The 71,021-nt window shown below is 45.3% G+C and overlaps 3 protein-coding genes across 5 annotated transcripts; 1 reads left to right on the top strand and 2 right to left on the bottom strand.

The window, feature by feature from the left end:
• Positions 1-14,376: 14,376 nt before the first annotated feature.
• Positions 14,377-20,611, bottom strand: LOC108922200 (gastrula zinc finger protein XlCGF57.1). Of its 3 annotated transcripts, XM_018732177.2 has the most exons (4): positions 20,337-20,611; positions 17,244-17,663; positions 17,025-17,117; positions 14,377-16,236 (listed from the first exon to the last, which is right to left on the bottom strand). In XM_018732177.2, the coding sequence occupies exons 2-4, from the start codon at positions 17,557-17,559 to the stop codon at positions 14,852-14,854; spliced, it is 1,794 nt and encodes a 597-aa protein (XP_018587693.2). In that variant the 5' UTR covers positions 17,560-17,663; positions 20,337-20,611; the 3' UTR covers positions 14,377-14,851. The 3 variants fall into 3 exon arrangements, with proteins under 3 accessions (XP_018587693.2, XP_018587690.2, XP_018587692.2); XM_018732174.2 differs by having other exon boundaries at positions 17,025-17,663; XM_018732176.2 differs by lacking the exon at positions 20,337-20,611 and adding an exon at positions 18,595-18,637 and having other exon boundaries at positions 17,025-17,663.
• Positions 20,612-21,784: 1,173 nt separating this feature from the next.
• megf8 (multiple EGF-like-domains 8) lies at positions 21,785-50,641 on the bottom strand. The gene is made up of 44 exons (XM_018732248.2): positions 50,155-50,641; positions 48,947-49,183; positions 47,793-47,956; positions 47,210-47,419; positions 46,767-46,947; positions 46,255-46,343; positions 45,809-46,022; positions 45,514-45,694; positions 44,900-45,045; positions 44,607-44,717; positions 44,186-44,337; positions 42,929-43,030; positions 42,690-42,837; positions 42,390-42,553; positions 39,790-39,993; positions 39,496-39,699; positions 37,656-37,901; positions 37,280-37,398; positions 37,005-37,136; positions 36,534-36,647; positions 36,225-36,308; positions 35,424-35,672; positions 34,436-34,620; positions 33,742-33,955; positions 33,234-33,474; positions 32,862-32,994; positions 32,246-32,487; positions 32,011-32,121; positions 31,803-31,921; positions 30,778-30,997; positions 30,524-30,695; positions 30,227-30,390; positions 29,772-29,907; positions 29,228-29,459; positions 28,715-28,841; positions 28,425-28,635; positions 27,909-28,123; positions 27,596-27,791; positions 27,242-27,410; positions 26,959-27,151; positions 26,543-26,713; positions 25,713-25,843; positions 25,466-25,595; positions 21,785-24,860 (listed from the first exon to the last, which is right to left on the bottom strand). Exons 2-44 carry the CDS (start codon positions 49,116-49,118, stop codon positions 23,385-23,387), a joined length of 8,574 nt encoding a protein of 2,857 aa, XP_018587764.2. The 5' UTR covers positions 49,119-49,183; positions 50,155-50,641; the 3' UTR covers positions 21,785-23,384.
• Positions 50,642-52,837: 2,196 nt separating this feature from the next.
• trim35-28 (tripartite motif containing 35-28) lies at positions 52,838-62,505 on the top strand. Its single transcript, XM_018732255.2, has 6 exons — positions 52,838-53,497; positions 54,226-54,321; positions 55,296-55,526; positions 55,878-55,900; positions 55,985-56,103; positions 61,107-62,505. The coding sequence occupies exons 1-6, from the start codon at positions 53,084-53,086 to the stop codon at positions 61,640-61,642; spliced, it is 1,419 nt and encodes a 472-aa protein (XP_018587771.1). The 5' UTR covers positions 52,838-53,083; the 3' UTR covers positions 61,643-62,505.
• Positions 62,506-71,021: the final 8,516 nt, after the last annotated feature.

Genomic DNA, 71,021 nt, shown 5'->3' with positions numbered 1-71,021 from the left:
CATCTTCGCGGGGGGTGGGCGTGGGGGTGGGGTACTGGCACGCACACATCGCAGTCCTCGCCTAGCCTGTATATAGACAACATGGAAGCATCTAATAAGAAAGTGGGAAAGTCATACACGGCAAAGGGGGGCGGAGGGGGGGGGGGGGGGGGCTGCCGAGGCACGAGCCGTGCACGAGGAACGCAAGAATTCATACAAAACGGACAGCAGGGGAAAGACGCGAAAGACAGACACAAAATCGTATGACCAACAAGAGCAGAGATCACACACAGAGACCCCCCCCCCTCCCCACACACACACACACACACACACACACACACACACACACACACACACACACTCTTCCTTTCTCTCTCTCTGGAAATAAACGGCAAGGAGCCGCGACGCGCGGGGCCGCACATAGCTGATCAATATTCGATTTAGTTGCTAATTTAGGGCCTTTCTATAGCTGTCATCCCGTGATGTATGAGTCCTAACCCGAGGTCGCCGCGGAAAAGAAGAAGAAAAAAAAAATAAGAGAAAAAAAAAAAAAAAATCAAACACCAGTCAACTTTTCACTTAACAATAGAGCGACTTGAATATTATTTATGGGCGAAAGCGCCACTTTATGGGTGAATTGCTCCTCTCGCAGGCTGAATGACAAAGCGGGTAGTAAGTACCCGACACACACAGGCCTTGACACACACGTAAACAAAACGCATGTGAAAAATGTAAACATGAAGGCACACCTTTCTGCGTGGGCGCGCGCGCGCGAAAGAGAACAAATACTAAGCGGAGCGGACAGGAGCGCGTGCACGCGCGGCTGTGAGTGACGTAAACACACCGATTTCAATAATTGTGTCGTTTGAGATGAACGCAGGTGCTCCTCGACGTAGGCGTAACAACGTGGGGGGTGGGGGGTGCCCCCCCCACTGGAAACCTAATTTGTCCCGTAATATCAGTGTAAAAGTACTCTGAGTACTGCAATCCGCTGAGTATTGATGATTTTTTTGGACCCCCAGTACCTGATCAAGTTATTGTGCCCTCGCTCCTCGGGATTCGAACACAACCGGGGCTCCATGGCCGTCTTTACCACAGTACCTGGTAAAGACAGATGCCAACTCGCAAAAAAACAGGGTATCAGCAGACATCTTTGTTACGTAACACACTTCTTCAGTCTAACCCCTCTCTCGACTCTCTCAAACAGCGCAGCATTTAACTTCAAGAAGAAAATTGTAACGTGGCGCGCGCACGCGCGCAGTTTCACCAGTTAATGTCTTCCCGATCGATCGATCACTGTTCTCAGGATGTTATCAATAATCTGAAAGCTTGATTAACTTCAACGTTTCCATAACAATCCTACACGTTTATTCTCTCTCGGATTTTTAATTAACACTTGCTTAATTAGTTCGAGATCGTTCAGGAGTAGGATGCTTTGTTTTGGGGGAGGGGAGGAAATTTACATAAAAAAAACGGGGCTGATAAATTGATATATTATCGGGAAAGAAATGTTGTAGGAATTCTTTGGCGGAACGAATTATAAACAGACATCCATCAAAATAAGGCAGCTTGAGACAACGAATAATTTTTCTGGATATTATTTAATTATTTCATGCCTTTTTTTTTTTTTTTTTCCTACAGCTTTTAATTTCAGAAAATAAAGGATAACGATATAGCCATTAGAGAGTACTTTTATCGTTCCTCTCCGAAGGAACATAATGGCTTGAAGCATTTCGGAAAACAAGATCCAAATTAATGTAAAACCAAACAAATGCTGATGTATAACCATAAAAGAAGTACACTTCCAGCACTATTTGCATCAGTTTGTTGAAGCATTCGAAAAAAAACAAGATAATCTAATAAAGGGGATTTTTTTAAATATTTTTGTTTATAATTCCTTTACTTTCTCAATTACGAACACCTCCCAACCAAGACAGCACCATGATTTTATGTCAGCTGAGCCTTGTACTTCTGCACGTGATTGTTACACAAGTTCGCCTGGATTTAGTGCGAGGCTATTTTATTTCACCCTTCCCTTCACTGTAACATTTATTCATTCATCTTGTCCAACGCGACTTACAATAATTATTTACCCCTTTATACATCTGGGTAATTTAACTGGAGCAATTTCGGGTAAGTGCCTTGCTAAATGGTACTACAGCTGGAAATGGGATTCGAACCTATGACCGTAGTATCCAAGGGCAGAAGCGCGAACCGCTACGCGACCAGCTGTCCGGTGCTCACCCGCGAGATCTGAGTGTGTTCTCCTCACAATGCGGGTGCAGTGGAGCCATGTGTACCCTGGTATTGAGAGTCACGTGGACAGGCTGCCGAGCGGTACGTCCTTGCAGGAACGATGCGACACTTTGTCCTTTACGTAACAGTGACCGAGTGCAAACGTCCCTTCCCCCCTTATCCGCTAAACCACGTGGAATGAGGCAACGTGAAGGATCCCGCCGACTTTATGCGGACTCTGTACACACGTACGTACATATGTGTGTGTGCATGTACTGTACGGAGAGGAAAGTTTAATTTTCTTTTTTTTTTTTAAAAAAGCAAGACTTTCGGGCAAAAGTCCTTATGAAATGTGACCGAGCGCTTATTAACAGAGCCGATCATGAAAAACACTGAAATAAAAACCTTTCCGAGCGCACATTTTCACCTTGCCAACACTCTCAACGCTGGTTCGGCAGCTCAAAGCGACACGCGCAGACACACACGCGCGCGCGCGCGCGGCGCTGTACGTGTTACGCGTCCATTGTCAATCAGTGATTAAATGTGCGCCGCGCTCTCCACACCTCGTTTCCTCTTGCTGTGTCGGTGACGACCGCTCAGCCCGCTAAAATAATTGCCCATTAATGGGTGGAGGGGGAGGGAGATGCGGGGTCATTAGTTACAGGGATGATTAGAGAGGATAACTGACCCACGCCATGCCTTCCACTTACAACTAACTGTGGAGAAAGGGAGGGACGGACAGACACGCACATACACACAAGGATGTTTACATTACACCATGAAAGTACACAGCGCCAAATCTGCGCGTGGACATGTGGCGGGCCCTGCTTACACGTGAAAAAGAACTGAGCTAGAAATGTGAAAAGATGTGACATTTACATTCATTCACTTAGCAGACACTTTTCTCCAGAGCAACTTCCAATGGATACTATGTGGTGTTATCAGCCCACGCGCCTTATTTACCGTGGTGACTTACAGTGCTAGATACACTACTTACACTGGGTCACTCATCCATACAGCAGTGAAACACACGCTCTCTGTGACACTCACACACTATGGGGGAACCTGAACAGCATGTCTTTGGAGTGTGGGAGGAAACCAGAGCACCTAAAGACTTATACTGCTAGATACACTACTTACACTGGGTCACTCATCCATACATCAGTGGAACACACGCTCTCTGTCACTCACACACTATGGGGGAACCTGAACAGCATGTTGTTGGATTGTGAGAGGAAACCAGACCATCCAGAACATGCAAACTCCACAAAAACTGAACGGGGATCGAACCCACACCCTCTTGCAGCACCCAGGCACCGTGAGACAACAACGCTGCTCGCTGTGCCACAATGCCCCTATGTGACCAAGCAAAGGAGGAGCAGGTAGCTGGGTAGGTGTCAGAATTAGCCAGGTGCTGTAAGTCACTGAAATTGACAGTAAGGCGAAACATTGTGTTCGGGATAAGATGAAATACTAGTGGGAAAAAGTGTTTATGGGTAAATGGGGAACAAAAAGTACTGTTACTAAAGGGACTTCCTTCCCATTTTTAACCCCTTCCTTTGACTCCCCGCCTTCTCTTTTCTAATTTCCTCTTCACCTTTCAGTCCCCCCATTTTCCTCCTCTCAGCAAACAAAGTTGAACAGCTTTGACTGGATCCTTGAGGGGGGGTGGGGGGTGGCAGAGCAGTGGGAAGGGGAGTCACCAGAGCCTTGAGAAAGAGTGTGCATGGGGGGAGGAGGTGTGGGGGGTAGAGGGGGATGAGGAGACTGAAGCGTTTCTAATTTAAATAAACCCCTTGGCAGACTAAAACTGGCAGTCAGCTTCCCCTCCGCGCACAGGAAAAGAAATAAAAGAAAAGAGGAAAGAGGGAGAGGGAAAATGAAAGCGAGACAGATAGATGTATTTGGAGATGTCTCTGCATTAGCTAAGTTCTCAGATGGGGAAGGGGTGGAGGGCCAAAACAGAAGCACACAACGGTATATGAAAACAAATCTGAAGAAAATAAACTTGAATTACAACGGGAAAGTGAAGTTTTGGCAAATGCAAAAGATATAAAAAAGGAAGATAAACGACTAAGAGAGGAGGATGAGAGTGTATGTTAATAATATCTCATTGCACTCAGTCACGGTAATGTTCATACACAGCGACACATTATATTTTAAGCAAAGCAATGCAGGTAAAGTATAGGTATTGACCTTGTTCAAAGGTTCTACACAAGGGTTTCCTGCTGGGACATGAAACTTTAGCTCACTAGCCTGTCAATAGCCACTACAAGATGACAGCAGCTGCTTGCTGTTGTTGAAAGAGAAACCAGCTGATGGATGGATGGATGAATGGAAGGATGGATGGAAGGATGAATGGAAGGATGAATGGAAGGATGGATGGAAGGATGGATGGAAGGATGGATGGATGGATGAATGGAAGGATGAATGGAAGCATGGATGGAAGCATGGATGAATGGAAGGATGGATGGAAGGATGGATGGATGGATGAATGGAAGGATGGATGGATGGATGAATGGAAGGATGAATGGAAGGATGGATGGAAGCATGGATGGATGAATGGATGGATGGAAGCATGGATGGAAGGATGGATGGATGGATGAATGGAAGGATGGATGGAAGGATGGAAGCATGGATGGATGGATGAATGGAAGGATGGATGGAAGGATGGAAGCATGGATGGATGGATGAAAGGATGGAAGCATGGATGGATGGATGGATGGAAGCATGGATGGAAGGATGGATGGATGGATGAATGGAAGGATGGATGGAAGGATGGATGGATGGATGAATGGAAGGATGGATGGAAGGATGGATGGAAGGACGGGCACAGAATCCTCCCATTTAGTGGACATACTCACTGTTCTGAGCAGCAGGTCATGACCATCTCACATCATTTGTGGGACTAACTATTGTCCTTGGTTATCAAAAAATATGACAAGAAATGAGATAATAATTCAATGTCTACAACCACTTGCGGCAAGCCAGTGCCTTACCCGGCAACACGGGGCGCAGGGTCGAAGAGGGAGGGGGCAGACCCTGGATGGGATGCCAGTCCGCCACAAGGCACCCTAATCAGACCTCGAACCCCAGACCCGCCACACAACAAGCAGAGACCAAACCTGCTGTGCCACTGTACCCCTGAGGATAATACTGTACTTATATTATTTTTTCCATGAATACTTCTGCGTTTCCAAATTGATACAACCCTGGTAAAAAAAATATCATTACTGAAGACTTTCTGTTAGAAACACAGAACTTGTGTGCAAAATAAATACATAACACAATGCAGGCTGTGGCGTTTTTTGACAGTGATGCCAGCAGCACACAAGTTGTAATCTATCTCAACAAATCGAGGGTTGGAGAGTAGTGCTCACTGAGCAGGCACACAGTGTGTTACTTTGACTCAACACGGACTCTTTTTAACTTATACACACACCGTCTACAACCGCTTGTCCCAGTAAGCTGGAGCCTAACCCAGAACCCAGAAGCACAAGGTGCAGGGCTGAGGGAGGAGGGGACCCACCCTGGACAAGGCGCCAGTCCACTGCAAGGCACCCCCAGCAGGACTTGAACCCCAGACCCACCACAGGGCAGACCCAGGCCAAACCCAGGCCAAACCCACTGCACCACCTTGCCCCTCCTTTATTAGGACAACGCAGCCCAAATACTACCAAAATATAAGTGCGGCTTGTATTAATGGTTCAGCAAAACAACATATATAGACAGGATAGCAGGGTCAATATGATAGCAGTGCTAATAAGCTGAACTGGAGCAAGTTGAGCGAAAAAACGCAGCGGTGGCCTCCGCCATTGACCCCGCAGCGAGGAACCGGGAACGCTTTCTGCTCCGTTTTTTTGTGTGCCGCGTCGAACAGACGGAACCCAGAATTACCACGATCCTCGAAACACTCCTCCTTTCAAAGCAGGCGCTCTAAAATTTAGATCACCAAGTTTCCGGGAAACACGGTAAGAACCGAAGTAGAACTAAATAGAAGTTAGCGGGCTGACAAAAAAAAAAAAAAAAAAAAAAAATCCCTGCCACTGAATCAGAGCGTGATAGACTTAAAAATGGACACGCTCTGTGTCGGGGAAGGAAAATACAGGGAGATGGTTGTTGAACAAAAAAAAAAAAAAATCACAGGACAGGCCCCAGAACGGGAGCGTGACGAAGGAAGGCGGCGCGCGCGCGCGCGGCCCCGCGCACGTACCCGCGAGGCGGGGAGGAGGTAAACAGCGGAGAGCCGGGACGGGAGGGAGCGGCACACAGTCCCCCTCCCCTGGAACCCGCGCGCCGCGCGCACACCGGGAACCGGCTTCGGCTTCGGCGGCGCTCGAGTGAAGCGGCGGCGCGGGGAGAACCATAAATCTTCATATAGCGGCTGTTTTGATTAATGCAGCCGAGTCGAGCTAGGGGGCTGGACCTATCCCATTACGGCCTAATGGAAGATGGAGCGGCGCTGTCTCCACCACTAGGCCCCTGTCATTTGTTCCACTTTGCAGTCCATTTGGCCGAGAGACTACAAGCCACTCCATCAAAAATATTTTCAGAGTTAATTTCCGCCCGCTTAATTCGCCTTGATTCGGATTGCGTATCGAATGGCAGGATCGATTTTCGCCTGGCGTCTAAATTAAATAAAAGAGGGGGGTACTCTTTAAGACTGCGTTTTCTTTCTTTTCCCTTTTCTTCCCCTTTTGTGCCTCTCCTTCGACTTTGGGTCCCCCTGTTTAGTTTTTTTTTTTTTTTGGTGCATTTCTTTTTCCCTTCGCTTATTTGTTTGTTGCTCGGCTCCTTCCACACGTTAATAACCGCCTCGCATGTATGCGCGAGCTAGAAAGAAAAAAAGAAAGAGAGAGAGAGAGAGAGAGAGAGAGAGAGAAAGAAAAAATACACGGCGGTGCAATGACCCTATTGTTTCACGGAAATGTACACGAAACAACAGAAGTAAAGTTCTGGGGGGAAAAAAAATAATAATAAATAAGAAAAAAAACAAAAACTTCGCGACCGAAATGACAGATGATGGTGACAAAGGGAACAATGAAAGTGTCTTAAGGCAGAAAGGTATATAAAAGGTTTCGGGACACAGGAAGGAGGGAAGTACAGATGAACGATTTAAGAAAATGGGATAAATTAGGGGCAACGGGGTATCGGAGAGGGGGAAAAATAATAGAGGAAAAAGTACCAAAAAAAAAAAAAAAAAAGAAATAGAAAAAAAAAAAATGGTAAAAAGCGCAGTGACAAATTGGTCGAGTGTGTCGCGAATTCCCTTTTAGATTTAAAGCCGCGTGTAGCCTATCGTCATATCTTTCCAGAGTAATTTATTTTCTCATTTCTCTCTCTCCCCCCAGTCCCTCTGCCTGAATTTATCTGTTAGCCCCCGCGCGCGCGCCCCGGTCACGTGCGGCCGAGGAGGGAAAAAAGTCAATAAAAGTCTCGAGCGACAACTGTTTCCCCCGCCGGGCGCGTGTCTCCCGCGCGCCATCTCTCCTCTCGTTTTATTTTTATTTGCTTCCTTTTCAACTTCTTCAGCGTTTCATTTTCTTCCCAGTTGATGTGTCTCCCCGGGTCATGTGTCTCTTTTTTTGTCCTCTTACCTCGATACACTATATTACATATCATTTGTTCCTAATCCCAGTAAACGCGTGGTAGCATTTTGAGGCCCTACTTTTTGAGATTTAATTACCTTTTTAAAAACATGAGAACAGCGAGGGAGTCTTAGCGGGAGCAACGCTAAGTTGAGAGCAGAGACGTAAACGTCGAAGGCGTTGCGGTGAGCCGCCATTCTGTGCATTTTCGTAAACCGGGCCGCGTGCGCGGACGCTACTAACTAGATGCTAGCTACTAACGTTTCTCCTTTTTTCTTTAACTTTGCTCTTTAATTGCCTCTTTTCTAGCTCGCCGGCATCGGAAGGTGAAAAAAATGGCACTTCGTTGCAAAAATTGAGGCCGGACGTAATGAAGGCGTACAGGGATGCAGCGACATGTCCGGAAAAGGCGACTCGTTTGACTTTTTTTTTTTTTTTCTTTTTTCTGAGATGTGTGTGAAATGAGAGATCCGTTCGTGAAAAAGCGCTTCCCGAGGAACAGGCGTGTCGCCGCAATGTTTTCGGAAAGGCTAAGGGATCCGTAACTCCACCGTGTAACGCTGCTGGTGTTTTCCTCCCCCCCCCCAATTGCTGGCATGCGGTGACACCCCTGGCCTGAGGGGTCACCGGGTCAAACCAGCTTCGCTCGCACTACCGTGCTTATGTGTCCTTACGCAGACATTTTGCGAATAAGTTCTCCAGCAAGTGCTGGGCCACGTTAGGGGAGAAAACCGCAGCGTGTCGACCGAATAACCGTGGGTACTGTCAATGACGTGACCGGTGCACAGAGCAGCATGTCCGCATCTCTATTTTGGTCCGTACATTTATTATTGTCTGATTCTTAAGAAAAACTGCCTGAGCACCAAATAATGAAATAAATACACAACACACACAGTGACCAGTCCTCTGGTAAGAAACACACTGTGTCAATATTAATCTCTTTGACAGAAAGTCGAAATATAGCAACTGTCACACATCATCTTTTCTCGGTCCTGTCCGGGCGGGAGCGGGTGGGATGGACAGAGAAGAGAGTGTTGAAGAGAAACAGGGAAGAACTATCCGCAGGAAGTCAAGGATTAATGTAGAGCGCCGTAAGAGTTTGAAAGTGGAGACGTAATATGGGGATGTAAGAGAAGGGAAAGCTGTAAGAGCTCAAAGCTCCTCGGTAAAGCGCTGGAGGAGGAGAAGGATATAAATACCAGAAAATATTGATGACTTCAGCACTGTATTTATATGTCAAGAAAGTCTTGCTGCCGCTTATTACCCATGTTTAAAGCTCAATAATTCCACTTGAAACTTAATAGCCCGGCCTTGCACATCTGTCTCCGCTGGAGAAAAAAAAAAAAATCTGAAATCTGGAGTCACTCCAACCAAGAAGCTTCTGTGTTGCCTAAAAATGGCTGGTAATCTTTCTTCCCATCCATTCTCAGCAGAAGTACTAACATCTTTCTCAACTGGGAAATAGTTCCATTTAAAGTGTTTAGCAGCTGTTAATTCTATCCAGTCAAAACTCCTAACTCTATGACAGCCAGTTGCAATACTGGGCTTTTATCTATAATCCTCTGATTTGATCCTAACAGTGGCTGTAGGATAACTATGCAAAAAAAAAAGGTTTGTTTTTTTTTTTTAAAATAACTGGAATCATGTGGCCCTTACTCATAACAGTCACATGGTGATAGACTTTGATACCAGAAGGATTAATGTCAGAATTTTATACAAATCATCTGCTTTATTTTAATCATTTTATGCGGCCCTCTTTAATGGGCTGTCCCTGCCTGGAGGCCAGACTGCTATTGAGAGAATAAGGGCAACGCATAATAAAATCTGGGAGAGCACAGCAGGAAATGATTCTACAGCTTTACATTTCTTTCAACTGGAAAAAATGTTGAGCAGGTAAACAGGATGGGAGCTTCAGCCTGCCGCAGTGCATAGAACAACCTGGGAGGATACATACATTTTTTATTCAGCAGTACCGGCTTTTTACATCCAAGTGCTTAATCATATCGGATAGATGATTTTCACATCAGAGAAATTACGATTGCCCATATAGCAAATGTTTTGTGCCCACTCTAACTAAATCACATCCAAATAAAGGGGCATTGCTATCATTTTTTCATCCCACAGAGCCGCTGGGTAAACAATTACGTTAAGTGAATTGTACTGATACATCTTGTAATCTCCCTCCTCATTTGAGATGCAGGTGAACTTGTCATTTGTGAAAGCAGTACAGGAATACATCTTTATGCAGGTATGAGATATTGTTCTTAGCAGTTTGCTGCACTTTGAGCCAAAAAGAAAAAAGTGGGCAATCTGCGTGACGCTCCGGCTTTAAAATTCTTTGAGAGCGCTTTTGTTTGAATACGCGAAGGAGACGAGCTGAACGTTCAAAACACCCAAGATATTTTCCGATGCAGAAGTAACCGAAGTCAGTACAGGTCTGCAGGGGCAGCTGTTCCCCCTAATGCTTTCAGGGTAAACTCGTACGGATTCTAAAAACAGTTTCGGACTTGGGGGGGGGGGGGGGGGGGTTCGGCGTTCTCCGCGTTTCCTGCAGCAGTCGATGCAAAGCAACGTGGGACGCTGTGGACAGTATATTAATTGCACAACAGGTATATTGGAGAATTTTACATTTGTAATTAACACAGGGGTCTCCACCAGTGCTTAAATAGGTTGCAATCGACCCACAGCCATTAGATAAGAGCCTGATTTCTTTACAAAGATATTCCACATTTCTTAAAAAAGCATCAGAATGTAGTCTCAGAGATATGGAGCTGTTTTTGTGCGCTGAGTCATCGGGGTAAGTGGAAGGCAAGAATAACGCCTATTGACCGCGAGATGGCGAATACAGGGGACTGGCTGTCGGTGACCTTTGACCCTGGCAAGGGTGCATCCAAAGCCCCGATGATTTGGAAAATGCTCGAGCGTGGGTGCCAGGATATAGCGTGATGAAAGTATAAGACTGTAAGACAGCCCAGAAACATTCATTATTGCTACAAAAACAGTGAAGGACAAGACAGAGACTCCATTTTCATTATGAGTTGCAGTAGATTGACCTTCACGGGAAAGAGAGAGATCCGATCGGCGAAAAAAAAAACCTGACATTAACGGCATATTCTTCCAGTTTATGAGAGTCCCTGTCTGTAGACCTCAAAGGACTTGAAAATGTCAATTGCAACAAGTCTGTTTTTGCCACAGTGTCCCGGTGCCTGATTAAGCAATGAGGAGAAGATCAGGGATGGACTATCATCAGCCAATTAGCAATGATGGAATGCGTGCAAGTGTCACTTATGCTCCGGTCCTCCAGGTGGCCCGCTAACTGCTGGATGACAAGAAATTCAATTAGCTTCTTCCCTCTGCCCAGCCCACAAATGCAGTCATTTTTCTGCCCCCCTTTGTCTCGCTTGGCCCTTCGCTCTTTCTTTCCACCCAACCCTTCCCTCTCATCCTTCTTCCTTCCCCCTGCCAGTTTTCGCCCCTCTTTCTTGACTTCGCTGTATCCGACCTCCCCCCTTCCAATCGCCGGCCCTTCTCGTCTTCTCTCAGTCCTCGCCTCCTGATTCCTTCTCCTCCCTTTCCCCTCCTCTTTCCCTCTCTTTCCCCTGTGATGAATGGGCCTGTCTGTTCGGTGCAGTTCATATTTACTGAGCAGGGCAGCGCGCACTGTCAGTCTCTCTCAACCTCCACATCTCTATCCTTTGCTAAACAGACAGAGGGAGCAAAAGGTTAGACTGGGGTAGGAGGAGGGGGAGACAGTGGTCATAGATATAGTGGTGTCAGATACAGTAGTTATACCATTACAATCAGAAGCACTAACAGTGGCAATAGATATAGCAGTGGCAGATACAGTAATACTACCATTACCATCAGCAGCGGTAACAGTGGCCATAGATACAGTCGTGGCAGATACATTAGTACTGCCATTACCACTGGCAGTGCTAACAGTGCTCATAGATATGGAGGTGGCAGAAACAGTCCTTACCGTGGCAATCAGCAGTGTGTACGGAGCTTATAGATACGGTAGCAGCACGCGGAGTAGTACGGCCATTACCGCCAGCTGGGAAGAAAAAGGTTCACGGACACAGCAGCGGCAGACAGAGTGGTACTACAGTTCCTCAAAGCAGCGATGATGGTGATAGTAGCGCAAGATTTTTAAAACGAGGTCTAAAGGTGCTCTGGGAGCTGCAGCAAACAGCATGTCGCAGTAAGGAAGGATACTGGTTGCCAGAGCGGATCCAGCACTCGCTCTCCTTACACGTTACTAAGAGGCGAAGACGTCTGGTTCCCCTCGTTCGCGCATTCTTAGTGAAATTCTTAGCGAGGTTCTACCTGGAGGATATTTACCGCTGTGGTGAAAACACCAGCGTACACGTATTTTTGGCTGCGTCCACTTACACTAGTGCTATTTCTCCGCTTTGACCCGTTTGACCCCTTCGTAGATGAGAGAAGCGCGACTGGGCCCTCTGTAGGGTCTGATGGGACCCAGCAGTACTGACTGAAAGCCCCCAGGAGCGAGAATCTCTTCCAGCAGAGTGACCTCTGGGGCAAGGGAGCGGTTAAATCAGCACACCGCGACGACTCAAGTGACACCAAGAGCGATGTGAGCCGTTCACCCCTCGAACAAATTAATAAATTCCACAATCATATCGCAGGGATTTCCTCACAGCTTTCTAGAGTATTCTGCACTGAGTAATTAAAGTGGCGAAAGCAGCTGAAACAGCAAAAGGGAGACAAATTAAACAGCAGGCACATACAATAAGAGGCAATGATTTGGGTTCTGTTACTCAGGACAGGATGAGAGGAGTGGCGATCGTTTAGAAAAACGGTCGTCCTGTTGCGTTATTTCCTTGCTCACTTCCTAAGACCCGGTCAAAGTGGTCGAGCGATACGTTCTGCCAGTTTCTTGTCAACGAAGCATTAACTTGAATTGCTGAATCGCTCCAGTAAAAACACCCCAGCTGTAAAAATGGGTAAGTCATTGTAATTAGCTTAACATCGTAAATTGCGCTGGAGAGGCGTCGGCCAAAGGAATAAATGCGAAAACTTACACGGAGATGGGAAAATATGCAATGAGAGAGATGCATAGGAAGGGACAGAAAAGGAAGATACAGATGTACACAGCAGAAAAGCGCGAGCGGCAACGAGACACCGGCGAGACGGAGACGGGGGAGAAGCATTTAGTTTTTGGGAGGCTCCGCCAAGACCCCAGACACCGAACTCCTGATATTCCCAGAAGCCCCAGTGAACAGCTATCTATTTCCCCCTGGTGGTGCACATGAGAACTTTCACAGAAGTGCTGGATGTCATTTGAAACATGGGGAACCTCCGCTGAGAAGGACAGCAGGGCACCTGAGGACATCGAACATCCACCCGGCTGTTATAATTGGAGCCGTAACTGTGGCGTTCATTCAGAATTTCTACATTTGTTTGCATTTATTCGGATGCTTCGCGTCTTCATTTGTAATCCTGTTACCTACCAGCCAATCTATCTCCATCTTCTCTATTAATTTCTTTTGTGTGGCTACCTCTAATACCCCATCTTCATGGATTCTGGTAGTTCGACAATTATTACGGAACAAGAGAAGAATTAAAAATCTACCCATTTATCTTCCTTGCCCTCCCCCAAATTGACACCGTGATGCCGAATGAACAATGGACATGGTTTAAGAAATATTGATTCCAGATCTAAACAAAGGTACACTCAATATTACTTACCCCGAAATATGTCTTTGTTATCGGTGCGGAGCAGCGGTGATAGCTACACACTCGTAATCGTCCCCATAAAAATGATATGGCCGTTCTCATTAAATTGATACAGCACTCATGTCTGGGTGATCCATCTGTTACCTGCAGCTGAATAAGTGAGGTTTGCAATTTAGGCGTATTATGAGTATTTCGCATTCAAGCAAGCTGTAAAACAGAAATACTAAAGGCACAGATTTGTGGTTATAATAAGCAAAATAAACAATATACTCTGCAGAGAAAAAAAAAAGCAGGGAAACAAATATGGCAGAAAACACAGGTGTAGAACACGTGGCATATGACCCTTTTATTGTCATAAAGACAGTATCAGTGTCCCTGGCTTAAAAAGATTTATGGTTTCTCCCCACACACCCCTCTAACACAGGGTTATGCTTATATGCTTTAAATGTGGTGTCAATTATTTTGTACCAAAAACATCTGCATGAAAATTAATATACCTGAATTGCTTCAAAGTAGGACATCGGTGCAAAAAAAACAGCATATCCCGTGTCAGTCCAGCAACACGTGAAACACCTCCGGCGACAAACGTTCACGTATCAACATTCTTTTTAATTCTTATGGCAAAATTAAACATCTTAGCGGAGGACAGTATTTTTTCATCCATAACTGTTTTATCATAGAACACCTATGTAGTATTCATACAGAGACGTGATATAAATACATGTCGACATGAAAGTCACGCATTGCAATAAAACACATTTACACACTTTCCTTGTTAACTACTGAATAATAATTTATAGCATCTAACTTGTCAGCAATTTAATATAACAGTATAATAAACATTCTCAGTTCACATATGCATAAATAGCGAGGACACTGAAAGATTAAATTCACTCTTCACGAGAAACAAAGTTCTTTGTTAGTGCATTTCTGGTACAGCGAGTAATTATAGGCTATCTTGACCTCAGACTAATAAAAAATACTGACATGGTTCGGCTAATGTTTGGCAATCTACGTATTTTCACAGCAGTACAGTAAAAATTGCCGGTAAATCTAACATTTACTCATAACTGGACTACAGGCCTAGTTACACAGTCATTGTGTAATTTGGACAGACTGAAGATGATATTGGGTAATTTACTTTGGTTTTATTCTATCTTAGTCAAAGTTATAGATGTTGGATGAAGTTACACACTATCTTCGCCATTGATACATTCATACCTTTGTGTCCGCTTCAGAATGCGGAGGTGCAAGTGCACCCTGCCGAATTTTTCACCCTTCCGCAGTCATCGTCCTTTACCTGCCGCTGCGCCGCACGCGTGCGTCCCCGCCGGCCGCTGTACAGTAAATCAGTGCACTTTGAGGTGTGACGACAGGTGGTGGGGCCTGGCGAAGGTCAGAGGGCAGTGCGGACACTGGTAGGGCCTTTCCCCGGTGTGCGTCCTGATGTGTACCTTCAGATGGTGGATCATCCTGAAACTCTTGCCGCATTCCTCGCAGGTGTAGGGCCGCTGGCCCGTGTGGCTGCGGCTGTGCTTGCGAAGGTCCCCTGAATTGCTGTACGTGCGCTCGCAGTCAGGGCAGGCGTAAGGCTTCTCCCCCGTGTGGGTGCGCTTGTGCTTGGTCAGATCTCCCGACTGACTGAAGCTCTTGCCGCACTCTGCGCAGCTGTACGGCTTCTCGCCCGTGTGTGTCCGCTGGTGGTTCTTGAGGTGCTGAACGCGGTTGAACTGCTTGCTGCACACGGTGCAGTGGTAGGGTCTTTCCCCCGTGTGAGTGCGCAGGTGCTTCTTGAGGACGCCCGACTCACCAAATTTCCGCCCGCACTCCCCACACTGGTGGCTCTTTTCCTTACTGTGCACCCTCTGGTGAGCCCTAAGGTTGCCCATGATGGCGAAGTCCTTCCCGCAGTCAGGACAGCGGAACGGTTTTTCTCCGGAGTGAGTGCGCTGGTGGGTCTTTAAATCCCCTTTGTGGCCGAACCTTCTACCGCAGTCAGGACAAGGGTACGGCTTCTCCCCCGAGTGAGTGAGCATGTGAGAGGTCAAGTGGTTCATCCTTCCAAATTGCTTTCCGCAGTCCTGGCACTTAAAGGGTTTGAGGCCTGTGTGTATCCGGATGTGCTTGCGCAGAGTGCCGCTCTCGGCAAATCGCTTCCCGCAGTCCGTGCACGCATACGGTCTCTCGCCAGTGTGCGTGCGCATGTGTATGCGGAGATTCTGTGTGGTGGTGCAGCTCTTGCTGCAGATGGAGCACAGGTAGCCAGTGTCAGTGCAGATGGGCCCCATGTCAAGTTTCTCCCCAGAGTCGTTGCACACGTGTGGTCCGAGGCCCCCTAAGCCACCAAAGCTCTTCCCGCAGTCGGCACAGCTCAGGTGGCCATCTGTGCAGACGGTGGCCAGTTTGTGCCACTGTTTGCAGTGCTTCTGCAGGCTGGCGAGGTAGTGGAAGCTGCGCGCACACTGGGGGCAGGGGTATCGCTTTTTGAGCGGAGGGGTCGGGTGCTGCCGGTGCAGGTGGAGAGTAAGCTGACGCCGCGAGGAAAAAGTGAGACTGCACTTGGGGCAGTTGTGCCTCTCCATGTCCTCGGTGCTGCTTTTGTTCTTGGAGGCACGGCTTCTCAGCAAGGCCTGGTACTGCAACTGATGAGTCCATTTGATGTGCTTCTCCAGGTAAGAGGAACCAGTGAAAGAGACTGCGCAGTGGGGACAGGGGAAGAACTGAGGACAGGGGACTGGGAACGGCACAAGGAGAGAACATAGAGAAAGACATTAAGTATTGAACGCACGCTCAAAGGAAAGACGCGAACACGCGAGTGATCACGCAACGCACCACAGAGGAGATAAGAGTCTATATCAAAAATAGTGGCAAGGGAAAAAAAGCTTTGAAGAACAGTCTCAGCATATCTGTTAATTGCCAGTAACGGCTTGGACCAGGTAGGGTTGCGCTGGTGCAGAGCTTAGGCATGAGGCAGGGTATGCCTTGGACAGGACATGAGTCCACTGCAAAGCAATCACACATACTCATTCACTCACACATTCACACACAAAGAGATATTCAACCTGCGGGGGGTGCGGTGGCGCAGCGGGTTTGACTGGGTCCTGGTCACTAGTAGGCCTGGGGTTCAAGTCCCGCTTGGGGTGCCTTGCGATGGACTGGCGTCCCGTCCTGGGTGTGTCCCCTCCTCCGCCAGCCTTACGCCCTGTGTTGTCGCGACCCCACTTGGGACAAGCGGTTTCAGTCAGTGTGTGTGTGTGTGTGACAGAGTTGCCTGTTCACCTGTCACATGGTCACATGTCTTTAGACTATAGGAGGGAACCAGACCACCAGGTAGAAACCCACACGAAAACGCAAAGGTCATATAACCTCAGCAGAGAAAAAATTCAAACCCGCAATCAACCGGCAGCCCAGGAGCTGTGAGGCACCGGTACTCTTTGCTAGAGCACCGTGCCACCCAGTACAACACACGCTTTACAAAATGCCTTTTAGAATACATGAGCCCAACTCACTCTTTCCCCTCACCATTGTCAGTGTGGTGGTCCTCTGCGGCGAAATCTGCGTCATCCAGGGATGGCTCCTCTTTGAGATGTGCTGATCCTTCTCCATGATGCTCCTCTTTAGACCAAAAAGCACAAGGTTCCTCTTTGATTTCTTCCTGCTGGCATTCAGTGTCCAGCGCTGGTTCTGTTTTAAGCACAACGGTTTCTTGTTCTGGGCAAAGGGAATCTTGTTCTGACTTACCGAGAGCAGGCTCAGTGTCCGGTATCTCCGCACGTCTGTTCTTCTGATTTCCTTTAGATGCCGAACCACAATGAACCGATTCGGATTCCGCAAACTCTTCTTTAACCTGAACCGCCTGAACTTCAACATCATGCGGCTCCTCTTTAATTCGGATCGAATCTGCGTTATAAATGGAAGGTAACGGACGCAGAGGCAACTCGTGGTCGTTCTGCACGTGCGCATCGGTTTTTGGTGACGCTGGCTCAGATTTCGAGCACGCTTTTAAGTGAAGCGCATGCTTTTTGGGAAATCGCATCTTCTTGTTGTCCAGCTCCATCTCAGCAACAGCTCTTTTAAATTTCGGCCACAGCTCGCCAACGCCGCTCGTCAGTGAAATCCGGCTGGAGACAAGGATCCTTTCTGCAGGCGTATCTGTTTTGCCTGAAACGAAACAAACAACATTTAAAAAAATACAAACTTAAAGAAGTGCACTACAGGAACTTCCACTGACCAGCTGAATTATGCTTAATTATTTAAATAAATACAGTGGTCCCGCTGTTACAAACATTCACATTTTTGAGTCATTTTCCAGTTAACTTATTTTTAACAGCATTTTCTAAGATTCAAGAAGTCCAGATTCGGTAAGTGAGATCAATAACAAAATACCGAATGTTTCAGATGTTTACGGGATGAATTGTTCAACAGCCAGCAGAGAAGAGCAGATTGTGGAGACAAGGTATTTTTATTTCCAGTCGCGGTAAATTATTTGGAATGTTAACTCTGCTCAAAGCTAATGCAAAAGTAAAAATAAATAACTAATTTTTTGTACCTATATTCAAGATTTTTACAGAACCGAACCTGAAAACAAATCGGGTAGACCTTTCCCCTGTGTGAGTGCGTAAATGCAGAATTGACAGAAAAGTGTTTTTAAATATTATTAAGATGTGCAGATAATATAAAGATGTCAGAAGCTGACAAACACTGAACTTGCTTATGGGATGAACAAGCAGGACTGAACAAGAGGTTGCAGAGATGCAATGTTTTCTTTTCCTTTTTGAGTTCTAATTATGATGCTGTTTGAAGTTAATACAGATTGTGACATATCTCAGAGAATATTTTTGTTTATTATGAGTTTAGCTGAGGTTTTTACAGAGTCTAACCAACAGATCAAGAGACACCTGTATTAAGAACAAACTAAGTTCTGACCAAACTTCATGTCACCTTATAAACATAATTGAGCCACCCAAATATGTTTGAGCAATCAAAATAGGCTTCATTCAATAGTAATTTATATATTTTTACTTTAATACAGATCAGCAATTTGTTATGTGCAACTGGATCAAATGTGCTTTATTAAACATGACAGTTTTACCTGAAGCAAAGATTGTTCCCACTGTACTGGGTGCAAAGGGAAAAAACTGAAAACATCAATGTGAACCAATGTGACAAAATGAAAAGCTTGAAAAGCAGGCAGGCCTATTTTTTTGTTGCTGGGGGCACATTGTAATCTGGTCTGGTTAACCGTGGGATGGAATACACAGAGAAAATATGAAAAGTTGGGTCTAAGAGTTTAAAAACATACAGAATAAGAAACTAGCAAAGATTCACCTGAAGCTGGTGGAGACAAACAACGTGGAAAAAAAACACGATGGGAAAAAAACGCATCGTCAGCTACATTTAGTCATCTTACCCTTCTTAACCAATCATAACTGTATTTAATAACTTTCTACAGTTCTCATTTTTCCTCTGATTTAAGAATAAAAAGTACCATCCTTGAATACTGATCTGTAGCGAGTGTATTTACATTTATTCATTTAGCTGACGCTTTTCTCCAAAGTGACTTACAATGTTAAGGTACTTACAATTATTTACCCATTTATACACCTGGGTAATTTTTACCAGAGGAATTTAGGGTAAGTACCTTGCTCAAGGGTACTGCAATCAGAGGTGGGGATCGAACCTACGACCTTTGGGTCCAAAGGGAGCAACTCTAACCCTAACTACCAGCTGTCCCATAGAGACTATATTATGCTATATATTATATATTATATACTATATTGTGCTACAATGTGGTAGCACAATAAACAAAATGTAGTTTGCTGTAAAACAAACATATATAATATACTGTAAAAAGATTTGTACCAATTGCCCCAATATTTTTCCATATTTTTGGAAATTTGTGCTCAATATTTTCATGGCTACTGTTTTTGTTTATTGGTACAGAATTCCCCCCCCCCCCCAAAAAAAAAATCGGCATTAGAATAAGAGACAACAGCCAATTTCTCCTCCGTTTTTGTTTGATTGTTTGTAACTTTCAATTGAAGCACATGCAGCGCGCGCTGGGGTCCAGTCACGTGTCTCTGCGGTTTCAGTGTTTTACACTGTAGCTTCGCACGGAACCGTGTGAAGGAACAGGAGCCCCTGGCTGTCAGTGCAGAGCCACTGCTACAGTATTTACAGTGTACATTAATTACAGTACTAAGGAGCCTTACGGAATGAAGCCCGCAGCGCTGCACTGCCAAGAGATGCAAAAGAGTGCGACTTGACATAAAAACACGACTTTGCTGTCCATTCGCGTTGAAAACCCGAAGAAAATGGAGACGTCACGTCGTCGCAGCTCTTCATACGTAAGCGGGTCCCTGTCCTCTGCAGGCACTTCTTAAAGTATCCTTCGTCAGTATTAATAATTATCAGGTAACTTTGGCTGGTTCCTTTTTGTTTGTTCTGACGAAACGTTTCGGTTTTTCACTGCTCGCGCGCGCACACACACACAGCAAAGTAGAACAGTAAGAAGAAAAAAAAAAAAAACACAGAAAAAAAAGCGCGTGTTCGTGTTGAATTTAACTCACGTTTAATACAAAGTAAAACACATTTATTTTATCGGGGGCGAAGGGTTTTTTTTTTTTTTTTTTTCCTTTAGTGAGATTGTGTGACTGTGTGTGTGTGTGTGTGTGTGTGTGTGTGTGTGTGAGCGAGCGCGCGCGCGCGCGCGCCAGACTTGCGGGTTACAGCGCTGACCCGCAGATGCTAATTGACTGTGTCACGCGCGAGGTAAAGCACGGTGCGCACGAGAGGCAGCCAACATGCAGAGTGTCCGCACACAGGGCAACTTACCGGCGACAGTGTGGAGCGAAACGGCCCGCAATTCATCTTTATTAAGATTACTGAGCTCGGTTTGCAGGAACAGGACGTCCAAGCGTCAGTGAGCACACCGCGTTTTGGTGGATTTGTCACAGGTGTATTGATACCTACTGCTTAATGGATTTAGACTGGCATTCATGTTTTGCAGCAAAAGGAGTAACGGCTGAACGGTTACTGTATTTATTTTAAGAGCGTCCAGTACTCCCATCGTCCCCCATGAGATAACGTTAACCTGCTCAGACCGGAAGAACGACGGCTCTTCTTGATTGACATGACAACTGGCCAATCACATCGCTTATAGCTCACCGTTCGGTTCTGAAATAGAGGTCTATGATTGGTGCTACCCTTTCTGGGTTAAACATCTGATTGGACAACCGTTGAGCTTGGGTGCGGAGCTTTAAAAACAGAGGTGGGGAGTTTCATTGCTTAAAAAGGCTCTTGTGAATATATATTAGAGCAAAATTACTAATTCAGAGTAAATATTAATGCACCATAATTAAAATAGAGTAGCTCCCAAAAGCAGAGATCAGCATTAACAGCATGCAATGTATGTCCATTCAAAATATTTTTGTTGAAACAGACGGCACTGCAGACTGCACTTTTCCAAAGTCTCGATCTTTAATACATTTGTATATATTGCAGCCGACTTCAGAACAGAACGGGGTTTCACGGGGGTAACAGCTTCTGTACAGTACGGTTCCCTTCTTTTAAAAAAACCCATGAATAATTTCAAAAACAAAGATAAAAGATGACAAAGTGACAGACATACATGGAAGTCACAGTACTGTGACCCATACAGTAGATAGTGTGCCACAACAATTATTTAACAAAAATACAAGTACACATACAGAAATTATATCAAACACTAACTTGAATGGATCTACATATAAGGAGCAGCAACCTGATATTTAGGAATCACTTTGATACATTTTAACAGTTTTATCAATGAGCAAAACCAATGTCAATCCAAATTCCATGTTTAACATCTCACTTAAATGAACCAATTCACATTACAAAAGCATTAACACCACCTTTGCTGTTAGATAACTGGACTTAAGTTCCAATAGTTTAGTAACTTCTTAAAATGTTTCCATTTGCAAATGAAACTAAGTTCCAATAGTTTAGTAACTTCTTAAAATGTTTCCATTTGCAAATGAAACTCCAAATTACCATTGCTCAAGATGCAACCAAATATAAGTGACCTTGCAATATTAAACTCAGAGCAACAGTATGGTTAAAAGTAAAATAATTCTTGCACAAGATAATACCAATAACTAGCTGCTACCAGCTTTGGCTGTTTGCAGTGTGGGTGTTGGTTCTATACAGTTTGTATGTAGACATATGAATACAGTAAACAAATAACAAAACCTCCTTAGAAAAGAGAATACTGACAGTTTAGTGTTTGAATCAGGGATTAATTCTTTTTTCACCAGGAGGAGGAATTGACAGGTTTATCATATCCAAATGCTCATATTGCATTTAAATTTCTTCAATATCCTTTCCCTCAATCATTCTCCTGCCCTGACAATAAAAAAGCACCTAGTCTTGAAATACTGTGTCACTGATTGACACAGCCAATCAGAGAACTGACAACCCCCCCCCCCCCCACACACGCACACACAAATCACAGTCCAGCAAGTAAAAAGCCAAACATGCAACCAATACTTGAGCTCGAGATTTGTTTTTGTAGGGAAAAGAGAGATAAAAATAAAAGATAAAAATAAAACCTTCATTATCATGAGTATAACAACCATTTTTTTGTGAAATTGCAAACAATTGTGAGAAATGTCAGGATCATGCATTACTTATAGTGGGAGATACACATTCTCTTCTCTTGTAGGTCAAGCAGTTCCTGGCAAAAATGACCAAGTATGTTCTAACTAGCTGGAAAATACAGACTGGTCATGCCTGAATAACAGCTCGCACATTTCAGAGTCAGTAGGATTAGGATCTGCAAACAAATGGGCTCCTGAAGGAAAATTTGATCAGGGTACACTTTGTAAAGTTGAGCCAACATTTATCATAAATCCCATAAAGCAGACAATTATTACAACATTAAAAGCAGAGTCATGAAACTGATCATTTAAATAGAAATAAATAGAAATTGCAGTTGAAAGACATGGCGATTAACAGAAAAGGCTGACTGAAGGCAGTAAAGTGAGAGGCAAATGTGGCATTGTCAAACAAGAGCAATGTATTAGGCATAAAGAGATTTATACAGAATTTGACATACAATCAAAAAGCTCACATTTTGAAATTAAACACAGGCCTATGGCTTGACTTCATGAGCACATAGGCTCCATGTTCCTCTGGTCTTTTTGAAGGTCTTCTCTTTTATACATTTATAGATGTGCCACAAAAAAAGCTTTCCAGTCATTATTCTTACATTTTGTCCATTTTCTGTACATTTTAAACATAACTTGAGAGATTTTTAATACTGAAGTGACAATTATTGTACATCTTCTATTGGTAATTCTATATGTAATCTCTTACAATTGGTCGCTGTCTCCTGTTCCCATTGAAGGCCGTTGCTCTTGGTGTCCTCTTTGGATTGTCATGTTCGAACATGGAGCACATTGTGGTTACAATGTGTTTTAACTCCTTCACTTTATGTACTACATTTTCTACTTCATTGGTCATTTACATTAAACAAGGCCAAGTTTCTCACTGGTTGTCCACCACACTCTGCCTCTACAGGGGCTGCATGTTGCATCAAATGCAACAGAGCGGAAAGCAAAACAGAATATTAGATTTGGTCCGGGGAATGTGAAGCATTAAATAGAACAAAAATAAAAGCTAGTAAGTGTGTGATACTTCCAAAGCAGAGTATATACAGATGCGATCATAGTTCTTTGTCCCTGCTTATGGATAAGAACACTCTTCCCCTTGCACACCTTACCCTCATTAGTGTGGTGGTTATCATTTAAACTTCCATCCCTTCATTCTCTCTCTCTCTCTCTCTCATCCAGACCCTGTATTTGTCAGTAGTCACTCTTTCCTTTATTTCCCATCTCTTCACCCTCACATGGCCATGGTGGTGAGGTGCTGGTGGCCCAGCAGACCCTTGCGGCCACCGCCAGCACCTGGGTGACCTCCTCCACTTCCGTGGCCGCAGTACTCCTGCAAGTTCTGGCGCAGTGTCACCAGGGCTGACCCCAGACAGGCCCGGTTTGGTGCCAGGATCCCACCAGGCAGCTGGAAGAGGACTGTAGCCACACCTGCCATGCCATCATCAGTGGGCTCTAAAGTGATGGGCCCCACTTTGAAGGAGGAGTACGAGAAGCCCATGAGCTGGGACAAGAAGGGGTCGGAGCGACAAAAGTGCTGGTAGCCACTGTGGGACGATGGGTGATGGTGGAGGTGAGAGGATGGGCTGGTCGTGGAGGAGGGGGCGTAGTGATGGGCATTCAGGTAGTGGAGAGGAAGATGCTGGCCGCTATTACCACCTCCCAAAGCAAGATGGTGGGCCTGGTGAGCTGCTGAGCCAGAGGAGGGGTCTTGTTTGTAGTAAGTGGCTCCTAGGCGTCCTCTGGGGCCCACTACCATGCCACCCAGCTTGCCCGTCCTGGGATGGGAGATGGAGATGGCACTACCACCGACCCCCCCACCTGAGGACGGCAGGTAGATAAGCTGGGGCTCCTCAGGCTCCAAGTACACCGTGAGTTTAGCAAATGGCCTGGATGCCATCTTGGTCATTTCCTGAATGTGCCTCCTCTGCTCACGGCGGAAGTCCAAGAACTGTTTGACCTTCCATAGCAGAACACAAACAGAGAGGAAGAGGAAAAAGCAGGAGAAGAAGACTGAGAAGAACACAAAGAGGTCAATGTGCGCCTGGTCCTGGCGGAGGAAAAGAAGACCCTGGGACTGGCCGTCATGAGTGTCTGTGCCCACTCCCCTCAGGGCAATGTAGAAGCGACTGGACTTGAGAGAGTGTACTTCATGAGGAAAGGTGATCACAACTCTGTCACGCACCCCGCGAACAATGAGGACAGTCTGGGGCTTCCACACGGTAATGTAGGTGATGAGGCCCTCGGCCCGCTCCTCCCTGATCTCCATTCCTTGGGGCTTGCTCTGTTGCTGAACAGCTGGGCTGGGAAGGAGAGGTGGGGACAGACCAGAGCTGGAATTGGTGTAAACCTTCATTGGTGAAGGTGGAATCTCTTTGTCCCCTTTGAGACCGTCATCTTCAATCTTAATAGTGTGTACCCCAGTTTGTCGGTCTACCTCCACAATGAATGTGTCGTGGGAGTTTGAGACATATACTTCCACCTCTCCGAAGGTAACATCTATAGTAACACGAATGTCCACGTTGGTGAACTTGGGCTGGGCGGCAAAGAAAACAGTCCGGCCCCTGGGCAGGTTACGGATGTTGGGCTCATGGAAGCAGTTCGACTGCGAGGTAGGGTCAAAGCAGCACTCATTGTCGACGTTGAACTGACGGTAGCACTGGCGCCCATTGATGGGGGTTCCGTTGAAAGAGTCTTTGCATTTGGCACACTAAGCAACAAGAGGATAGAGTGGTTAAAATAGCAGTAAAAGTGCAAACAGAAAGAGTTGTAAAAAAATTTCTCCTGTCCTGTCAAATGCTATATTGCAACTGAAGAAGATGTCAAATATCCAAATATAGACCACCCAATACTAACTTTTAAGCTCCTCAACATACAAACACAAATTAAGTTTCACCTTTAGCTGTTATACTCTTGAGCAAGGTAAGTAAGTACCCTAAATGGCTCCAGTAAAAATGAGCTAGCTTTATAAATGGGGCAAATAATTATAAGAGCTTAACACTAAGTTGGTTTGGAGAAAAGTGTAAACTGCATGAATAAATATAATTTTTTTTTTCCCCCATTTAAAATGACAAATAAGACACTTTCTACAAACTCCTATGTAATGCCAATGTTAATTCTTTCCATAAACATATGCAATGTTTATCATCTTGTTATGGATCAGTCACTTATTAATGAGAGAAATGAGCTGTAAGCAAGCGGTCCCACACTCTTGTTCTGTTCAGGTGCGTAAATTCAGGACACATATGGTCTGTTCTAGACAGATATTTTAGAGAACAGGTTAGCAAAAATGCAGTTGAAAAAGCAGCTACATACTTGCTGCTTATAGCAGTCCTTCCTGTCACTCTGGCTGGTCAGGCAGGAGAATGTTTCGGTGTTGTTCTGGCAAGGGCAACCCGTGCCGTCGTGCTCGTTGCAGGTGTCAGCATGACCGTTACACTGACATCTGCAATTGAAGGTGAAGCTAACTTGAGCAAATGCATCCCAAAGGCAGCTAACACTAACCATCTCGCTATTTTGCTGTAGCAGACATGCTGTCGCCATGCAAGCCTCTCATACTCACTTTTCACATTTCCCTTGCAGTAGGAAGTAACCACTGAGGCAACTTTCACATTTGTCCCCTACGCTGTTGTTCTGACAGCTCACACAAACAGCATTGTCCTCTGTGGGCCCCTCCATGACCCACTTCACAATCTACAGGACAGAGAGAAAATGCAAGATGAAAAAACGTCACAAAGACAAGATGTCGCCTAGTTACTTACAGTGAAACACTGGACATGAAAAAAACTGAAGGAAAGAAAGAAAGAAAAAAAAAAAAACCACCAGAGTCAAGTGGCTTGAATAAGATCATATCCTGACTGACACTGACTGACTGAAACCGCTTGTCCCAAGCAGGGTTGCAGCAAGTGGGCGCTTAACCCGGCACCATGGCACAGGGCTGGAGGGGGAGGGGGACACACTCAGGACAGGACGCCAATCCGTCGCAAGGCACCCCAAGTGAGACTCGAACCCCAGACCCACCAGAGAACAGGCACAGGCCAAACCCGCTGCGCCACCGCACCCCCTAGATCATATCCTAATAACGACAATTAAATTTATTACATTAACACAAGGCAATGCACTAGCCTTGGATTTGTAACATGAAGGCTGATGGTTCAAGCCCTAGGAAGAACCCGGCAACTGTCCCCGTGATCAAGAACTTATAACTCTGAAAATGAGTGCCTGAATCACAAAATAAGACTGTGCTTCAGGAGAACAACCACGAAAAGAAGCATGCAATTGCTGATGTGGAGAAAGAACAGTAGATCAAGGCTGAAGAAAAACCAAAAAGGGGAGATGCTGAGACATAAGCATGTCAAATTCCTACTGTACCACCTTAGCCCTCCTGCTTACGTTCTCAGGGTCCAGCGGGTAGTCTCTGGGGTTGTCCAAGGCCCTCTTGTGCTCTTCCCGGGATAGACACACAGCACTGTTGCCCCTACAGAACTCCCGGCAGGGCCGGCATGTCCCCCCACCTAGCGCTGAGCCCACAAACAGTGGCTTGCACTTCTCACAGTGCTGGCCCTGGGAAGCGAAAACATCCAACTGTTAATTTTGGAGAATGAACAAGTTTTGAAAGCAAAACACAACAAACACCCAGGCACACACCAACATCCCTACAGCTATCTACATTATACTCCTTCTATACAGCTCATTTCTGTTCTCAGATTTTCTGCTCCACAGTAGAATCCACAGATTTTCTTCTCCGCTGCTTTGTTCCTCTAATCTGAACTTCCCACAACCCCGCCATTCTTTTAGTCCCCACTCACCATGGTGTTATTATGGCACTCTAAGCAGACATCAGGCTGAGAGACACTGGCGCAGTTGCTGTGCTTGTTGCAGCGACACTGCGAGGAGCAGTTCTCCCCCACAAAGCCAAAGTGACAGCGGCACACACCTGGAGACACACAGGTCCCGTTCACACAGCCTTGTGCACATACTGGCTCACACTGGCCTGAAGCACTGGGGGAAAATGAGAGAGTGTTAGGTCAGTGTCAAGGTGCCTGTGGGGCTAGTGGCCATTTGTGACAGGCAGCGTGGCTGGGTATGTACCTGCTGAAGACATAGCCCTGCCTACAGGTGCAGTGGTAGCCCTGGGGAAGGTCATGACAGTCTTGGGTGCTATTGCAGTGGTGATGGCCGTTGGCACACTCATCCTCCTCTGGACAGTGCAGAAAGGACCAGCTGCTGTTCCGCTGGGAGCAAACCTCTTCACTCACACCTGACAGATACACCAAGACACCAGGGTCGAGAGAAAGGTCAAAAGAGATAAAGAATGGAAAAAACAAAGTACTGAGGAAAGGAAATCAAGACAAAGCATTCTAAAGACAGAAGTAATGTGTCATATTACATCAGTGAATACAGCCCTCACTATTATACCAACCATAATGCCCCCATGACACTCACCCTCCAAACCCCCTTGCAGACAGCGCCCTACTCCATTACCCCCACGGGCCGCGCACCAGCCGCACTGCGGCCGGGCAATGCACTGGGAACACTGGGTGAGCTGGGAGCACTGGGGAGAGCAGGAATCCCCACTGGTGAGCAGACGTCCACACTGGCCTGCCTCACAGCGCAGGGGCACGAAGGATGGGCTCATGCACTGAGATGGTGAGAGGCAGAAGGAAAAAAGGAAATTAAGTAGAAAGATGTGAACACAAGTAGGGCAAGAGCAAAAATGGGCAGAAGCCTTATGAACTCCCACACAGCCCACAGGTACCTGCTGTAGAGCCACACTCCACACACAGTGCTGCCAACCCCCGTCTGAGCCACGGGAGCCCAGGCATAGGCTGCAGGTGGTCAGGTGGTGACAAGGCGGTGGGCATGGTAGAGGCGGCGAGGATTCCACCTGCATGGGAGACACGTTGAGCAGGGCATAGCTAAAGCAGGTCCAGTCGTAGGTAGGGTTCACGCTGAGGATGCGCCGTGTCTCCCCTGGGGACAGAATACACTGTGAGAAATGTAGCCAGCAACATATTGTACTCAACACCTGCAGAGTGCTGTCTTACTTACTCCTATTACACACACTTTAACCACATCTAAGATATGCTTGCAGTGAGTGTAATGGGCTTTAGCATTATCAGAATGATGGACTGGCATATGCACTACATGAAACAAATTCAATAACTGAATGGATCTTAGTTTCATTAAGTGGTACATTTCTTTCTAAAGCTGCTGGGTCAGTGTACAGGGCCCATTCAAATGACGCAATATTTGCAAGTGTAGTCTTGCTCACCTGTGCGCTTGAACTGGCGGGTCCACATACACTTGCCCGAGGCAGAGCACTTGGGACAGTCAGATGCCTCGCAGCTGGTCTCTGAGCAATTGCTAGAGAGGAAGATCTCCCGCTGGTTGATGCGGCAGTCATGCTCTGAAGTGCAGCTGACTGAGCTGCTGATGCAGGCACCTTCTGGGCAGTTTGTGCACCACTTGCACTGCAGCACCGACTGAAAACAGGAAAAAAGGAATTGGCACAAGTCTGACGAAGGGTGGGCTCTGTGCCATCCCTCCCACAGCCTGCTGTACCTGTGTGGGGTTCGAGAAGGTCCGGGGGTGCCGGGCAAGGCACTCGCTGCATGTCTTGAGCCGACGGCACTGCTCAGGCAGGCGTGGGGTAGGGTAGCAGGGAGATTGGCTAACTGCACAACCCAGTCTGAAGACAGAATAGACACAGTGGTACGTGACATCCTGTATGGCATTTTTAGGCCTGTATTAACTGAGACTGTGCAAACAGATGAGAAAACAGTTATTAATTTGAACATAACAGTCCAATCCATACTGCTCTTCACAAAGGATCATGACATACAGTTATATCCACACAGTGCAATCTATGACTAGTACAGTAACTACAATACTATAGAATACAGGTGTAGTAGATTAGATAAGGAAGCAGACTTGCAACCTGAATTTCATTAGGTTAATTAGCATGAGGAGTACTTCTGTTGTAGCCTTAAGGATCAAGGAGTAGCTACATCATTGCACCTCCATCCAGTCTATTTGTCCTGCATCATAGCCCCTGCCCCAGGTGATGTACAATACCTCTCAGCTATGTCAGATGACATACAGCTGATCCTGCACCACACACAGCTGCCTGTGGTGCTGTTGCAGGCTTCAGGGGTGAGCAGCAGGGCACAGGGATCAGCAGGTAAGCTGAGGGTGAGCATGCGGCCCAGTGTCACGCCGTTAAACCCCCCAGACAGGAAAAGATGCCCCCCCCATTCTGCCATGGCCAGCGAAACTGACTTGTTGACTGGTTCACCAACAGCTGAGGCTAACAAAGTGGGGTGAAAAAAGTAGTGTGGGGCACGTTATTGGAGTTAGCAGAAATGTCAACGAAAGTGAGCTAAAATATCAAAACTGCAGGGGCCTACCAAGTAGACATCAAAGCAGTGCAGGACAAATTATTTCAACTACTGTTCTGAAAGAAACTGGCAAAGGCAAATAATCAAACAATCTTTGTTTTTCATTCTGCACCAATATGCTTACAGGGCTCAGCTCAACATGTTCCAATTATAATTTCCATAATGCATTACGAGTGCGCTACATCAAGAACAGAAAGTGAGACAATATCAGGTCTTGCTACCTGGCTGTATCCAGGTGTTGCAGTTGATCTGGTAGAGAGAGACAGTGTTGCTGTAATCTTCTTCTCCAGTCCGGCCACCCACAATTACCATGGTATCTCTCAGCAGTGCTGCTGCATGGAAGAACCGTGACAGTGGCTAGGGAGAGAGTTGGAGAGGCCCGTCAGCAAGAAGCATCATTTAGATTACATTTGTTCATTTAGCTGACGCTTTTCTCCAAAGCGACTTACAATGTTAAGCTACTTAAAATTATTTACCCATTTATACAGCTAGGTAGTTTTTACTGGAGCAATTTTAGGGCAAGTACCTTGCTCAAGGGTACTACAACTGGAGATGGAAATCGAACCTGTAACCTTTGGATCCAAATGCAGTGACTCTAACCACTATGCTACCAGCTGATCCCATCAGTCAATGGTTTGTAGATAAAGCAGAAATGGTTAGTTGAAGGGAAAAGTACCTTGTTCCCCTGGGAGGGTACTAGCAGTGACCAAGTGAGGTTAGGGTAGTACAGGCTGTAGAGTTCCCCTGAGGGCTCCACAGACTCCACATGGAAGCGGTAGCCCCCGAACACATACACAGCATCTGTCTGCTCATGGTACACTGCTGAGTGGCCATAGAGCCCTGGCATGGAAAAGACACTTGTCAGACATAGCAAAGGCCAGCATAAAAGCAGAGTCCCTGAAATTGCACAGCATAAAACATTTAGGTGTACTTCCCACTGTTCAGCAGAACTAGAAATTTGGTGAAATTTCACCTGTTGGTGGTGTCCCTCCATGAGGGGCTACAGTCCAGTTCCCAGAGTCCAAACTGAACTCTAGTAGATGGTGGTTGAAGCCGTTTTCTGGAGAATATCCTCCAATCAGGAGAACAGAGGAGCCGCGGCGCACCGTGAGGGTGTGTCCAGCAACAGGGGGCACCACTGAGCTCTGAAGAAAAGAAAAACAAACCTGTTAGTTTAAAAAAAAAAAAAGATATGACCTGCCAGAAGGATATACTTTTTCCTCTAACCTTATACTCCTTCCACACCAGACTGCAGAGATCAAGGCTCCAGGTATCCATGGCAACACCCTTCTGGGTGACTCCACCCACCACGAGCATGATGTTGTGGGTCTGTCCCTGGTCTTTAGTCAGAAGGGCAGCAGCATGGTGGTAACGGGGAATGGGTGCAGATCCATTCTCTAGTAAGCTGGTCAGCATCTGAGTCCAGCGACGTTCCAGTACAGAGTACCTGTCAGAACAAACAGTTATAAAGACAATTTGTAATTATTTGGGGTTCCTTGTGATACCATTCAAAGATACTTAATGGTGATTAATAAATTTTCATAAGAGGCTGTGCAGTGCTTAAGACTATAAAGACAGTTTTAAACAGTGATTACAAACCAACAGCGTACATGATATGGCACAGCCACATGAAAAATGTTATTTTGACATCTGATTATAACAACAAAACATGTAATCTGTATACACACATACTGAGCACATAGTGCTTCATATTTTTTAATTTATGTGTTTACCTGATGCCATTCTCCAAGGCAACATATGATGTTAACTTTGAGCACTATGCTACTTACGCTTATTTACCCATTTATACAGCTGGGTAATTTTTCTGGAGCAGTTTAGGGTGAACAACCTTTATAAACTGTACTATTGACATTCAGCCTTGGTTCTTTGACTGCAAAATTGGAAGCTGAAGTGTTGGGGGACATAATCCTATCATGATTTCAATTAATCTGCAGTTTAAACAGTTCTGTATAAATGGGTCTCCATTGACTAAACCTTGCCCAGTAGAAGATCTATGAACTTAAAATTCCTATGGAGGTGTTAACTGTGAAATTAAAACATCACGTATTACAAGAACACCTTGCAGTGATCTGCATTAACATACACATACACAACAAAAAGGAAGAACTATGCTGTTGTTAAGGAGAGCTGTAAGAAAGAAAAAAAAAAAAAGATACACTAGGGCTGAGAGGAAAAAACACAAAACTATACTGTTAACCATTAAACACAAAGCCGTAGAAGGAAGATCACACCTGTAGACGTTTCCTAGGATGCCCTCGGAGAGTGACAAGCCCCCATACATCCAGAGCATACCCGGAGGCCCAGAGACGATGGAGTGGCCCATCCTGTGTAGGAACCTGTAAGCCTGGTTCTGAGAAAGAGACAAAGATCAAGAAAGTGAGGATCACTGTAAGCGACCAGCTTTTGTCACCTTCGTACTCTTATCTCAAAGGTCCTTACTGTGGTCAGTTGAGTGTCCAGCAAGGTCTCCCACACTAGGCTGCTAGTGTCTGCAGGAGTGGAGCAGTCAGAACCAACCCAGCCCTCAGTGCACCAGCACACTCCCAGGGTCTGTGGAATGGACAGGAATGTCACAGATGTGTGCTCTCACTCTTACAACAGACCATGTGTCAACTACCCCAGACAACAAAATAAATTATTGGTCTTCTGAGGTGCCATCTATTCTTACTCTTACCGTGTTGCATGTTCCTCTGCCATACTTAGCACCGCAGTCTCCCGGACACAAGGTCCTGTCACACAGCGGGCCTCCGCTGCCTGGATGACAATGGCACAGTCCACCCTGGCACCTAGTTCCACCCTGGCAGGGGGCTTCCTCTTCGCCTGGCTTCTCCTGGCACCGTCGTACCCAGAAGGATGCATTGAAACCTTGTGGTGGGCCAGAGGAGACATTGGCCTCGAAATAAACAGAGATAACTCCTGCAGAGAGATAAGAGGAAGAGGTTTTAGACAGCAATAACTAAATATGAGAACATCCCTGAAAAAGATTTATTAGATACCAGCAACATTACACTCCTAAGAAAAGAATCAGAACAGAAAGAAATTATTGATAATATTGATTTTGCCATTTCCACTGGATGCATTTCATATATATAGCTTCTGAGTAAGCACCTGGTTTTGGACCCATCTCATCCCTTCTACCCGATTTATCTGTACTATTTCAATGACACAGCCTCCCTTGTTCTGACATTTAATAATCTGGGTAGCGACAGTGAAAAGTGTAGAAAGTAAAAAGACCTTTAGTTATCGACACATGGAAATTAGCACAGAACCAAAGAGCTAAACGCTGATACCTGAAGTGGCCTCAACAGTGATTGGTTCTGTACGAGTGGTCCCACAGAACGCACCAATCAGATTGTGGTCTGAGTGCACCACCCCGTTGCTAAGGAATCTGGGCAAGCCATCAAACATGTACACATAGGAATTCTGGTGAGAGAGTAGACATATTTCATCAATCCAATGCAATAACAGTATACACGAAACTCCAGCACTGACATACAAAGTACATGTGGATTTATGTGATGTCATGTATGTGTGTGTTCTTTGCAGAGTAAGCACCATACACACAATGCGCTGTGTTCATGTCTGTGTGTGGTATTTGTACATGAAGTTTAGTACTTGACTGGTTTGCGTAATGGTCCTTACAGTGTAAATATCAAACTCACAGTGCACTGGGTACGTGAGTCGGGGTGCAGCATGAGCACCACAGAGGGGCACAGCTCTCCTGGCAGGCAGGGAGTCAGGTCCTCAGACACAGACAGTACCCAGAGGCAGTGGGACAGCCCCTCCTGACCCCCAGACCCCCCACGCCAGCCCAGTGAGGATGATAAGGGCATTGACAAGGAAGAGGATGAAGACAGGAGCACAGTGCGCCCCTGACACTGGCGGAAACATGTACCGTTGTTCCTACGGGATGGGAAAACCGAGCATATACATAATTCAATACTGATTATCGCTCACTGTTTGTATTTGTCTCATCAATTACATTAACTTACATTTAGACATATCTAGAAATGGAAACACCAGCAACATAGAAGAACAGTTAAATTCCACTAATGATGGTAAAAGAGCAAAGAGTAACAAAATGTCTCGTCCACCTTCAAGACAATCTACCACACCATTCCCCCGAGTCAAATTCTGTTAAGGCCAGACCAACAAGATATTCACATTCACCTTGGATCCCCATAGTAGCCTGGTAGGCAGCTGTCACAGTGTGGCCCCTGGGTGTTGTGGGTGCAGTAGCAGAGGCCCGTCTGATTGTGGCAGTAGCCCTGCAGGGGGTCCCCATGGCCATTGCACTGGCATGGCACGCAGCCCTCACCCCCGGCTAGCGCTGTGCCAAAGCTGCCTGGCCGGCACTGTTCACAATGTGGGCCTGTTGTCCAGTCTGACAGTGGGACACAGTGGGCAAAGGGAGTCATTTAAGGAACACCGTAAAAACTGAAAAACTGGAGCAGACCTGTTTGGTTTAAACCACAGTAAAACCACTTCCAACAAGATCATCAATCCAATGCAGTAACAGTATACACGAAGCTCCAACACTGACAAGTTTTGCAGGTTAATGCATGACCTGCAAAACTTCATGACAGTGCTAAATAAGTGCTTGGTGGTTGTTACACATATTTCAAGTTTTTAGAATCAGATGAAAAAATTCCATTTTTCATTTGGCTAAAAGGATCCTTTCATGATGTAAACACTCAGCTTAGACTGCTTATCTCCCAACCATTGTATATAAAGCGGTCTGCACTGTAAGTCTAGGGAGGATAAGGGTGTGCAAAAAAGAAGCAGAACATAGTTCTCACACACACTCCTCAACTTCAGGCAGAAAATAATTATTAGCGAGGAAGGGTGTACGAGAGACGCTAACCCTGGCACTCATCGCAGATCCCAGGCGCAGTGACGCAAGTGCTATGGAAATTGCAGCCACAATCCACATCACACTCAACTCCACTCAGGACCATGGTGGAGGGGTCAGACGTCCAGCCGAGGGCACATTCACACTCGAACCGAGGGCTGCCGCTGCACTGGCCCTCCCGGCACTCATTGTAACACCTGTAAATTGGATAATGGGATACTGAAAAGTAAACTCGCAGTTTTGTTGTTCATACAAAGTCTGGCAAATGAATCATTCTCTCAGTAACAGGTCACTTTAGTACCAGACGTGCAACTCAATCATTTCTACTACTTTCGGTGTTTTGTACAGCAATCACTCATTAGGTCATTCTTGTGAATCAGGCCACCCACTACTCTAGAACAGGACAAGTTCTTTATTCCATCACTGCAGGGAAATTCACATGTACAGTGGCTTAACAGATGACACATAACAGGGTGTACAGTTACACCCAAACAAAAAAACAAACAACAAAAATAAACAATTTAAAATTAAAGTTACACAGCTGACAAGTGCAACACCTCTCTTGTCACAAAGCACTTCCCTGTGTCTATGTGTTAAGGAACTAACATGCTCTTGAGTGGCATTATGTCAACACATTGCAGTTGGTAAGATGGACCACCCTGAAGTGCTTCTTTGTAAAATGTAGTTGAAAAGTAAGGGAACTAAAAAAGCTCATGGAGAACACTATGTGGACAGGATGTAAGCCGTTATCCAAAATGGATTCCAGCTCCCTCCACATTTTGACCTTTGCCATTGCATCCAGGTGGGTCAGACCAATAACAGAACCATCTTTCTTTACGAAGTTGTTGAGTTTGTGGGTTTCACCAGATGAAATGCTCCCCCCGCATACAACGGCATAAAAGATGACACTGGCAAGCCTCTACACACTCTTAGCTAGGGTCTGGCCCTCACCCAAGTTTTTACACTCGTGTGACCTCAGCGGAGGGGGGAAGATACTCACGTCTGATTGCAGTGCAGCACCCCATCGCCAGTGTAGCCCCTCTCACAGTGACACTCGAATGACTGAGGTGTGTTGATGCATGTGGCAAAAAGGTGGCAGCTGTGCAGCCCCAGGCGACACTCCTCTACATCTGGGCATGAGGGGTAGGACCATACTGCCTCTTTCTCACCCTCCACTATGCTGTTCAGGTGCTCCATCTCCATCTCCATCTCCGACACGCGAGGAGGCGAGGATGTCTGTGGCTCAGGGCTGGGAGAAGGGGATGTTGATGGAAACTACTTGCAAAACACACTAGAGTCTACTGCTTATGGGATGTAATGACATTTAAGGCATGAAGTACAATAAAGTCCATAAACAAGGCAGCATGGTGGTACGGCAAGTAGCACTTTTGTCTCAAGAGTGCCTGGATGGTGCGAGGATGTGGAATAGGTCTGTGTGGAGTTTGCATGTTCTCCCCATCTTCACGTGGGTTTATTCCAGCAGCTGTTTTCACAGTCTGAAGACATGTGTTTCAAGTGATCTGATGAGTAAATTGCCCGTAACGTGTGTGTGTGCGCGTGTGAGAAAGAGAGAGCGAGCTACAATGCTCTGGTGTAGAGAACAGTGATTCTACTATAATGTATCTAGCCCTATAAGTCACTCTGGGTGAAACGGGTGTAGGCTAAAGACTAAATAGTATTTGCTGTAAGTTGATTTGGAGAAACGCATCTACTAAATGAGTAAACAATGTAAATGAGTGGTAATAAATGACAGACAGGAGCCGGTAAGTATTTCTCTGGTCAGTTGTAGAGGATCATCTACCTCAAAGCTCTGACTTCAGCCACAGCAACACTGCAATTAAAAGACGAGTTGTCGTCAAGCCCTGCCCAATCTCCACGGAGACATCTGGACAGGGAGAAAAGGAAAAGGTGCAGAGCAAGGGATAACATGAAGAGAATCAGTGACATAGAGGGGTGTTCAAAGGAGAGACAGACAGGTTGGCTTTGCTTATTACATTGCAGAACCTTGTTTACAAACACCACTTGTGCAGGGGGTGCAGTGTGAACTACTGTGCCAGTGTGAACCTTTGGGTGGGAGAGAATATGAGTGCAGACTGTGCCAGGGACTGACCTGCCGATGGTGGGGTTGTTGTAGTCTCCACACCAGCCACACTGAAACGTCTGCATGCAGTCAGCGCAAGTGGTCTGAGCCGAGCACTGCTTGCATTGAGGAACAGAGTGGACGCTGCCAGACATTAGGTAGAAAGGGGGAGGGGCAAAAATCAGCACCCATCTGCAATATGCACAATGTAACACAGAAAGAAGACAACACGAAAAGCCCTGTGTCTAAGTTCACAACAAGATGGTGGCCCCCAAGTCTTACAGACAGAGAAGCATTTTACTCAGAGAAACTGAAAGATAACAAGCACAAGAAACAACACAGTGCCTTTTGATTTTAGGGAAATTCTCAAGAAAATCCCTTTTAATGAAATTTGCCATAGACCAAAAAAAGATGCATTCCACTGGCAATGTTTGGCAGCTGTAGTTAGAATAAGGAAAGGGAGTAACCTCTCACTTTGGGAGCAGCAGGCACATTATTTACCTGTCATACCAGTCGCGACATTCCCCATATGGGTATTTGGTGAGATAGGCAGCGAAGTAGAAGCACGCCTGGGCAGACTCACACCAAGCACACTGGCTAGAGTTGGCCAGACACTCGTCACAGGTCCTCCTTCTGTGAGAAAATGTGGATAGAGGAGACTATGCTAAAATCCATTGGACTGTTAAAATGGTACTTATGGGACAAAGGGACAACTAAGCCTAGATGTTCAGACCGTTGAAAGTGATAGAACAGAGGCAGGAAGAGCGTTAACTCACTGGTTACAGACTTTAGGGCACCCCCATGGCTCACGGATGGAGCCTTCCAGCCTTCCCCTTCGACTGCACTGGTAGTCACCTTTCTTGCTAGAGCTGATCTGCCACTCACAGTAGGGGTCCTGCCATTAAGGGAGTCAAATAGGGTCAGACATTGTGGCAGCAGATTATTGACCGAAAAGACTGAGTTCATGCAGTGAAAAAAGAGGCACACTAATTGGGTGAGAGACAAACACTGGCTGAAACACTGACGAAGCACTTGAGGCATCGCAGTGACTGAAGAACCTCACTTCTCCATGCTACGTCTGAACCCCCACGTCTACCCAACTGTGCAAGCCTGGGCGAGGATACACAGTGTCCTCCCACTCCATTTCCATACCTGAGTGCAGGTAGCACAGTCACGGTAGTCCTCACACAGAGTGCAGTGCTGGGGCACCATGAGCAGGTGACGTTCCTCCTGGGTGTCCACCTCATGGCAGGGTTCAAGGGAGGAGTGAACGCGAAGAAGGCAGCGGTTCTGTGGGGAGCACCAACCGCAGGACTGGTCCGCCAGGCATGCCAGGCAGGAATGATACTCAGAGCAGGAGCTGGAGCGATAGGGCTCCAGAAACAGGAAGGAGATCTCCTGCAGGCATGTCAATGGGTGGGACGTAAGTGCTGTGCTCTGGGTTCCCAAAACCAGCACAGAGCAGCAACACTGAAGATTATGGACTTTGAGCCTAAAGCTTCCACATTAATTGCAGGACCTCATCATTTACTACACCCCAGCTAGACTGCTATGCTTTTTGAATGCTTGATGACCCAATGTATAACCAAAATCAAAAAGTGGAAGGGTTTTGGCTCTCATGTAATAGAATGAGCTCCCATTCTCAGAGTGGCGATTCCCTCTCTCAAAATTTAAGGGTTGTCAAACATCACCTTTAGACCCACCTCTCTCCTGGTCTCTTATCTGCTCCATAATCCTTCCCTGCACTGTGTGGAGTTAAATTAAGTGCATTAAACTTAAAGGCATTTGTAGGCTAGAGGCTATGCAATGATTGCATAAATGGGTGGTTGTGACTATTGCTTGCAAGATATATATCCTGTGCTTGTAGAAAGTGTGTAATCCAGACTGCAAAAACAAAGTGTCTTGACACGTGTTTAAGCCTAGAAAAGCTGAGAAGAGTACTTTTTTGCATGCACAAGAAATTAAGGTCGAGGCAACACTAAGAAAAAAAGATAAAACATCTAGTTGTGACGTGAAAAGACGACGACAAGACACGACATGAAACTAGGTGAAAGAGCACGTGTAAAACAGAGCTGAACTTGGAAAAATACCATGTAAACAGCCGTTAATGAATATGTAAACGACTGCATGAATAAAAAGAGCAACAAGGGATTGATCAGAGAGACTCCCTCCAGTTAGGGGATCTCCTGTTGGCTGGTGTTGCGAGAAAATATGCTTTGACTCAGAGTGAGTTTTATTGCCTCCTCCAGGGTGACCGACAAAATTCCACAACTGTCACAATTACCTTTATATCACTATCAGTTCTACATGCATGGGGGGCGCAGTGGGTTGGACCGGGTCCTGCTCTCTGGTGGGTCTGGAGTTCGAGTCCCGCTTGGGGTGCCTTGCGACGGACTGGCATCCCGTCCTGCGTATGTCCCCTCCCCCTCTAGCCTTACGCCCTGTGTTGCCGGGTAGGCTCTGGCTCCCCGCGACCCCGTATGGGACAAGCGGTTAAGACAATGTGTGTGTGAGAGCTCTATATGCAGCTACTCGTGTAAGCTATGGACAAACTGACTGCTTTGAGAATGGCATCTATAGCTCACCTGCTGGCAAAATACATTTCTGTTTACTCTGAGTTTTACATCACTTTGAAAAAAAGCATCTGCAAATGAATAAATGAACAAAAGAATAAAAGTCCAGGATGTCGTATTTTGCAAAATAGGAAATGGAAATGTAGATGACTAGTGGTTCTTATCTCTGGTCTTTGCAAACCACCATGTGTTCAGACACCTAATATAAAAACAACCTCAGTGTTACTTTGGGAAGCAATACATTAGTGTTCAAAAGTTTGGAATCACTGAAATTTACACGTTTTTGAAAGAATCAATACTATTTTTTAAAATCAAGGTACCATTAAATTAATTTAAAAGTTATACCTGAATGAATCCATTCCTTTGGAGAACTGCTGCACTGTGCTCACAGTACGCAAGGCCTGCAGGGGTGAACTTACACTGCCACCTGGAAGTGCAGTCCGGTTCCATGTCAGGGCCATCTCACTAGTGTGCCCCGAGCCAGAATTGTTGAGGTAGCCCTCTGCCTCCACCAGGTAGCGGTTCCCCCTGGTCAGGTTCTGGAAAAGGCGTCCTCCTCCTGGTCGGGTTAGGAGATGACTGTCCTTCTCTTGATGGGCTGTCCAGTGACCGACCAGCTCCGACTGAGATGAGAAAGGAGGGAAGCATGAGGGGACTCCCAACGCCCAACTCGGCTGTCAGACATTACTTTTTCGTGTCTTGCACACTCCTACCAGCTTGAGGGAGTTTGGCCCCGAGGCCATGCGAGCCATAAAATGGAGGCGCTGTATCCGGGCCCACATGGCAACAGTCTCTTGTGGAGGGGGCGCGGGTGGAGGCGCACCCAACAGAGGGTGGATAAAGCCCCGAAATTGCAAGGTGACATCCATCTCAGTGGAGGGGCTCAGTATAATAGAGGTGCTACGCAGAATGGATACCTGGAGTGGATGGAGCAAACAGGAGTGAGAAAGTGGGTAAACATACATATCACTCCTGACTTTAGCAAAATTTCTAGGAAGGGTATGTGATGGAGGCGTACAAACTAGTGGTTCTAATCTCTGGTCTTTGCAAATCAACATGTGTTCAGATACCTAATATAAAAACAACCTCAGTGTTACTTTGGGAAGCAATACATTAGTGTTCAAAAGTTTGGAATCACTGAAATTTACATGTTTTTGAAAGAATCAATACTATTTTTTAAAATCAAGGCACCATTAAATTAATTTAAAAATATAGGCAAGATAATCATTGCTAATGTCACAAATGGCTATCACTGCTTGAAATGATGGATTTATAATTTATTGTTAAACACACACACACACACACACACACACACACACACACACACACACACAATTTTCAGAACCGCTTGTCCTACACAGGGTCACGGGGAACCGGAGCCTACCCGGCAACACAGGGCGTAAGGCCGGAGGGGGAGGGGACACACCCAGGACGGGACGCCAGTCCGTCACAAGGCACCCCAAGCGGGACTCGAACCCCAGACCCACTGGAGAGCAGTTTAAACAATTTTTCACCACTCTTATGTCCATGAACAGCTGATAGTATTGCGCAGACTAACATTCTTCCTCTTACTTATTGCCTCCCTGATTATTTATTCCATCCCCCATTATTTATTCCCCCCCGCCAAACTGAATCCCTGTATGTATTTATATTTATATGTATATCGTGTTTTTTTTTGTCTACTCTACACTATGAACCATTGGGAACCAAAGCCTAATTTCTTGTATGGCTGTGCATACTTGGCCAAATAAATCAGCTTGTGATTCTGATATGACTACAGAGCCCCGTTTTCAGTCGCCATTACTCAAGTGTCGTAACGTTAAACTCTTAGCTCGTTCTTAATTAGTCATGCTTAAATACTAATTGTTTTTTAGAAAATCCTTTGTAATTTGTGTTAGCATAGCTGAAATGCATTCCGTTCAATAAAGCATGTAAACTGTGTTTCCCTGGGTTCCAAGGTTCTGGTATTCCTAAAGTTAATTTCTGGGTTCAAAAATGGCCAACGTAAAATAGCTTCCTGAAGCAGTGTATTGTCAGTGTATTGTTTTGCGAAATGAGATTTCGTACAAAGCTGTCCACTATCATCTTGGGAGAGGAAGGCAAACTGGATCTAACAAAAAAGAAGTGGAAATCTCAGATGCACAACTGCACAAGAGGATAAGTACAACAGATGCCTTCCAGGTCCTTATTTGGCTGCTTGCCTAAATAGTAAACACTAAATAGCAGTATCAGCTGCAACAGGGAAATAATGACTCCAGGATGGTGGCCTTAGATGTAAAGTTTTAAAGAAAAAGTGATGTCTGAAACTGGGGGGGTGGTTAAAATGGGCAAAAGAACACAGACATTTGACGTCAGATAACTGTACGAGTATTGCAGGTGGATAAATAAGTTTGAGGTCTTTGGATCAAGCTAGAGAACACATGGGAGAGGTAGAACAAATGAAAGGATGTTGGAGGAATACCTGATACCTTCAGTCAGCCAAGCATGGCAGAAGAAATGTAATGGTATCAGGCTGCTTTGGTGCTGGTATTATGGGAGATGTACAGAGAATGCAAGGAATAACAAACCAGAATGGTCACCACTATTTTACAGCTTCATGCCATCCCCTGCGGACAGCGCGTTGGTGCAAATTTCATCATGCTGCAGCACAGCGATTGGAAGCATATTTCTAAGCTATCCAAAATCTATTTGGTAAAGAAACAGGAAGCTGGAGTACCGTCTTTGATAAACTAGCCGTCACAATCGCCAGGTCTCAACCCTTCCGAGCTCTTGTTGGAAGTGCTTTGCAATAAGGTCAGAGAAAAATGCCCTACGAGTCAGTCACACCTCTGGGAAGCGCTACAGAAGGCATGGGTTGAAACTTCCCCTGAATATTCTTCAGAGACTGACAAGTAAAATGCCAAAGGTCTGCAGAGCTGCAATTGTTGCACAGAGGATTCTTTGATGAATGTTAATTTTGATGCATACCACAGTTAGATGAAGTACAAACAGTGTAATGACACTGTCAGTATGTTGATTCAATTCTGACCAAATTAATGCTACCTTGGTGAAAAAAAATATCAGTTTTATCAAAACAAGAACACTTCTGAGTGATTCCAAACTTCTGAATACTAGTACTTTCAATCCAGTGCTTAACTGCTGGGACACTAAATGCAGACACTGCAGCCTACCAAGTCCATGGCTTAGAACCACTGCTGTGTGGACACAACCCAGGACAAAGGAGATGCAGAGGCACAAACAGAAATAGTGGCAGAGTAAGAAAAAAATAGAGGAAGGAGAGAAGGCTGGAGGCAGAAGACCACCTTGACAGTACCTTATCAGGCTGCGAGTTGTTGCGTGGGTGCTGGAATGTGAGCAGGTGCATCCCGGGGACGTAGTTCTCGATGCGGCAGGAATGGAGGGAAGTGAGGAAGCGTGTGCGCTCCCCCCACCAGCCATAAGCCCCCGAGATCTGGTCCACACGGCATGCACTCCGCTCTAAGAGAGCGGAAAGAAGCGAAATTTTAGCACAGAGAATTCCAGGCTCATGTGTGACTCAGAACTAGGCTGAAAGCATGACTGGCTTTCCTCGTGGGTCTCCCTCACCACTCACAACAGACGACCCCCTCCTTACCTGACACAGGTAGACAGGATTCATTCTGCACACACCAGCCGAAATCTCCGGGGGCCCGGGGGAGTGAACCTGGCACCCCACTAAACACCACACAGGACTGGCAGTCGGAAAGGAACCGTGCAAGGCCCAGGCACCCAGTACTGCCACACTGTGGAGAATAAGGGGGAAAAAAAAATCAAGTTAGACTGTGCCTGTGTGAGGTAGAGGTAGAAGTGGTGAAGGGTACAGAGCTCTGTTACCGGATTGGTCGGATGGTACTCCCTGCAACGGCCTTCACACCAGCTGCACTCAGGGTTCCTCAGGCACATGCTCTCATCTGGAGCCTCCGCACACACAGCATCCTGTGGCAAAGATTCATCATTATTGCCTCTAAACACACACACACACACACACACACACACACACACACGATTTCTGACTGTAGTTTTTTCCACACCTCATCTTTCATTTTACATTTACATTTATTCATTTAGCAGACGCTTTTCTCCAAGCGACGCACATGTCATAGAAAATACATTGTTTGCATTACATTAGCAGAAAGAGAAACTTAGATGCAGACGCGTGATACCTAAGTGCAGGTAGTTTCTTTCCACCATATAAACCAATGTTCATCACAGGAGTAGCTGCATAAAACTTTACTCTAAGACCCTGGTTATGGCCTACAAATGCATCAGTAGAACTGCTCCCAGATATCTACAAGACTTGATACACTGCTACACCCCAACCAGACCACTATGCTCTTCCACATCTGCCCGCTTGGTGGTCCCACGCGTGAAAGGTAAAGAAGTGAGTCTGGAAAAGGTGAGTTTTACAACCCTTTTAAAATGTGGACAGAGAATCTGCAGTTCTGAGAGAGGGGGAGGTCGTTCCACCACAAAGGAGTCAGAACCGAGAACCTTATCACTTAGCTTGCACAAGTATAAACTTTTAAAATGTTTCAAAATGAATTAGCAAATTCCTCTTAAATAAACTGATTCCTCATGTTAGAAACTTTCAAAGTTGTGCATTTCATACTGTTACATGCCTAACTGATATGTGCCAATACTGCGAACAAAAATAGGAGGGTAGGACTCCCTTAATCAACCCTGGTTCTAGTATGTTTGAATCATGCCAGTTTGTGAGTATTGGCGGTCAGTAAGATGAGGGAATGTTGCACACATTTATGAGATGAATCAGTGAACAATCAGAACTGAATGCTTTTGTGGAGATAAGACATGTAAAATGGTTGAAAAGAAAAGTTGGTTAAGAGTATTTTTATTTATTATATTCAAGGATTTTACAGACTGCAACCACCACATAAACTGTGTTTATTAAGCTTTTATTTGAGTGGACAAACATGTAAAATGAATAACCAAACACATTTCTAATCTCAACTGTGATAAGTTGTTGAGCCAATGGACCAATTATTTTAAGGAAAAATTAAATTTATTCCTTCTGTGCCTTTTTCTCTGCCTCTCAGTGCCTGCTACCTTTCCTTTCTGCTCACGCTTACTTACCCTATCTCCAGGATCGCTACTAACAAACAGAGGAACCTTGTATGCCAGCAGATCTCCTCGAGCAACCCCACTGTAACCGCCAGCAATCAAAAGCACTCGCCCCTCCATCACTGCAGCTACATGAGAGTAGCGCCCACGCACAGGCACCCCTCCTTCACAGAAGGAAAAGAGACTGTCAGTACTGTTAGGCCAAAGATTTTTTAAAACATGTTTAAAACTGCTGACACATTGCCAACCTTCTTACATACATAACAAGTCTCTTGCAAACACAGGTAGCAGTGCTAATCTCTGTAACCTAGCATTCTGATTGCTCCAAAGGATGTTCTTGATCTCTCTGCATCTCTGTTCAAATGCCTGTGCGACCATCTTATCCCACTCTAACAGTCACTGTGCTCTGATGGTATTAATGGGTGCAACTCACTGTGTATGGGGCTCTCCGCAGCCATGACCCACTGGTGACAGCCTAGGTGGTAGAAGAAAATCTCCTCATCATAGCATTTTTCCTCCTGGTAATGGATGTGCACATTACCTCCTGAGAGAGTGAAGTAGTATAGAAACAGAAAGTCGATGGGTCTGTGCTGCGAGAAACATGTTGCCCTTCTTACAATTTCAGAGACGAAGTAACACCAGACACAGTTCTCTAATATCACCAGTTAGACAGACGATGGGAAACCCAACAGAAGTCATGGAGTTCAAAAGCTCTAGGCCACTCACCATACACCACCATGTAGTTGCCGATGACTGTGGCAGAATGGAATGCCCTTTCCCTTGGGCCGCTGGCAGGGAAACGTGAGCGGAAGGAGGTCCAAAAGCGCTTGTCCACATGGAAAATGTCTGTAGAGTTTACACGCACACTAAACCTGAAGTGAGTATAAAGGGGAAAATCAGGATTAAATGTTGAGGATGAATAGTGACACGTTTGCATTACTTAATTTAGCAGACACTTTTCTACAAAGAACTTCCAGTGAACACTACAGAATGTTATCAGTCACACTTTATTCACCCAAGCTGACTTATACTGCTATATACACTATTTACAATGAGTTACTCATTCATACATCAGTGAAACAGACTGTCACTCACACACTATGGGTGACTTCATCACCAATCCACCTGAACAGTATGTCTTTGGACTGTGGGAGGAAACCCACGCAGACACGGAGAGAACATGCAAACTCCACCGAGCGGGGATCGAACTCATGTCCTCTCACACCACCCAGGTGCTGTGGGACAACAGCGATACTCACTGTGCTGCCCAACAGTGACACACTTTGTTGTCTTAACTGAGCCTCCCGCATTAGTGACATCACACTCTCCTCCTATCTCACCTGGCAGTGGTGGGTCTGTGCCCACCGTAGACCAGCAGGGTTCGGGAGGGGGCGTGAAAGACCATCGAGTGTCCTGCTGTGGCGGGGGGCTTCCCCCCTGAGGGGTGCACTATTTCCCACACACCTCTCCTCAGCTCAAAACGATAGAGAGAGGAAGAAAACATATCTTCTTCAGTACGTCCTAAGGGAGACATGAGAAGTAGTTAAGCATCAGCTAAGAGAACAGAAACTTTTTTTATGCAACTGTTTCATTAATACATTTAGCCCCATCGCCAACGTCATTAATAAGATTTACCCCCAAACACGTAAAGGTAGCTGTCCACAACAGCAGCAGCATGGTTGGCCAGTTTTGGTGCATCCGGAGAGTTCCATTGTCCAAGCTGCTGCCAATAGTTCTCCAATGGGCGGTACATCCAGATGTCATTGGCAAGGGAACCATTGGCAAGCTCCCCGCCAAAGATGACCATTGTCCCCTGCCACTCCACAGCTATGTGCGAGTGCCGAGCAGCCTGGAAAAGACAGAGGAAAAATTACCTTCCTGTTTTCTGTTCCTTAAAAAAAAATAAAGAGAAGATGAGACAGGGATACTTCAGGACTATAACACTCCCATTAGATAAACTAAACTGGTTGTAAGTATCAGAAACAAGACTATACCAAAAAAAACATCACCACCATTAAACCTTGTGACATGATGCCTAAGGGTTTATTTTATGTAATGTGGGTTTACTAGCACATTCTTACTGGCAAATCTGTGTTTGAAATCTGTTCCCACTGATTGCTGGTGAAGTTGTATTTTACCAGGTCCCCCAGAGCTTGGTTCAAATCAAAACCTGAAAAGCAACAGTAAATAAAATAAAGAACACATGCTCACCAGTCTGATGGAAATGATCCACCAATTAGTACTGAGTCAGACACTGTATACTCTCCTCAACTTCATAATCCAACCTCAAAAAGCCAGAGGCCACCACATAGCAGAACAAAATAAACATGACTTTAAGTGTATCACTTGTATGTGTGTTTTCAGTACATGTTAGGAAGAAAAAGAAGAATCTCTTAGCATGCAGCAACAGTAGCACTTTTGAAAAGGCAATAGCCGAAGGATCCCCAGTCACCATGTCTGCTGACAGGCGGAAAATATGCCAGATTCAACAAACACTGAAGCATGGACTTGCTTTCATGTAAATACAAAAAAAAAAAAAAAACACTGACAGTATGGATATAAGTGCAATCTACCTTCGCTGTAACCCTCTCACCTCCAAAAAGGTACAATGCTCCAGCTGCTGGTAGGTACACTCCAGCTGCAGCAGTGCGATGAGGTATGTAGGCATCACCTTTGCTCACCTCCCACCACTGTCCTACCCCGCTGTCATCACGGAGACCCAGCTGGCAGCTCCGCCCCACAAAGCCAGAGCTACAAAGGCACCGTTCGCTCCTCTGTAGAGACAACACGGTCAAGAACGTGAGTGTATGCTAGCCAAGTAACGCATAACACTGATCTTTCATTAAGCACAGGATTTCCTCCTCTGAATATTGTGGTCAGTGTATTTCTGTACCACAAGATCATGATTTAAATTTAAAAAAAAAAAAAATTACTAAGTACAATAAAATCTCTATTCTAAAAAATCATAACTGACTGTTAAAAGCATACAGGAGCTGCATAAAAACATCAGTTTTAGTCCCCTCCCCTACTGGTCACCTTATCACAAGAGCCATGCAGAGAACAGGACTGGGAGCAGAGTGGGATGGTGCAGTCTGGCCCACCCCAGCCCACATGGCACAGACAGCGGGCCGAGGCAGAGTCACAGCGGCCGTGCCCACTGCAGGCCCCTGGACACACCGAGTAGGAGTATGTAGCATTGAAGCCCAGCAAATTGTAGTTGGCATCACTGAATAGGTGAAGCAGCATCTTTCAGAGACAGACAGAAAATAGGTAGAACTGTCAAAGCCACCCAATCTACTCTTTGTTCAGTACATCTTATTTTCTCGTTAGTGGTGTTAAACATCCATCCATCCACGCATTTTCAATAACTGCTTGTTCTCATCAGGATCGTGGTGATCCAAAGCCAATCCCAGAATCACTGGGCACAAGGCTGAGGGGGGGTGAGCCCTGGATGGGACACCAGGCCATAGCAATCTTAGTGCAAAACAGATAATTTCAAATATTTCAGCTTCCAGAACTTAGCTTGAAAAGCACACACTGTTATAAGCTCTATACACATATACATAATTATCATATGTATCACTGCTACTGGTTTCAAGTGCTTTACACATATCATTACCTTGCCAGATTTGGCCTCTATAGGCTCCGGTAGGGTGGTACCACTGAGGCTGGCGAGCAGGGGGCTGCGGTACGAGTCACCGTCATACACAAACAGGTAATCATAAGTGCACTCTGTCTCCATGAAGGTGAAATTCAGGACTATGCTGTAACTGCTGCTGGGGGCTGTGAGAAAGGTCAGAGTAGGAAAGGTGGTAAAAGCAGAATCAGGGAACTGACTTTTAAGCAAATATTTCAAGTATACAAATCACTCACTCCAAAACTGACCAAAGGAACAATTTTGTCAACTAAAAAGTATTAATGTCCAAGCTGATGACAAATGTTTTCACAAGCGATTTGCACTAAGACCAGCAAGTTCACTTTCAGTGTATCTTCGCACAATAACTGTAAGGCAATTGTAAAACAACCCCCTGCATTTCCAACACCAAAGTATGCCGGTTGGAAAGAAAAGTGAAAATTTCTTCTTTCTTTAAATCATTTTTTGAAAAAGATTACAAAATGCAACAATGAGTTGCTTAAATTATATTTTGCAGAAGTCCCTTGAAACATACCAAGACAGCATACAACCATTCAGTTTATAAGCAAGAATAAATCCCCATTTCAAACTAAGTCGGAGTCAGATAGTTACAGAACAAAATTCAACATTTTCTTGAAGCCAGTCTCCTCACACTGAGTTTCTAGCTTCAGCAACATGACTTGCAGCAGTGTGCCATGCTAGAAAAAAATCAAGCTCAAATGACCAAACACAATAAATATCTATGCGTTTAAACTAAGGGAATACTTATACTGATATCAGTTTGGCCACACGGTACACAGTTGTAGAATCTGACAGCACATAATGCATTTTACCATAATTGCGTTGGCCTGATCTCCAGGACAAAAACAACTCTCCAACTGGTTAAGTGGAGGGGTATTTTGGAGAGCTTCTATCAAAGGGGCAATAACAGTTTGATGTGCTTTGCTTTAAACTTCCTGGTTTCATAATGAATGTAATTTTTATACCCTATAGCTACATAATGATAAGAACAAAAATAATAAGGATTCTGCAATTTCTGCATCTTTTCAGCAGTCTAAATGAAAGGCTTTCTGCTTTATAACTTTATCCTAAACCCCTTCACCAGTTCTGAATTGCCTCCCACCTTTTTTCATTTTTACCTTTAATAAGCCATTCACAGTTGCCGTTGACAGAGTAGTTGCCTGGCCCATCCGTGACATACCCTGGTGGCCCCCTCAGCACCTGCCTGATACCCTTACAGTCTCCAGCTTGGCTAGCAGGGGTCCAGGCCCACAGCAGGACCACCACAAGGAGAAGGCAGTAGGAGGCCATGTCTCCCTAACCTGGTCCGGGAGGGAGTGGCAGTCACTAGATGAACTTCCTTGTGATCAGGGTGCCTGGAGCACACAGGACAGACAGACAGAGAGAGAGAGAGAGAAAATTCTATACGATGCCTGACAGTAACGGTACACAGATGGCACCGTGCAAAACATCACCCGCCAACAACACAACGGGAGCGATCTGCAGACAGAAGCAGCTCAGAGTTGTACCGCATGCGACTACTTATAAACAAGTGTTTCCTTAAGTGCAAAAACGGACTGCTGTCAAATGACAGATGCAGTGCTGTCGGCAGCATGTCCAAGAGAGCAAAACAAACCATGTGTCCATGAGGAGGAAGAATCAGAGGATGCCACTGATCTCTGCTGCGCAGCCAAAACACAGTACTGAGTACACTCCAGCACCACCACCATCATCATCCTCATCAACATTACACCATTTCAGTCGGTTTCATGTCTCATTCCATTTCCTTGTGTCCTTTTGTGGTTGCTGGTAAAAACATCTCTCTCTCACACACACACACACACACACACACACACGGATAGTAGACATCACAGGCGAGTCCGAGAGTGTGCAGGACAGTTCACACCACGGGTCCGGGAAACATCTGCTTCAGTTTCACACTTATAAAGACCCGGATGTGTACTGTACATCGAAAGCAAAATATTTATGAGGCAAAAAAAGGCCAACTTTGAAGCAGTACCCGCCCGGCGCCGACTGTGTGTTATTGTTACCGCTCGAGAGCTGACACACACATACGACGCGACGCGTCTCTTCGGGTTAAATTTCATATTTACGTCGGCAGCTTATTCTGTAACTAACTCCAAAACATTTACGGAAAAGAGCTGCCTCATTCTTCTGAATAATACTGAGAATAATTACAATTACCCGCTGGTTAGGGAGAGAGATAATGTTATTTTATTTGCCTTTGTTTTCTCATTTTTTTTGCCCTGCGGCTGGTGTGAGTAGAATATTATAATGATAATCACACTGAATATTGAATTAAAAAAAAATAAACACGGAAACTCACCTACTCGCACGTTATTTCTCACATTTTCAGAGACTCGACGAGAAGCTGTCGCGGCGATTCTCCGTTTTTCGTACGCCGCTTAAGTTAAGGTGCGCGCGCCACACAGTCCAGCAGCAGGTTCGCGGGCCAACAAGCGGCTCGCGCGACACCCCAACACTCCAGCGCGAGGACACAACGGGGCCTACAGCGCTGCCCCGCAGATCGAACAACGGAACATGATTAAACTCCGGCGGAATACGTGCATGGCGGATTCACGGTTAAAAACAAAAAAACACGCAGTGTGGCCCTCCCGTGCTGCGCGTACATCCAGCGAGTGTGTTAACTCCGCTAGCTCCTTTACTTTAGCTCGCACCGGTAGCCCTCAGACACCGACGCCTCACTATCGGCTCGCGACACAAAGCAGAGGCGAACGGCTGCTTCGCCTTCACGCAGCTACCAGCCCGACAACAAGAAGCGCGTTCCCGAGCAACACTCCGTCTGCAACGCAGGCAACTGCAAGATGATGACGTCACTACCCCCCCAGTGCTCAGCAATTAAGCGCTGTCATAACCATCACGAGCTGGAGCACAAAGCATGGAGAAAGTGGGGGACTCTGTCTGCCGTCATGGAAAGCGAGCCTTCTCACCGATTCGGGGTTGAAAATATCCCATTATTTTGTTTAAATTTTTCCCCATTTGTTTTGCATTGTATTTTAGTCACCATAACAAGTTGCTGCTTTAGACAAAGCTGGGCTGAATCATGTTCAGATCCCGGGACTGGGACTGCTGTTGGGTAAACATGCATGGCACATTTTTTATGGTAATTATTTTAAACAACCTGCGATTGACTGGCGTCTCCTCCAGAGGGCACCCTTCCCTGACTGGCACCCAGTGATCCGATAGGCTCCGGACCACCGTGCCCAGGACCAGGAAAAGGGTTAATGAAATGCAAATGAAGTAAATGTTTTATTGTCTTTAAGGATTATTTTAAATAATATGCAGCTGTGTTGATTCAAAGAGTTGCTGTGCTGTGCATACAGTATTTGCTAAAATGGGCCTCTCCAGGTGAATTCCTTGGTTTTTGGAAATGTGTCAGAGCTGAAAAATACTTTGTTTATATACCAGATGCTTTTCTCTTTCAATGAACTCTATGTAGCGTTACCAGCCAACACTCACCAAGGTGACTTACACTGCTGGATACACTACTTACACTGGGTCACTCATCCATACATTAGTGGAACGCTTTCTCTCTGCAACACTCACACACTATGGGGGAACCAGAACAGCATGCCTTGGGAGTGTGGGAGGAAACCAGAGCACCTGGAGGAAACCCACGCAAACACGGGAAGAACATACAAACTCCACACAGACTGAGTGGAGATCGAACCCACGTGCTCTCACACATTTACATTTATTCACTTAGCAGACACTTTTCTCCAAAGCAACTTCCAATGAACTCTATGTAGTGTTTTCAGCCCACACACCTTATTCTCCAAGGTGACTTACACTGCTAGATACACTACTTACACTGGGTCACTCATCCATACATCAGTGGAATGCTTTCTCTGTGTCATTCACACACTGTGGGGGGAACCCAAACACAGAAAGAGTGTGTTTCACACACACACACACACACACACACACACACACACACACACACACACACACACACACACACACACACACACTCTTTCTGAACCGGTTGTCCCATACGGGGTCACGGGGAACCGGAGCCTAACCCGGTAACACAGGGCATAAGGCTGGAGGGGGAGGGGACACACCCAGGACAGGACACCAGTCCGTCACAAGGCACCCCAAGCAGGACTTGAACCCCAGACCCACTGGAGAGCAGGACTGTGGTTCAACCCACTGCACCACCGCACCACCACACCCACCCCCCCCAAGCAGGTGTTACACTCAGTGTAAGTCACCTTGGTGAAGAAGGTGTGTGGGGCTGATAACACTGATAACACTACACAGAGTTCATAGTGTTCACTAGATAGAGTTCATTGTAAGTCGCTTTGGAGAAAAGTGACTGCTAAATAAATATAAATAATAAATGTAAATGAATAAGGTGGTGCAGCGGGTTTGGCCTGTGCCTGCTCTCTGGTGGGTCTGGGGTTCGAGTCCCGGTTGGGGTGCCCTGCGATTGACTGGCGTCCCGTCTTGGGTGTGTCCCCTCCAGCCTTACGCCTTGTGTTGCTGGGCTAGACTCCGGCTTGTCGTGACCCTGCTTGGGACAAGCGGTTTCAGTGTGTGTGTGTGAATAAATAACAGAACAATATAACACACGTGTTGTCGGCAATTTAGAGTCACCAGCATACCTGAAATACATGTCTTTTGTATTGTAGGAGGAAATCCATGTACCCCAGCAAACACAGGGATACTGTGCAAACTCCACACTCACTGAGCCAGATTTGAACCCATGATCAAATGCACAGCTTCTGCGCTATGGGGGGGCGGGGGGCACTAGTGCTACCCACTGAGCCACCGTGTCACTGGTTGTAACTATTTCACTGAAGTCCTGGCTAATCCTTGCCACGATTATAATTGAAAATTGTTTTCTCAGCTTGTGAAGGACACCCGAACGCTGCTGAGGTACCGTATTACAGTACTGTGCTGTGATATACTCTAGTGTTACACTGTTGTTGTACGTTGTGCCCTCTACAGGCAGCCATGCATCACTGCACCTCTGCGGGAACAGGAAGAAGGAAGTAGGAGGAGCCGCAGGGGTACGGCTAGATCTGGTCTGCGACGGCACTGCTCCTCGCGTGGTCTCTGGAGCGAACGCGGGCTTCTGGCTCCTGAAGCCTACGAAGCGAGTGCGGAATGTTCCGGTGATCTGCTGAGGCCGCTGAAGACTCGCGCTCGACGTGAGCGGGAAGGGGGCGGCTTGCGAGCTGCCGCGTGAGCTAATGAAAGTGAAAGTGGAAAGCTGAGGCCGAGGAGTCATGGCTGACTACGAAATGGCGGAGAGGCCTTCTCTCCTGGAGGAGGACCTCTCGTGCCCCGTGTGCAGGGATATTTATAAGGAGCCCGTGCTGCTGTCCTGTACGCACAGCTTCTGCCAGGCCTGCCTGGAGCGCAGCTGGGAGCAGAAGGGGGTTCGAGAGTGCCCTGTGTGCCGAAAGCGCTGCGACGCCGAGCAGCCTATCCCCAACCGGGCTCTCAGGAACACCTGTGAGTCTTTCCAGAAGGAGAAGGGCAACTGGGCCCCGTCTGGGTTCGAGGTACTCTGCGGCCTGCACCGGCGGGAGCTGCAGCTCTATTGTATCAAGGACGAGGAGCCGGTGTGCATCGAGTGCGTGACCCTGCACTGCGGCCATGAGCTGAGTCCGCTGGACCGGGGGGTGCCGGGCTGCAAGGTGAGATCTGTGCAGGTGACACCCGTCACGCTGCCTGTGAGACCAGTCTGACGGGAACACAGGACTTCAGAGTTTTAGTTCCATCACCACCAGGAACCTTAGGAGTGTGTGCCGCACCAAGAGCAGTGTTCGATCGGAGGGCATGTAAACTCGCCGGTTTTCTCGTTTAATTTCTCTAAATGATGTCATCTATAGAAGGAGAGTTATATTTTATGTATATATTATATATATATTTACTTGATGCTTTACAGCCTTTATGTCTTTTTTTTTTAAAATGGAATGTTTTGAACATGGGGGACGCGGTGTCGCAGTGGGTTGGACCGGGTCCTGCTCTCTGGTAGGTCTGGGGTTCGAGTCCCACTTGGGGTGCCTTGCGACGGACTGGCGTCCCGTCCTGGGTGTGTCCCCTCCCCCTCCGGCCTGGCGCCCTGTGTTGCCGGGTTAGGCTCCGGTTCCCCGCGACCCCGTAGGGGATAAGCGGCTTAGAAAATGTGTGTGTGTGTGCATTTGAACATTTTTAAGGACTGTACTTTAATGTTAATGTCTTTCACTGGAGTTGAACTATTTTTAAATAAACCTTTATATACTTACTTGAACCTTCTTAATGTCTTGCGCATTTAAAGTTTTAAAATTTGGGTATTTGATCAAGAATGTGTGCATAGGTACTTTGTCCATGTGCTGACATTTGATACAGATATACAGTCTTGTTTTTTTTTTTTTTTTTCCAGGATGAACTGAACATTAAAATTAAGATTTTGGAAGATAAATTGGAATTGTATAAGAGAATCAAAAGAAAATATAATGACACATCAGAGCACATCAAGGTAATGTTGCTGTTCAAGTGGCTTTAGGCAAACAGGGCTGGTTTAAAGTTCACACTTGTTGCCTTATCATTTCACATTGAAATGACAGTGAAATCATCCCAAAATATATTAACTACATAGAAAAATTGAATACGGGCATCCTTCGATTTACAAAATTATTTCATTTCTAAAAATGGTGCAAATATCAAAATTATGGATACCGAAAGCCCGTAGTTTTAAATTTGAAGAAAAAATTGCGTTCTCAGCCCATCCAAAAACCCCAGACTCCAAGCAAGTTTTTCCAAATATCACTAGAGCTCTGTGAAACACCTGTATAACTATCAACCCTCGATTTCAACACAATATAAAACTCTTATATTTGTTTATTTAGCAGATGCTTCTCTCCAAAGCATCTTATACCTCAGAAAACAATGCAAAAGTACATGATACCTGTTACCTTTACTATTCTGCTTCCAGGCCATGCTCAGAAAACTCAGGTCACTTTTCTGTCTCCATTACCACACCGGGGTAATTCCCACTTTTATTTCTAATTGACCACTTTTCCACAAGATGAGCAATTAACCAACAGAGATCCACTGAGCGCATTATGTTTATTATGAACAACTTCCTAAAACTGCTCACTGTTGCTAAACTTCACATGCATACCCAAAAACCATCAGGAACTTATTCTTCCCACTTTGGGATGATGGGCTGCGGTTGTACCTGCAGAAAAGTTTCCTGCTTTTGCTCCGCTGTCTCCGCAATCGTTCAGTTAAATAACGCACCCGTTATGGCCGACAAACACTCGAAAACCGTTTTGCTGAAATTTTGCATAAAGAGAGTTTGTAAATTGAGGAATGCCTGCATACTGGATTATGCAAGATACTCAAATATATAGTAAAGATTTTGTCAAGATATAAGAAATATTTGTATAACCCAGTCTTTCCATATATACCAGGTACAAAATGTCATGTTCTGCATTCATTTGATTGTAGGTCCAAGCCCAGCAAACAGAGGCACAAATAAAAGAGGAGTTTGCGAAGCTTCATCAGTTTCTGGATGAGGAACAGGAAGGCAGAATTGCTGATCTGAAGTCGGAGGAGGAGAAAAAAAAGCAGATAATGAAGGATAGAATTGCAAATGTGACTAGAGATATTGCCACACTATCAGAGCTCATCCAGTCAGTGAAGAGGGAGATGGGAGCTGATGACTTGACGTTCCTGCAAGTAGGCCACCTTTATCTCCCACTGTTTGGTAACTGCTAACTAAATCAATTTAAGACATGAGATGGAAGCTGAAAAATACAAATAATTTCTGGCGGGCAACCTTGTGTAATATGGATCAACTTTGAAAATACTGGTCCTTCCTGTTTTTGTTTCGCAAGTCATCGTAAGATATTTTTGCCGCTGGTGCGGTAAACACATTTGCTATATTTTTGATTACTTTGAATATAAATGATTTCACTTCAAACAGCCCACAACCCATTATTGCTGTTATTTATTGTATTTGTCACGATGTGGCTCGACAGTATTTGTGCATTCACAAGCATTATTCATTAATTTGTGTTATTTTTCCAGAAATTCCAAAGCTTAAAAAGAAGGTATGTACTGGCATTTCTTACTCATTCCTTGGTTGTGCTGCTCAATACGCTTGTATCTCAACCGACTACTGTATTGTGCTGCAGAGCCCAGTGGTTGGCTGATGACCCCCAGAATGTTCCAGGAATGCTCATCAATGTGGCTGGTCACTTGGGTTCCCTACGCTATAAGATCTGGGAGAAGATGGAGTCCTGTGTCTCCTACTGTGAGTATAAAGAAGATTGGGAACAGAAAGATGGATGTGCTCTCACTGGGAACCTTGAGCACTCACATACATTCATTTGCATTAATATCTTGTCCAAGTCAGGGTCACGGCAGTCCAGAGCCCATCCTAGAAGCATAGGGTGACAAAGGACAAACGGGTAACACCTCAGATGGACATCAGTCCATTGCAGGGTAGCACCCCCTACACACACATACACAGAGTACATATACAGATAATTTAATTTCACCAGTTAACCTGAATGGTATTTCTTTGCATTGTAGGAAGAAATGCAGACACAAGGGGAACATGCAAACTCGATGCAGACTGATCCGTATTCAGACGTGGGTGGCGCAGCGAGTAGTGCTGCTGTCTGACAGTATCTGGGGGGGTGCAAGAGGATGTGGGTTCAATCCCCGCTCAGTCTGTGTGGAGTTTGCATGTTCTTCCTGTGGTTTTTCTCTGGGTGCTCTGGTTTCCTCCCACAGTCCAAAGACATGCTGTTCAGGTTCACCCGTTTTTTCAAAAACAACGAACAAGCTCGGGATGTGCAGATCCCGTTGGGAGAATTTCACGTTTCGTGTTTTGAGTATTTGAAAAAGAATATGTTGTGTCACTGGTAGCATATTGCAAAATCAGTGTTAAGTCAACAGTGGAAGAGTTTGTAAGGTTCCTCCCGATTCCATTCACAGGAGATTAAATCCCTCAGAGGTAATGAGTCATTTTTACTGTGTTTCTGTACCGTCCAGTGATCCGCTGAAGCGGAATATCAAGTGTTGTATAATGGAAAGCACACCGTTTTTCAGTTTTGAAGTTTTACAAATGACGACACAATTTACCATCCTCTAGTCTTTGCTAAGTGACCTTGTCACATAATACTTTGCACATTTATTCAGCCAAAAATGTCAACCTGTGGGAGATGTGTGAAGAGTGCAGCCCATGATTTGGTAGCTTGTAGAAGCCCCTTTAGCGGCAACAGTTTGAAGTGAACCTCTTCTTTATGACCTTAATAGCCTATTATATTGTGTTGAATATTGAATTTCAGACCTACTCCTGCTTACAAAACTGCTTCAGCTCATTGAAAATTGAGGGTATTTGCAGTGTTGAGGTCTGGACTTTGACCTGGCCATCCCAAAACTTGCTCAGCAATCCTTTTTTGGCAAAGTTTTACTTGTCAGTCAAATGGTCACCCATTTGCCTCTACAGTATAATGATATAGAGAAGAAATCATAGTGGACTCTTCATGAGCTATTGTGGAAGGATAGGATTTTCTTCTGGCTACCTTTTCATGGAGCCCATACATGTTCCACACACACACCATCTGAAACCGCTAGTCCCATATGGGTTTGCGGGGAGTCGGAGCCTAACCCAGCAATACAGGGCGAAGGGCTGGAGGTGGAGGGGACACACCCAGGACGAGGCACCAGTCCGTCGCAAAGCACCCCAAGCGGGACTCGAACCCCAGACCTACCAGAGAGCAGGATCCAGTCCAACCCACTGCACCACTGCGCCACCACGCCCCCCTCCATGCATGTTCCATACACTCTTTTTGTAATGTTGGAGTTAAGAACATCTGACCATGTTGACGGAGTCAGATTTTGGGTTCTTTGGAATTTCTCTAAAGATCAAATGGTCTGATCCCATGAAGTTGCTGGGACACAAACTCTTTGGTACACTGACAATTGTCTCACTTGTCATCCATGTATAAATTATCTTGTTCAATATGGGATGATGGGCCACGCATTGCTTAGGATTTGCTTCTTTAGAACCCTTCTAAGTAATGAGCAGCAGGAAATGTTTCTTTTGTCCTTAGCATGCTGTGTTACAAACATGAATGGCCCAAACATTGTCTGCTTTGATGAACAGGTAGTGTCATTTCCTGATGATCCACCAGTTGCATTTCTAATTACATATATTCATTTAGCTGACACTTTTCTCTGAAGCAACTTACAATGTTAAGGTTACAAATATTTACCCATTCATACAGCAGGGTAATTTTTTACTGGAGAATTTAGGGTAAGTAGCTTGCTCAAAGGTACTACAGCCAGAGGTGGGGATCGACCGTGCGATCATTGGATCCAGAGGCAGTAGTTATAACCAGTATGCTACCAGCTGTCCTGGTACAGTAGATCCACTTACCTTCTTATTTGATATGGAAGCAGTAAGGGCGCACCTTTTCACACATGGGCTGTACATACTCTCTTATTTTTTCTGTTCCCAAAGTAAAAAATAAAATCTGTTATTCATCATTTGAATTTAGATGTATTTGCTGTAAAGACTTGGTGAGGACTAGATTAAGGTTAGTTGTGTCCTAAGTAAAAAGAAGTTCCTTGTTCACATCTCTATGTGGCCCCTTCCCAGTTGGGAAGAAGACTTCTGATGTGCGAATGTTAGTGGAGCTCTGCCTGCTGGGTATTCCCTGCATGGATGACTGACGTGAGCATACCACCTAAAATGCATACAGGATCCTTGCTCCAACACTGCAGGCTTACAAGAATAATCCCAGAATTTGTCTGTCATAGTTATATCATGTTTAAATGTGTCAGTCTATAAACTCAACGGGGGCATGGTGGTGCAGCGGGTTTGGCCTGTGCCTGCTCTCTGGTGGGTCGGGGGTTCGAGTCCTGCTTGGGGTGCCTTGTGGCAGACTGGCATCCCATCCTGGGTGTTTCCCCTCCACCCTTGCACCCTGTGTTGCCAGGTTAGGCTCTGGTTCACCGCACCTGGGACAAGTGGTTTCAGTCAGTGTGTGTCTGTAAACTCCCCAGTAAAAAAGGCCAAATGTAGGTGCTAACCACTGTACTTGCAGGTGGTAAGGCACATTTTTGCTACCACCCACTTCAGCGTATTAATACAGTGATACGTTGTTTAAACGGAACCAGTAAAACAGCTTAAGTTGTCCCAAGCAGGGTCGTGGCAAACCGGAGCCTAACCCGGCAACGCAGGGGACGCACCCAGGATCGGACGCCAGTCTGCCACGAGGCACCCCAAGCGGCACTTGAACCCGAGACCCACCACAGAGCAGGACCCAACCAAGCCCGCTGCACCACCGCCCCACTGCGCTCCCCTACCAGCTTCTCACCAAGCTCATATTTCCAATAAATTTCATGGAAATTTAAGACTAGGGCGTAGGCCACGCGTAACATATTTCACTTTTTGTCCTACATGACAGCAGATGGTTGCATGTGCTTTCCTGCTTGACTATTGTGTCATGAGAACAGGCCTGTACAAATATAAGCAATGAGCAGCAGGTAGTGTGATGGTTCTAGCTGCTGCCTTTGGACTTTAAGGACCTAGATTCCATTTTTGCCTGGAGCTGCAGTACCCTTAAGCACGATAGCTGCTCCAGAAATGTGCCAGTAAAAATTACCCAGCTGTATAAACAGGTAAATCGGTGTCACTACTCTTTGGAGAAAAGCATCAGATAAATGAATAAATGAAAGCAAAGTCACGGGTCGTTTTGGTAGAACCAAGTTACGATTAGACATTTGGACTTTTTTCGGCTCGTCCGCCGTGCAATAACAACCTGCGAAGAAGGGCCTAAATTAGTTGCTGGGGTGCAGTATTTGAGCCACAAGTGTGCCTAGAGTAGGGGGGATGTGGTGGCACAGTGGTTTTGGCCTCTGCCTGCTCTCTGGTGGGGTTTGGGTTCAAGTCCCGCTTGGGGTGCCCTGTGGCGGACTGGTGTCCTCTCCAGGGTGTGCCCCCCTGGGCCTTGCACCCTCTGGCTTGCCGCAACCTCTCTTGGGACAAGCGGTTGTAGGCATTTCATTTAGTAGATGCTTTTCTCCAAAGTGACGTACTTCTCATGAAAAATACAATGTGTACATTACATTAGCAGAAAGAGAGCCTTAGATGCAGATGCGTCATTCTTAAGTCCAGTTAGTTACTTTCCACTATATGAACCAATGTACATCACATGAGCAGCTGCATAAAAGTTTATCCAGATATTCACAATTCCTCATCACATTCCTAATAATTTTTTTTTAAAACATTTACATAACATTACACAACTAGCTGCATGAAGGTTTATCCGTTGTTCAGCAGTTATGATTTCAAAGTTATAGAGCATGAACATTTACACGTTACATGAACTTAAGAGACCATGGGTGAAGTGAGTCTGGAAGAGATGAGTTTTAAAACCATTTTTAAATGTGGACAGAGATTCAGCAGTTCTGAGTGACAGGGGGAGGTCGTTCCACCACAACGGAGTCAGAACCGAGAACTTTTGCTCTTTTGCTTTTAGACCTTTCGTGCGTGGGACCACCGAGCGGGCAGATTTGGAAGAGCGTAGCAGTCTGGTTGGGGTGTAGCAGATGGTCAGGTCTTGTAGATATTTGGGAGCAGTTCTATTGATGCATTTGCCGGCCATAACTAGTGTTGAATTTGAACCGGGCCGCTATAGGAAACCAATGCAGAGAGACGAGGAGGGGAGATACACGGGAACGCTTCGACAAGTCAAACACAACTCGTGCAGCAGCATTCTGTATCAGCTGCAGAGATTTGATGGCAGTAGCAGGAAAGGCCAGACAGGAGAGAGTTGCAATAGTCTAGACGGGATGTCACTATGGTCTAGACAAGTAGTTGCAGAGAGTGTGTTGTTAGATTGGGGCGGATCCTGTGGATGTTATGCCGGATGTATCTGCGAGTCCGAGTTGCGGCTTCGATGTGCATGTATTTATAAATGTATTGATGATGATGATGATGGCGGAAATAATTAATACACAACATTTTATACAAAAAACTCATACAGCTGCATGTAGTTTATGCCTCTGGTTACTTTAAGTAGGGTAAATCATGTTAATCACCTCGCTCAGGGATACAAAAGCAGGATTCCTTCTTAGACACCTTGTCAATCTATAGGTTTTACCTGTAAATACACTCTTGCTGATCCTTCATAAATGCTCATGATTTACATCAACTGGAGTAAATGGATACATGAAGGAAATCCTCACGTTAATCAGGCAATCAGTGGATTGTGCCATCACTTCATTTCTTGTTCTCAGTCCCGGTGATCATGGATCCCAACACGGCCTCCCCCTGGGTCTCGCTGTCTCCCGACCTAAACAGCGTGAAGGACAACGGCGGGAGGCAATCTCTGCCAGACAACATCGAGCGCTTCGACCCCTGCGTGTTCGTGTTGGGCTCCCAGGGCTTCACGACAGGTCGTGTCCGGTGGGACGTTTATGTGGGCGACAACCCCAAGTGGATTCTGGGAGTATGCAAGGAGTCGATAGTGCGCAAGCGGCGCTTCACAGTGACCACCACGGCCGGGGTGTGGACCATCGGCTTGAGCAAGGGCATCTATAGCGCGCTCAGCACCCCGCGAACACCGCTCACTTTGCAGAAGAAGCCAGAGAAGATCCGGGTCAAGCTCAACATGGACAAAGGCGAAGTGTCCTTCTTTGACTCCAGCGATGGTAGCCACATCTGCACCTTCACAGAGAAGTTCTCGGAGAGGGTGTTCCCGCTGTTTGGACCTGGCCTGCACAGCACCCCCATGTCTATCGACCCAGCTAAAGTCATCATCAGAGCCGTGTGAGTGAGTGCACTTCAGAGTCTGCGCCACTGCTTTACTTCTCCAGTGGTGATGGGGAAAAAAGGGAGCATGGTTTGTGGGGTGTGGGTCTCTGCTGGACCGTGAATCCTCCGGTACAGGGATAGGGTTTTACTCAGAAGCTTATGTGTTTCTGGAGATATTTAATCCTCAACATAGGATGTGGCCAATGCTGTTTCTACAGATATTCACATGCCTGATTTATAGATTCAATTTATTCTGAGAAGTGAAGGTCTCACAAGAAATTCACTGAGATACTTTATAAGCACAGTTCACGATGGGGGGGGGGGGGGGACTTTTGATTTTAGTAGCAACCTGTGTGACCGTAAGGGGGAGTACCATATCTATTTTCTCCGCAACCTTGGTGTAATGCAGCGCTAAATTTCCTGCATTGTTATGATCGAAGTGTATAATCTCGCTCCAGTGCTGTGCTTTGATAGAGCTGATTTTTCACAATTAAAATTGTCATTGAACGTACAAGAATCGTGTTGTGATTGATTAGGCGAGTTCATCCGGATGGCTCCTCCTGTGGACAGACAAGGAGGCTACGGGACAATAAAGGCAGTCGGCTAACAACGTGTGTATGAAATGTATTTCACCGTTTTAGAAATTTAGCCCTCTCTAAGAACCTTGCAATAACTATGTAAAAAATATAGTTATGGCATCTTTTGTATTTCCCTTGGAATTGTGTCTCAAACTTTTCATTGATTAATATGTAAAGCAAAATTGCAAATCAGATACTTATTTATGCATTTAATTTAAAACACTGATTTCTCACGCGAAGAGTTCTGCATTGTTAAAATGATGTATGTGGAGTGTTTACAAGTCATAGTTCTTCAGTTACATAACAGCACTAATAAAACAACTTGTATTTTTGTATTGTACTCAAAATGTGAACATTATTCTTCCGTACTGCTTTCTTGTCTGCGTTACTATGTGTCTGTTTGATCCGTATTTATGGAAAGATTACGCTAACATTTGTACGTGGGTGCTTAAAAACCTGGAACATTTTAAAAGGTAGCACATTACCCTAAGAAAAAAGCAGAAACTTAATTTAAGCAGAAAGCTCTTAAGCTGTTCCAATACATTAAGTTACAGTAACACCACAGCGCTTTGGAGTTGAGGGGCTGTAGGCAGTTTGTCCTCTAATAATATAGTTTTTTTCACTTCCTATATTCCACATGTATCACTTCGTGGCAAAGCTTGAGGCGTCACAGGTGAACAGAAAAGTATTTCTTTTTAAAATATTTCAATAATCTATACTGAATGTTTTTTTTTTTTTTTCTTTTTTCTTCATGTACAGATTAAACCAGTTCGGTCTTCGTCATAAGACTCAAACAAAAATGCGGTGGCGGCCGGACTGGACTTTTGATTCAGATTTCGTGTGCAACTTTTTCGGCGTTCTCTTTCTACTTTCAGGTTTAATCACATGTCCAGTGTTGACTTCTTCTTTAGGGTAAAATAGCAACAGTGGAAGAAACTCGCAGAAACACGAAAAACCATATTTCCTGACTGAGACCCTGTAATAATTTCATCCCTTGACCTGTATGTTCTTAATGGCCTTTATTTTATGATAGCACTTTATTCCAGCTTGGTTACCAAGGAAACAATGCCAAGCTGGTTAGGTTGGCAGTTACTGTAATAGCTGTACGTGATGTGTTACCGTACATTTAGTTATGGCTGTTACGTTTTTATGTTGTTTCAGTCACCGTATATAATGTTTTGGGGAACTGTCAGTGACCTTATTTCGATTTATGTCGATACGGCTTTTCGACAGCGTCGCGCATATGATAAAACAGCTGAAATAATGGAAATATGAAAAAAAAAACATGCTGCACTTAGCTCACATGCCACCGTTATGAAAATTGAATTGAGATTTAAAGTTTTGAGTAGTCAGTTTCGTTTTCACCATTACGCCTATATTTCCACTTTTAAAGGTCACTCACTCCTCATTCGTTTTCTCTTAAAAAAAAAAAAAAGAAAAAAAAAGTTAAATTTGGCAAGACATATGTCTGCCTGTAACGTCTAAAATGAAATCCATCGGATGTTTTGGACATAACTCGGTCATGATTCGTTATTCTAGTCATGCTACTTTTCAAGACACATTTGGAGTTAAAATATTTCCGCATGAACCAGAAGGCCTTCGATGGCCCTCGGCTATGCCCCAACAATAGGTTAACGTGTTGCATGCGAAAACTGCTGCTGCAAGCTGCACAATTTTTAGCGTGAAGAGCAGGAAACCACAGAGGTGCACCAAGCAAGAGGAAAGCACTGCAGACCTGTCCCTAAACTGATGCCATTGAGCCCTTCGTGTCAGCCTGATTCGCCGGAAAATTCGTTTTCGTGCAGAGCTCGTAGCATTCGTGCGCTCGGAGGTCAATTAAAATATCGTTATAAATGTTTTCCGGTGCATTAGAAAACAATGCTGAAAAATAACACTTTGCACCCCAGTTGCCTTTTTAAGGATTTTTTTTCCACCCCCCTAATACTTTGCTCCAAAGCCAGGTACAATGTTAAGCTACTTATAATTTTTTTTACCTCTTTATACAGTGGGGTAATTTTTTACCAGGGTATTTTTGTGTTAGTAATTTACTCAATGGTGCTACAGCTAGAAGGGGGATTCGAATGTGCAACTTTTTGGTCCAAAGGCAGCAGCTCTTACCGCTATGCTACCAGCTACCCAAGACACTCCCTACCCCCAATTCAAGTAACTAAAAAGGTGTCAGTGGTTATTTAGTGGTTACAGAATTTAGTTGAAGCAGGTTTCTGTGTCGAATTGCTGGAATGTCCTCGCTTTTGTAGGTGTAACAAGAGGGGTACGAACACGTCCCCGCAGCATTTGTGGATTATTCCACAAGCTTTGCTAGTATTTCTGGTCCCTCATAAGACCTAGAAAGCTGGTACTCACTGCCTGCGTTTTTTTTTTTTTTTTTTTTTTTCTCGGGCAACGTACATAATCAAGTTGGAAGGGTGAAATTATGAACCTGCCAGATTCGAACAAATCCACTATACAAGTAAAAAAAAAAAAAAAAGAATTCTTTTCACAGGATCGAACAACTAATGCAAAACCGAACTGATGATGCTGTAATTATTGCTGTAAAACGTCACTGTGTCAGTGTGTCAGACCAGATATGCGGCAACTTATCTCTTTATCTGTGAGATAGAGAGTTCCAGACAGGATGTGGCTTTTCTCTTCCCTCCTGTTCACAATGAATATATTTTATGGCTTCAGCCAATACTGTCTACATTACATTTACATGTATTCATTTGGCAGATTCTTTTGTCCAAAGCGACGTAAATCTCAGCAAAAATACAACGTGTGCATTACGTTAAGAGAAAGAAACACAGCTGCAGACATGTGACTCAACTAAATCTAGTTTGTTACCTACCACTTGGTGCCCTGAGGTTCATCGTTCAAGTAGGCGCATAAAACACAGGACAGACAAATCCTGACACCCTCCTGCCATTTTTTTTATTTATAATATTAAGAAACACAAGCAAGCGAATACAATGCTGGAGTAGTGGCCGATTAAAGGCTTTATCTGGTGATGCTCATGAAGTACGGTGCATGAACGTTTACACCGTACATGAGCTGGAGAGATCTTGGGCGAAATGGATCCGGAAAAGGTGAGTTTTCAGACCCTTCTTGAATGTAGACAGAGTTTCAGCAGTTTTGAGTGAGAGGGGAAGGTCGTTCCACCACAACGGACCCAGAACCGAGAACCTCTGTGCTTTACTTTTCGTATCTATTCTGAGGAGTATCCATTTGTCCTATTGAAAAAGTTCCGAATCACCTGTGAGTGAATCATTTAAATCAGCTATTTGCAATAAGTCAGTCAATTAAATCTGTTAATGAAATTAATTCTATTTTCATTTTAAGATATTGTATATTTTTCTATTCAAAGTACTGTTCCTATGACTATGGTAACAAAACCCGAATGGTAATGAAATAATTATTAATATCAGATCCTCGGCTGATAAAAACAAGCTCTCTGAGCCATATCTCTAAATCTCGACTTTTTGAAGTTTCGCTTCCTTTATTTGGTGGAAGTGAATGTGCAAATATTTGACATGTTCAATATATTGTACCTTAAGTATTTATAGACAAAGCAGGTGGCCCAAAGAGTTTTGAAAGAGAAGCCCCCCAAAAAAAACTCATGGGTGTATAAAGATTTAAAAATACTTCCAAAGGCAATGCTCAAGGTAGGGGGTTTTATCAAGTCTCGTCACTGAAGAGGCCTTTCAAACTGAAATTCATTGTAATTTGTCGTAGCGTATATACCTTCTCTGAAGATCAGGCGTGAACGGTTTTGTTAACAACAGGTTGCCCACCTCTGCTGCTGCAGAGCAAATAAGGCAGCCATAACACCACTGTAAATAAAGATAGCGAGCTGGAAATATTTAATCAATATTTAATATTTAAGGTCTCAGTCGCTGCAAAAGACACCTCGTGTTTCTGGATTAGTCACTCAGCTTTTGGGATAAATCAGTTTCGGCGTTTTTTTTTTTTTCGGGCAACGTCCTTCTGATATCTGTGACAAAAGAAGAGAGCACGGAAGCAAAACGGTTGTTGTAAGTGCTGGCACATGCCATATCAACTTCTCCTTTATAAGATTCAGAAACTGAAAAAAAGCTGCTTTCAGGCGGTGTATCTCAGATATATTTTTTATTCATGTTGCTTAGCAGACGCTATGATCAAAAGTATACTTTGCAGAGATTTTTTTCTCCCTAATACACTAGTTTATCCATTCATTTCTGATGGTAAGCCAAGCAATTCATGTAAAACCCTTTGTAGGAGAGCCTGTAGGGTAGCGGTTAGAACAACTGCCTTTGGGCCCAAAGGTTGTAGGTTTGAGCCTCACATCTGGCTGTAGTAGCCTTGAGCAAGGTACTTACTCTCAATTGTGCCCTTTAAAATTTAAAAAAAAAAAAAAAAAACCCTGCTGTATAAATGGGTAAGTAATTGGAACCTTAACACTATAAGTTGCTTTGGAGAAAAGCATCAGCTAAATAAATGTGAATGCTGGAGGTTATAATAAAAAGAGCTCTTCTGGGTACTGGCCCAAGAGCTTTTAATAACCAACAGCCTTAATTAACCACCATGATGTCAGATGAATATAAGCGCTCTTGTTTTGCCATCACTCCGTTTCCAATTTTCTCGATGTTCTGCAACCTCAGACCCATGGGCACAATCTGGAGTAAGGGGAAAAGGCTAGTGCAGACAGTGTGAGCATGACATTCAACGCAGCACACTTTAAAAACCCTGCATTAGATGCCTAGTAGACCGCAGGTCTTTCTCTGCCAAGGTGTGAAATAAACACGGCATAGGCTACAGAGCTGAGGCAAGAACAAAAGAACATCGGGGCAGGTTTCAAATTTTTGAGAGGTGTTAGATAAACATCTAGGTTGGAGGTTAGATCACATCCGGAGGTGAGGAGAGAAAGGCAAGTTAAAAAAACTTTATGTAATAATGAGATGGTTAAATGATCAAATTTACTGGTGGATCTTTAAGATGGGGTGTTAGATGAAGGAACTGAGAAGAATTCCTAACAGAGTCTGGGACAGACGGCTTGAATCCCCAGCTCTCCGGGGGCCCCTTTTTCATTATTCCTTCACCGACCTCCCATTTGATAGAGTTTGTGACTGGGAGGTTGAGCTGGTGAAATGTGAGTGGCACAAACATGCAGGACACGTTCGGTAGCTGAAGATCTGTCTTCCGTTCACGCGTGCGGCGCATCACTGTGAAGAGGGAAGGAGTGCTCTCTTCTCGTGTTTGGGTCGTCTTGTGCTTGGTGCAGGGCGTCAAGACTTCAGGGTCTGAGGTTTGCGTTTTCTCACGTTGTTGGGTCCGGCGTCCGCCTGGAACTCCCGAGTCGGTCTCCTCTAGACGGGATAAAATAGAACCCATTATTAGCGAGGAAGAGGGGGGTGTGGTGGCACGGTGGTGCGGTGGGTTGGACCGGGTCTTGGGGTTCGAGTCCTGCTGGGGGTGCCTTGCGGTGGGCTGGTGTCATGCCCTGCCCTGCCCTGCCCTGGGTGTGTCCCCTACAGCCTTATGCCCTGAGTTGCCGGGTTAGGCTCGTATGGGACGAGCAGTTCAGAAAGTGGGTGTGTGTATTAGCCATGGGTGGGGTAAAATCACTCCTCCTCTCTCCCTCAGCCTGGGCATGCCACAATGTGAAAGATCCCTTTTCCTGAAACCATGGTAAAGGTTACTCTGCAATGCTGCAATCCACTTTTACATTACACATGCGCTTCTCTCAGCGTTGACAATATGTTAAACACAATTCCACACACACACACACACATTCCATTGCATGGAAATGAATTTCCTTCGAATTTCCATAGCCGCGGTGTCCGTTAACACAAAAACAGGCGAAGGTATGACGAGCGTCGTGTGTCAGCCCTCCCACACCACTTTTCCTGCTTCTCATTTGCAAGAAGGAGACTCAGCGACCTTTGCAAGGGAATAGGGGTGATTTCTTATAAGAGCAGATCAAACCTGAAACCTAGAGGAAACTTTAGCTGAATGAGTGCACATTCATTTCATCATTATAAAGCACTGAAAATGGTGTTATTTTCACTTTTGCTAAAAACAGGTGCTCAGAGTCTAATAGGGTGAGATTTTACTACACTTTATTGAACAAGTGTTTTGACTCTTGATTCTAACCACACATTTTGGTGTGTCTACCGTGTTCTATGCCTAAAGTTAGTCATAATAATTGTTGCCATTGACTTGTGATGTAAATGAGAAACCTCAATATAATTTGGCCCAGTGCGTCTTTGTTAGGGCGGCACAGTGGTGCAGCGAGCGGGTCTGCTGTCTCGCAATGCCTCGGTAGTCCGAGGGAACGTGGGTTTGATCTTTGCCCAGATTGCGTGCAGTTTACATGTTCACCCTGTGACTGTGTGGGTTTCCTCGCAGAGTCCAACGACATATAATTCAGATGATCTGGCATTTCTGAATTACAGTCAGTGTGTGAATGGGTAAATGACTGTGTGTGTGGTAACCCTGTGGTGGATTGGCATCCTGTCTAGGGTGTACCTCCCTCAGCCTTCAGCCCGGTGCTTCTGGGATAGGCTCGGGGCCACCACGACCCTGCTCGGGACAAGCAGTTATTGAAACCGGATGGATCTTTGCGTATTTTTCACTGCAACGGCAGTCCTCTCCACCTTCCATTTTTCTGTCTTGATCCTCGCGGATGTGCAATTCCAGGAAAAGCAGTCTCAGCATCTTAAAACAGGGCTAGCGCTAGGGGTTTTATCGTCACTAGGCAAGAATCTATCCCACAGCTCTTGGCTTCTGTCTCTAAATTAAAAAAGGTACACACAGATACACAGATGGACAGCATCTGACTAAAAATATATAGATATAAGCACATACGTTATGATGGAGAGAAAATAAAACTTGATTTTATTAAAATACAAGCTTCCTATAGGGGGGGTGTGGTGGCATGGCAGGTTGAGCCAGTGCCCATGGTATGGTGGGTCTGGTGTTCAAGTCCTGCTTGGGGTGCCTTGCAATGGACTGGCGTCCCGTCCGGGGTGTGTCCCCTCTCCCCCTCCAGCCGTGCGCTCTGCGTTGGCGGGTAGGCTCTGGCTCACCGTGACCGCACTCAGAACAAATGATTGTGAACAAGTTTCTAATACAGTTATTTATGTGCACATTATATATGCATAGAACACAAATTTTTATTTTAAGGACTGAAACAAACTGAACTCATCAGTATTGTAGCTTGTTAAGGAAACAAATAGATACGTAATATTTACTGCGTAGACCAACAGTTTGTTTAATAGAAAATGCGACCTACAGAGCTGCAACAATTTAATCGGAGGGGTGGGGGGGGCAATGCGTTGTACAATATTTACATAATTTATAAAGTGGGAGACAGTGCGATAGTGGTATGCGTGAGACACACCAGCGTCTCTGCCATGCAAAGTGTTTTGATCTCTGCAGACTTCTGCATCTTTCCATCCATGTCTTTGAAAAGACAGCTAGACTAATCACCTTAGATTTGTTCTAGAATATTCCTTTGTTTTTTTCTCGGGGGTGCAGTGGCGCAGTGGCGCAGTGGGTTGGACCAAGTCCTGCTCTCCAGTGGGCCTGGGGTTCGAGTCCTGCTTGGGGTGCCTTGCAGTGGACTGGCGTCCCGTCCTGGGTGTGTCCTCTCCCCCTCTGGCCTTACGCCCTGAGTTGCTGGGTTAGGCTCCGGTTCCCCGTGACCCCATATGGGACAAGCGGTTCAGAAAGTGTGTGTGTACATACGTACGTACTCCTTTTTTGTCAAGTAGCTGGTAGCAGCTAAAGCGAGCCCGATAAATCCGTCAATTAAGCAAGGCAGATACAAATTTTTGTGACTCTGAGCAAAAAATGCGTTAAACTTTTGACTTTTGCTGGCACACAGCTGCAGTGGTTTCACACCCTTTTACAGGTAGTTGAAGACCCCAACAGGAAGGGCAAACCCTCCCACTACACAGATGCGCAAAAACTCTCTACAAAAATTTCACATTGTACCTGCAAATATTAAGAGGACCTCATCATAGCCACCATACTGTTGAAAGAAAATGTTTTGAAAGTTTAATACTGGTGGCAGTTGCACTGCTGTAGCATCAATTAATATTTTGAAGTTATTAAAAATGTATAAAATAAGAACCATAATAACAAGAATCCTTTTAACATGAAAAAAATCTCCAGAAAATGTTGCTCTGCATAGTTGACAAGTATTTCTGACAGATTGTAACCACAATAAATTAATTTAATATAAAGGCCAAAGTCAGGAAATTGTGTCTTGGGGAATCTTGAGGAGTCCAAAGACATGCTGTTCAGGTGACTTCATGACTACGTTACTCATAGTGTGTGAGCGCTGCAGAGAGAGTGTGTTCCGCTAATGTATGGATGAGTGACACATTGTAAGTAGTGTATCTAGCAGTGTAAGTCTTTGGGTGCTCTGGTTTCCTCTCACACTCCAAAGGCATGCTGTTCTAGTTCCCCCATAGTGTGTGAGCGCTGCAGAGAGAGTGCGTTTCACTAATGTATGGATGAGTGACACATTGTAAGTAGTGTATCTAGCAGTGTAAGTCTTTGGGTGCTCTGGTTTCCTCCCACACTCCAGATACATGCTGTTCTAGTTCCCCTATAGTGTCTGAGTGCCAAAGAGAGAGTGTTCTACTGATGTATGAATGAGTGACCCATTGTAAGTAGCGTATCTAGCAGTGTAAGTCACCTTGGTGAATAAGGTGTGTGGGGTGATGACACCACATAGAGCTCGTTGGAAGTCGCTTTGGACAAAAACGACTGACAAATCAAATAACGTAAACGTAATCTCTACTGGGGAACTCAGTGTAGTTAATGTTTGCAGTTCAT

The sequence above is a fragment of the Scleropages formosus genome, chromosome 18 (assembly GCF_900964775.1).
Source record: "Scleropages formosus chromosome 18, fSclFor1.1, whole genome shotgun sequence".
Taxonomy (NCBI): Eukaryota; Metazoa; Chordata; class Actinopteri; order Osteoglossiformes; family Osteoglossidae; genus Scleropages; species Scleropages formosus.
This window is presented reverse-complemented; position numbering and strand designations above follow the sequence as displayed.

What these genes read in the sequence shown, in the direction of transcription:
- LOC108922200 (XM_018732174.2), bottom strand. Translation starts at nt 17,559, where the DNA reads ATGGAGCTGGACAACAAGAAGATGCGATTTCCCAAAAAGCATGCGCTT. An exon ending in GGACCACCACACTGACAATG is followed by an intron (nt 16,237 to 17,024) that starts GTGAGGGGAAAG and finishes TGCCGTTCCCAG; the next exon opens with TCCCCTGTCCTCAGTTCTTC.
- megf8 (XM_018732248.2), bottom strand. Translation starts at nt 49,118, where the DNA reads ATGGCCTCCTACTGCCTTCTCCTTGTGGTGGTCCTGCTGTGGGCCTGG. An exon ending in TTTCAAACACAGATTTGCCA is followed by an intron (nt 46,023 to 46,254) that starts GTAAGAATGTGC and finishes TGTCTTTTCCAG; the next exon opens with GCTGCTCGGCACTCGCACAT. An exon ending in GGAGTGTGGCTCTACAGCAG is followed by an intron (nt 27,792 to 27,908) that starts GTACCTGTGGGC and finishes TCACCATCTCAG; the next exon opens with TGCATGAGCCCATCCTTCGT.
- trim35-28 (XM_018732255.2), top strand. Translation starts at nt 53,084, where the DNA reads ATGGCTGACTACGAAATGGCGGAGAGGCCTTCTCTCCTGGAGGAGGAC. An exon ending in ATGACTTGACGTTCCTGCAA is followed by an intron (nt 55,527 to 55,877) that starts GTAGGCCACCTT and finishes TTATTTTTCCAG; the next exon opens with AAATTCCAAAGCTTAAAAAG. An exon ending in TTCCAAAGCTTAAAAAGAAG is followed by an intron (nt 55,901 to 55,984) that starts GTATGTACTGGC and finishes ATTGTGCTGCAG; the next exon opens with AGCCCAGTGGTTGGCTGATG.